This window comes from Uranotaenia lowii, chromosome 3, assembly GCF_029784155.1.
Source record: "Uranotaenia lowii strain MFRU-FL chromosome 3, ASM2978415v1, whole genome shotgun sequence".
NCBI lineage: Eukaryota > Metazoa > Arthropoda > Insecta > Diptera > Culicidae > Uranotaenia > Uranotaenia lowii.
In genome coordinates, this window is record NC_073693.1 from 278,278,661 (window position 1) to 278,350,749 (window position 72,089).

The 72,089-nt window shown below is 36.3% G+C and overlaps 1 protein-coding gene across 1 annotated transcript; it reads right to left on the minus strand.

Annotated features, from left to right (window-relative positions):
• Window positions 1–18,254: 18,254 nt before the first annotated feature.
• Window positions 18,255–56,055, minus strand: LOC129753474 (cysteine protease ATG4C-like). The gene is made up of 7 exons (XM_055749292.1): window positions 55,936–56,055; window positions 19,387–19,623; window positions 19,130–19,289; window positions 18,994–19,066; window positions 18,879–18,921; window positions 18,751–18,829; window positions 18,255–18,679 (listed from the first exon to the last, which is right to left on the minus strand). Exons 1-7 carry the CDS (start codon window positions 56,053–56,055, stop codon window positions 18,255–18,257), a joined length of 1,137 nt encoding a protein of 378 aa, XP_055605267.1.
• Window positions 56,056–72,089: the final 16,034 nt, after the last annotated feature.

The following is a 72,089-nucleotide window of genomic DNA, read 5'->3' on the forward strand; positions in this document are numbered from 1 at the left end:
AATAATAACACATTTTATTATTCTTTGGGACTCAGACATAAGTTCTGACTATGGAAGTACGATTAGTGATTAGTGATTAGTGTAGCTTTTTCAACATTACTTGGTATATTTTATAAATTATCTTGATGACAAGTTTATATATTTGACAAGTTTTTTATTGTATAACTTCAATAAGATAAATATTCGGCCTATTCGGCCGAATACTTAGCTCAACTGAGCTAACTGAACGGAATATTCGGTCTAACGGTTTTTGGGCGGTATTCGGCGCCGAATATTCGGTACATCTCTACAGGTTATGAGGCTAGCTATACAAAACCATGCAATCGTTCTCCACGAATATAATCCTCCATCATCAGTAGCAGTTATTATCGTCATCTTATTAGCAAAGACAAAAAAATCAACCTCGCAACAGCAGAATTCGGCGGTATTCGGCCGTTGGATTCGGATCTCCAGTGTATTGTGTTGATGTAGGTTTATATTGGAAGAACGCGTCAATCAGGTGGGCTAGTTTATTTACAGATATTCCGGCATCCGTGTATATACCTGGCCAGCTGGCAACTGATTGAACATTCCTATTATATAGTCAGTAATAGAATGAAACCACAGACAAAATGAAACCATCTTACCTGTCGGCCACTATGGGATTCAAACCCAAAAGTTTTCTTGCCGATACCGGGAATCGAACCCAGTACGCCTGGCATACTAAAACCAGACTCGCGCCAGCCTATCCGATAGACCACATCGGCGCTATTTTAATTTGTTAGCATGTTAGACTAAGTAAAAGATGTTAGATTAAGAATAAATTGTGCAACGTAGTTTTCCCTTAAAACGCTGGATTTTTTATTTGTGCCGCGAGTAAACCAACTTTACAATTCCATAAAAACTTGGATTCTCCACTTGCTTGATGAACGTTCCCCTGGATAACAAAAGGTCAACGATCTCATCTGTCCACCCGAGGAATTTTTGGTTGGTACTCCCCGAACAGAACTTTTGAATAGATTAATGAAAATTTATAAAAATTTAAGTCAACTACCTAGTAAGATAATAACTACAAATTCAAAATTTTGTAACAATCCGTCGAGTGATTTTTAAAATAGTGTCCAATCAATCAAAATAGGTGGGAGCTGTGCAAAAGCTATCTCGTTACTAGGAAATCACCCTAATCACGAGGACCAAACACTAGTCGATAACTCGACCTCGCTAATCGAAGACTGTCACACGAATGACGAGTCGGTGCTCTCGTGTGCAGTGTTACCACATCAAAATCTGTACCGCTCATCAAAAAAATCTTTTTCATCTGTACCAAAAACTCAAAAATCTGTACAAAAATCTGTACCAAAGAAAACAAAGTTCTGCATTCAATGTGTTGATGTGTGAAGATAAAGTTTCCTTATTTTTAATCTTAAAAAGATAAATACTTTATTGCAAATAGTACACTTTTTTAATTAAACACTTTTTGTGAAACTTATTTAATCATTTTTATTTTCTCTCTTTAAAAAACTGACATAAAAAATATTTTTCATAACAAACACTACCTAATGTTCATGATGTTTATACAAAGTTTTTTTAGATCGATTTTCGAGGGTCATATTTAAAACGACATTTTTCGATCCGCCGTTTAATCTTAAAAAACTTTTCGTTCTAAGGATAGCGTCCAATGTGTCAACACTCAGACGATTACGAACTTTGGTTTTATTGGCATTTACTCACGAGAAAATGCGCTCAACTACTGCTAACGAGTCAGGGATTATAATCAGATATTTAATTATTTGTAGCAAATTTGGAAATCTAATTGTTCCATCGTGTACTTCCCAGTAAGGAATTCCTATCGTCAGAATAATAAAGGCTAACTTTTGACTTATTTTCTATGAAGTTTTCAATTAACTGGATAAAAGCTAAATGTAGAATTTTTTTTTCAGTTTTTAAAAGTCAAAAATCTGTACAAATCTGTACCAAATTTTGAAAATCTGTCATCTGTACGTACAGATTCTGTACCAAAAATGAGCTCAAAAATCTGTACCTGTCTAGATAAATCTGTACATGTGGCAACCATGCTAAGGCCGATGACATAGTGAGTGCGATGCGATGCGAATTGGCGGAAAATTTACGGACGCAGCCTATGCGAACTCGAGCGGCGGAACAAATTGACATCTCCTTCGCCGCGTTGAGTATGTCAGGTTTAAGCGATTCACATACATTTTCATCAAATGTGGTTCACCGCATTGAATCGCATTCACCGCATCGCATCGCATCGTATTCACTATGTCATCGGCCTAACTTTTGACTAATTTTCTTTAAAGTTTTGAATAAACTGGATAAAAGCAAATGTAGAAACTTTTTTCAGTTTATAAAAGTCAAAAATCTGTACAAATCTGTACCAAATTTTGAAAATCTGTCATCTGTACGTACAGATTCTGTACCAAAAATGAGCTCAAAAATCTGTACCTGTCTAGATAAATCTGTACATGTGGCAACCATGCTCGTGTGATGCACGCAGCTCAAGTCTAGTAGTGTGTGTGTGACGCTTTACGTAACGGCTGTATACTATACATTATACATCCGACGAAGTGTCGATCTAGTACATCCAATTCGCGGCAGTTCCATCAGATTGATATATACATACATACATGCATCCTGCGGTTAGCTTCGCACCACACATCTTCCTTCTTCGGAAAAATTTTGAAATTAAGCATTGCACACAAATATAGTTTAATTTCATAATGTGGCGACGAAGCATTGCTTTGCTTACTAATTTAATCAGAACGCAAAGCAAAGCATTTGCTGGGGCGTTGAATTTCACTACGAAACATCACTTATCTACATTCACCTGGTTATGCTTGGGATCGTCCCCTTTCTTCTGGGAACCATTGAGAGCTATTCAGATCACCGGCATCGACAAAATTTCTTTGCTATTTTTGCAGGAAAAATAATTTATTTGAATTACCTCGCTGATTGAGTTATTTTTCTTGTCAGAAAATCGAACAGAAATGCTAACGTCCCTAATAACCGAAATTACTCGTTCAAAACGAGAAGATACAATATTCATTACGGAATCAGCTTTGACGCATTTTCAAAGTGCTCAGTATATTAGTTTTTACGTTTTATACGAAATCTAGCTTTTTTTTTTTTATCACAATGTCTAAAAACATTTCACATATTGTTTTATTTTTCTCAGCATCCCAATGTTTAAATAACGTTGAATAAAGTAAACAAAAGTTAAGATACATATAACTCTGTTTTTTTAAGCATCAACGTGTTGTGCCTCTTTTACAGACAATGCATCATCCTCCATCCTACGGGTAAATATTCCATCATATCACTTCTTCGAATTATTCACTTTCTCACGTATTTGCAGTCATAAATTTTAACGAGTAATATTCCTCTTTCGAATATCAATCATTCTTTAATATTTTTTTTCATTTCAACTGCGCCCTTTCTGTTTTCTCTCAGCTACCACCAAACATTCGCTTTCGTTAAATTTTGTTCAATTTTAATTAGACATAAATGATTTCACATCACTAAGCTGAGAGAAAACCTCAATACTCGAAATTTCATTAGAGTTGTTTCGAATTTCTGCAAATTTTGTTAACTGTATAACAAAATTCTTCAATCAGTAAGAGATTTACCGCTTTGCTTCTAACCTTTTCCTTAATTTCTCCATATACAGCCTTCAAAAGATTGAAAGTTATTAGTAGGTATACTCATATAGAATGTTTTATTTTTCCAATGTTTTCAGCAATCCCCCCTTTTTGCAAGGAAATTAAATAATGTTTTTTCGACATTGAGACGTTAATTCTTTCTAGAAATGCTGAAGCAGTGAACGGTTTTAACCACATTTTATGCTTTGAAGCTGCTAGTTCACGCTTTCAGGGTTTTCAGTCAACCTGAAATCAATCGCTATTATCTTTCCTTAACTTTTCATACAGGTATAGCTTTTCAGAAACTTATTTAATATTTATTGCTCAAAATATTTTCACAGTCTATTAGATGCCCTAACCAAACGTGACTGTACTAGCTAAGGATATCACGCGTTCTCCTTTTAGAGTACATGTAGAATTGTGTCCTGATAAACTTCCAAAACTTCTCTCATTGTATTTTTTTTTTCAATAAACATATGAATGTATAATGTCATTCTACACCTGTTATTCTTGTTCCACCGTTCGTACGAAATGAGTCGTACGGAAGTCATTTTACCGAAAATTTACTCCAATTTGAAATATATTACCTTTATTCAATGGACTGTCTAAACATTTATTAAGATTTTCACATTTGGCACAAACCATATGTTGAAAACATTTGGCACAAACCATATGTTAAAAGGCCGCAAAAAAGTTTTCCTTTTCACTCCTTTCTTCTTGTTTTGTAATCAGGGTTACCAACATTTTTTTTCCTAAAAATTAGGCTTATTTTAAATAATCAGCGAAATCCAAATGCCTTATCAGGTTGTAAGGCTGAGCCTCGAAAAATCAGGCAAATCCTGAAAAAATAATTATAAGCTTAGTGACCATTCGCTTCAAGAAGGTTGAACTTTGTGTAAGTGTCAAACAATACAATTTTCAATTGCTCCTGTGATCTGCTCTCCAGCAAGCTGAGTTGACATAGACATTCGCATGTTCGCAAGATTGGTTCTTCCACTTTTACTATGGCAGGATCAATATGGCACAACATTGCGGTGAATATGCGCATGCAAATATTGTGATAAAGTCTTAGGTTGATGTCATACTCTTTTGCACACTACAGTAATTACTTCAACCAAGTATATTGCCCAAATACAGCCAAAACGTTCGGGCGCTCATATCGTGTTCCGTTTATGCTTAGAGCATCAGCAACGGCTAGGTTCTTCTTGTATGATGTAAAGATGTATTATTAAAACTTAACAATTTCCCAAAACATCGTCCATTTTCAAACTAATTCTAGTTTCGACACATGATTTTCACTGTTTTATTTTTGCCCCAATTTATAACGATACACGGTATAAAATTTAAACTTTCCAAAGCTAGCACCTCTGAATGTGAGTTCTGATTGTTACTCAAATACGAGACCTGAATTGATACAAGAATTTAGAAATATTGGTGCAGTGCTAGGTTTTCAGAATTGGGTTTCACTTTGGTTAAAGCTGATAAATTGCATTAAGACTAACGCAAATTAACGCAGTTGATCGCTGAAGTACTTGTGTACAAATATTCGCATACGATTTAACAACAGTTTATGAATTGGCTTTTGCTTTTATTCTCTTTCAATACTTTTCCGTTTTGTTGTACCCAATGTCAGTCCGTTAGTATTCACATTTGTTCTTTGTTTGTCTTCAAACGATGCTCTTATTCATTTTCTTAACTTCTAGAAGCAACTAATTTCTTGTGTCATTTTATCCTAAGCAAACTCAGTGTTCGAGATTCCATGCTTATTTGACAATTAAAAAAAAATCCTCTTCGTAAACATATTTTTTCACTTAACTGGCTCAAACCCAAATGCAACATTTAATAAACAACGCTTGGTTTTTCCACTGCCAATACTACTCATGGAATATTTTCAGAACTATGGTTCAATTATAGGCATTTGTAATTCATCTTTCATATAGCCTTTGCAGTCTTCTCCATAACCATCTCTTATCATAAACTACGGTTAAATTTATATCATGCTTCGAGTTTTCCATATTTGCCATGTTAAAAGTGTCGTTGTTTTTTCTTTTTTTTTTTTTTTTAATTCAAATAGGCAGTACTCATTTAACATGCTTTAGTGTTTTTCTATGACTTTTCAATACTCTTCGTTTATATTCTCATTGCTAATTAACAGCTCACATTTTTTTTTTAATTATTTCATCGTTATGGTGCTCATTCTGTGTTCTTTTCAACCATAACGCAAAATGCTTTTTTTATTCCAGAATTATTTATTGATTGCCAAGCAGAGCACTAGGTTTCTTCTATGATAAACTATGCCAGCATTCTCATTATGCTTTTGAAGATATCCAAGCGGATTGTCTGAATGCTTGTATGTTTTTCAATATTAATTTTTTTTAGTTGAATTAGCTTTCCTTCGCAATGTTATTTTGTCAAATAAGCAAACGGGCTTTAAACACTACCTTTTGTTTGAGAAGTAGATTATTATGCTTTTGGCAATACTATCGCATCGTATTTAGTTCTAGCAATCTCCTAGGCACCTTTTATTGTTGCTTTTTCACGGTCTCTCAATTTGATTTTTTTTGTATACATATAGGACAAGATGATTCTTAACGTGCTAGCCTTTTCTTTCTCTACACTATTTCGTTTTTTTTTTACCCAACTAAACTCCCAGCTCGCTTATCATAAAACACTATTCTAACATTCCTTTCCTTCTTAATTTTTCTCTGTGTAGCCACAAGCGGACCGACAGCATGCTTTCACTAAAGCACTACATCATACTTTCACAATTCCACGTGCTTGGCCATCCCTTGCTTTTTCCCATCGGACTCTCAGCAAGCTTTTCATATAGGACGAGCGGACTCTCAACGCATTTCCTTCTTTTTTTTTATCTTTCACCGCAAGCTGACTCCTATCACGCGGACTCTCAACGCGTTTGGCTGTTCATTACTTTTTTCTCGTGTCAAAAGCGGACTCCCTGCACGCTTTTTCTATAGCACAATTAGACTACCAATGCCCCTGGTTAGCGGACTCCCAGCACGCTCTGATATTTGGCAAGCAAACTATCAGTCTGCCTCTTTTTTACGACAAGCGGACTCTCAACGCGCTTATAGTCGCTCGTATTTTGATTTTTCAAAAGCGGACTCCCAGCACGCTTAATTTGGCAAGCAAACTCTCCATTTGCTTTTTCTATACGACAAGCGGACTCTCAACGCGCTTTTAGTCGTTCGTTTTTTTTGTTTTGCCAAAAGCGAACTCCCATCATGCTTTTTGTTTGGCAAGCGGACTCTCAGCGCGCTCTTTAAATACGGCAAGCGGACTCTCAACGCGCTTAGTCGTTCGATTCTTTTTCTTTGCTGCAAGCGGACTCTCAGCACGCATCTACGCAGCAATTTATACACATACTTACGCACACCTTCGAGAACACGACTTGAGGGAAGAAAAGCACGCCAAAACCACAAAACGATCACAACTATCCCCGTGTCAGGGTGATTTCCAAACATATAGCTTGCTTTAATTTGAATTGTTGTCAACGGAACGAAAAAATAGTCCTGTCTTAGGTCGCCAATGTGCAAAAGCTATCTCGTTACTAGGAAATCACCCTAATCACGAGGACCAAACACTAGTCGATAACTCGACCTCGCTAATCGAAGACTGTCACACGAATGACGAGTCGGTGCTCTCGTGTGATGCACGCAGCTCAAGTCTAGTAGTGTGTGTGTGACGCTTTACGTAACGGCTGTATACTATACATTATACATCCGACGAAGTGTCGATCTAGTACATCCAATTCGCGGCAGTTCCATCAGATTGATATATACATACATACATGCATCCTGCGGTTAGCTTCGCACCACACAGGAGCGATCTAGGAAATTCCAATCCAGAAACCTCAAAACAGCTGAAAATCAATTACTTGGCCACAGTTCATGTTCAAAATAGTTAGAGGAGACATCCTCTACGTCTCCTCTAACTTTTTTGAACATGAACATGAAATGATGAGCTAAAATTTGAAAAAAAAAAGTGAAGACAATTGATTCCAAGAAGATTAGGGATTAATCCAGTAAAATTCAAGCCTTTTGGTTGGAAATGGGAAAGAAGGTCAATTTTTTATCTGATTCTTCCAAAAGACAAAAAACATACTGGACTTTATGGTTGTTTCTCGATAAAATATAGAAAATAATGTGGTCAATAATAACCTAAATCAAGAAAAAAGTCAAAAATTGCACGTCCCAGATATTGGCGAAAAATATCTGAGAAGCCTAGGTTAGAATCATTTCGGATTTTGTGGTTTCAAACTTGCTTATAAGCTAGGGTTACCATACGTACTCTTTTAAGAGTACATGTACTCTTTTTCGATCGAAAAATGGGCGTACTCTTCTTTTTGAGAAATTTTACCAAATGTACTCTTTTTTTGTTGAAAGACATTTAATAGACGTATTTCTTCCATTTTATGAAGTTGTTTTACATTTTATGCAAAAACTACGAAAAAAATACAGCTAACAGCAAATTACTTTAACATTTTGTTTTAATAAACATGCATTTTAGTCTTTAAAAACAGTGAATGCGATAAACGCCTTTGAGTATGCAAACAGTAATAAATTTGCACAAAATTTAGGTAAAGTACCTACAAGAATATTTTAAAAGAAAATTTATAATTATCATGTAAGTCGCATAACGTCCAAGCCATTAACAGTTTTTGATTGAATTGAAATACCCGGTGCCTCAGATAGCACGAAATATTTACAGAAGAATTCTGCTTATTCGAGCTGCTATTTTTATTCAAAATCCATGTAAAATGTGTTTTATTATCGTGATATATTTTTAAAGTATTGAATCTTGATGAAGAATGACCTAAATGGGTAAAATTCCTAAAAAAAAGGGTATTAAATTGACATTTTTGGCAAGTTCAAAATCTAAACTAGCCAGAAACGCCAGGTAAATAGAAAAATAAAATCCATGTATTTAAGAATCGAGCACGCATGATACGCAAAATCAGAGCAAAAGGATTGGGTTTGTCAATGGATTTCGTTTAATCCGAGGTTTTACTTATCCGAGGTGCTCCCTCCCCTCATTACCTCGGGTAAGCGGGGTTCTACTGTACATCCTTTTGCATACCATCCGGGCGCAAAGCGCGGTAAATATTAGGATCTTGGGTCAACCTGATGGCTGGGATAACGTGGGAACTCAGAAACTGGAGCTCGGCAGAACGGGGTCCTACTGTTCAACGTTTCTCCTGACTTTTAGATAAATGATGTTAATGTACTCTTTTTGGTGTCGTGGGATATGGTAACCCTATTATAAGCATTGGAGTTCGATGTCTATCATCAGTGAGACAAAACCTGATTCGAATCTTGGTTTTGCATTTCCAACCTCAACTAGATGTATTTAGGGATGTAAAACGAAAAAAAATTGTTATAACTATCACAAAATGAAAACTCTTGATTATTTTTCAAAATTGGAACCTAACAAAGTATCATAATGGTGATTTGTCCAGATTTGTCCAGAATTGACAAATCTGAATCAGCTTCATCATTCGCAATATTCATTTAGATTTTCAAATTGAATTTCAATTAAATTACCGAAGCCGAAAATTCAGAAATGAAATAAGAGAATTTTTGTTGAGGGTTCTGATACGAATTTCGCTTTTTGGTTCATAATTTAAAGAAATTATTATCTTGAACTTAGATCTAAAAATCGTTGTAAGATTCGGAATTCTGATTTTGAACTGAGGTTCAAAAGTCAGTATTTTAATCCGGTATTGAAATTAAAAATTTAGATTCACATTCAGCTCGAAGTTAAGATGATTAAAAGGTGTCCGCGATGAAGTTGCCACACTGTGAAATTGCTCCAACTTTTTTACCCTTGGGTAGAATTTAATGAAAATTTGGGTAGATTTAGTTCATAGTGCATTGTTTACATGCTGCAAGTTTTAAAGTCATGTGATCAAAACTCGCAGAAATGGAGTCGAAAGAACAGCTCGTGCGTGATAAAATCTTGCGCATTCATCACGAAAACAAGGATCTCTCGCATCGTTCCATCGTTGGGAATCGCGAATTCCACGGTGTCGAGACTCGCGAGTGATTAAGCGGTTCGAGGAACGATTGACCACCGATCGGAAGCCCAGAAGTGAAGGAACACCAAAAATCACAACCGCGTAGTTGGGGCCTTCAACCGAAACCCGAACGCCTCCGTTCGGGATATGGCTAAGAAGCTGCACTTAAGGCTCCTCATCGCGACGAGAAACAGAAGAAGTCCGCCAAAACCCGTGCCAGGAAGTTGTACCTCAACATGCTATCGAAAATTGTATGTTGTATCATGGACGACAAAACATATGTATGTGAAAGCCGACTTCAAACAGATCCCCGGCAACCTGTTTTTCACGGCCAAGCATAAGTTCAGCGTTCCGAAGCATGTCCGTACTCAGAAGATGACCAAATTTGCGAAGAAATGTCTGATTTACCAAGCCATCTGCACGTGCGGGAAGCGGAGTGCACCTTTCGTGACCCAGTACACTATGAACGGACAGGTGTACATGAAAGAGTGCTTATTCTTAGCTATTTTAAGTATTTACAAAAAGTTTTTTTAGTATTCTTTATTTATTGCTCAAACAAAGATGTTTGTCACCAAACCCCCACATGAGCCGGTTCTTCCTACGACCCTGCCCTGAAATATTAAAACATGAATTCTCAAAAGTGTGGTGTTGAAATACCAAACAAATATTGCATTTTAGTTCAACTTAGTTGAATGTTTCATAAACGACAAAAAAAGCATAGCTTTCCATTTTTCCATCCATATACGGCAAAATGGCTTAATTTATGATACGTTTGTGACAACGTATGAATTCGAAGAATTAAACCAAAAAAATCGTAGACTGCCATCATAAATGCTTAATTTACTTGATAAAACCTGCTCCCAACAGGTTTGACCACATATGATCTGTGCTATGGAACACGCAATCTGTTCCCAAATTATGAATAAAACATCGCGATTCCTCATTAGCTTCTGCACTTTAGAGCCGTCGCCTTTTGAATATATAATTTACTCGTGTTAGAATATCCGAATTTCAACAATTAGCTCCGTCTCAGTCTCGGGGTACTGACAGCAAACGATTGGCTGCCTGTGGCATTTTGAATCGAACGAAACGAGGAAGCAAAGAGTCTGGGCATTCGGCATTCAGTGTAATTATCCGAAATCATCACACTTCAACACCCGGTTCGTCGCGGCTTTTTTCCCTCTTCTCAACTTAAGATTGTTTGAAGCGGATTTTTTTTCCTTTAAGAAAACCATAGAGAAACCACTTGCCCACTTCGAGATCGCGCATCTACATATTTGGACATCTATCATCAGTACGGCCTAATTTCAAATATTTATTGCCCATCGACAGAAATATGCTTGGGAAGACTGTTGGATCTACATGAGCTAGAAGATGTTTAGAGGTCCCGGGAGAGTGGCGGGATATAAACATTAAAATTGGACTGTGGGCGATTAGTGGTTTATTCTGGCAGTCCGCTGCAAGTGTTGCGCTGAGGCAAGTGTGAATGATATGGGTCGATTTTGTTTGCGGTCGCAGCGATAAAGTCGAGGAAAAAATGGAGATGCTAATCTTGGCTGCAGTTACGATTGTTTCCAAAACAACTCAGTTGGATTTTACAGTGTCATGCCTTATAGTCGTCTCAAGTCTTATGCTTTAAGAAAAACTCTGAATGCTATAACAACTCAATTTAATCCATTTATTGTTCCTTGAATGTATGGCATTTCTGTTATTAACTTTGCTTAACGGTTGTTCATATGATAGCTCACTCTTCCCTGCCCTATTTGGGAACTGTAAGTTATCTTTTCATACACTTCCTAAATCACAACCTCAAAATTTAAGAATACGCCAAAACCGATCTAAAATTGAAAAATGAAAAAAAAAGTTTATAATTTGGATTTTAACATTGTACTTCTTTAGTTCGAAGGCCCAAATTCGAAAGATATTAATTTTGATCAAAGATTAGGAGTCAGATTTGTGCAGCAGTGTCACTAATGTGTTGGCCTAGAAAGTCGAAGTAAGAAGGTTCTAATCCTTTACAGTGTAGTATTTTTTTTCATGTTGATAACAATTTTTTGTTTGGAGCCTTTCCTTTCCTGTAAATTCCTCATTCTTCAACAAAACACATGAAGACTTAAATTTGGTCCAGCTACTGTTGAAAGTTTCTTTTATAGAGAAGATCTCTCTAGAATAGAATCTGCACTGTTACTGATAGTTTTATGAAGTTCACTTCTGGAAGCCGAGCGTTTACCTCATTTTTACTTTTACGGCATTAGAAGTATTTTTAAAAATTTAAATGTTTCTAATAATTCTAATATTTTTTTCTCTTTTTATCATTGCAGGTAAACCATTTACTTTTATAATCGTAAGTAGTACATAAAACGGTGTAAGTTTTTTTTTTATTAAACAATCTCCATTTTACCTTGGAAATCAAAGAGAAACACTATGGTTCTACCTAGATCGACCCAAATGTGAATGTTGATGAAGATATTTTGAATCCAATGTTGAGGCCTTCTAAAGAAAAATGAATAATTCATTTAAAAAAATCGGGGTTAAGCTCTTCTACTTAGTTCAAAAACTGTAAATTTTCGTGACACTTCCTGCATAGACAAACGTATAGGACACTCGTGTTTCATTCTTCATAAATTGTTCTAGCAGCTAGGCAATGTCGCCAATCGAGTGCACTGCATTCGGGTAAAAGATTTCCAATCATGGTAGCCTACAATTTTATGTACATATGGGTATCACCATAGTAGCCATGCTATTTAAATTTAACAATAAACAAACTTGGTGTTTGCGAAGAAAAAATCAGTCGTTCGAAAGTAAAAGCTATTTTCGATTTGCAGCTCAAAACGACTCTCAGAGGGCCCTGCGATCAAAATGATGATGTTATGTACTCCAGTGTAAATATGCGTAATAGTTTTCCAAAACAAATGACAATATTTGAAAATTTCACAGTTAAGTAAAATAAAAAGTCAGTTTGGGTTGGAGAATAAGGTTAGAAAAACTGAATTCTTGAATCACCTGTACTTTTAAAAACATGCTAAAAATTTAATCTTAATTATTTTTTAGTTTTCCGGAAAAATGTGAAGTGTCAACTAGCAGCAGCTTGAAAGACCAGCCCAGAGAAAAATATTTAAAGTTTTCAAAAACGACCGAAGAAACGGCTTAGATTTTTTTAAAGCATCTCTAATACGAAGATTTTTTTGTGCATTATATTTTTATTTTACGCATTTTCGTGAAATATTTCTTGAAAATTACTTTAACATACGTGACGTGTCGAGTTTTGTAAAAGAAACCTATTCAGGTCAACCAAAATACTTCAAACTCATTTGGATAACAAGAGTCAAACAATGTGACGAAACGAATGGAACCGATGAGGAACTGGCATTTCCGAACCGCCAAGAACAAATTCCTTCCTTTTGAGAGGATAAGGTGACGAATTGTGTTGAAAGAATTTTAGTGCATTAGTCGTTGATAGGAAGATTGATTAATCAGTTTTAACAAAAATTCAACAGCCCCAATCTGAATGGTTCTGTTGGATTCAATGCGAAAGGAAAAATCGCGTATTGAAGCATATCCAGTTTGTCATTTGCTGGATTTTGAAGATAATTGTTTAAATGAATCATATGTTTCAAGGAAATAGTTGCCTTTATTTCGTTCCTGTTCTCATATTTAAATCCTCCCATTTTTTTCTGAAAACAAATTGTGCCAAAAAAAAAAATTCAATATTCTCTGTGAATGTCGACCGAATTTGATTATAAATACGCGAAAAACTAAAATGATTCCAAACTAAAATTAAAGCGTGAATAGCTATCTTATTCTGCAGCTTTGATAGTGTGTTTAAAGGTGGAAAAAATCAGAAAGAAAAAAAAATTGTTTTCAGTGTCGTGGTGGAGCATTTAGAGAAGTTGAACTGATAATAACAAACCGCTGCTAAATCCAATTTTTCAAGAGAATTTCAGCAGTTAAAAGCTCATATTTCCTCATATCTTTGAGTTCATCATATGGAGTTCCCTAAAACTCGTTAACAGAACATCAACTTCAATAAATTCCCGAAACACAACGCTTGATTAAGTTTTAAAAACAGAAACATCAGTTACACTACATCTCTATACAAACACAAAAGAGAAAATTCAAATTGCCAAAGGTGACTATGATTTATTTTACAAGTAGAACGGACTGGTAGGCAATGTTGGCTACAGATGGCAGTATAATCATTCTTGCGAAAATAGGGAGGATTTTTTTAAGAGTGTCCTGTCTGTTCAACCTTTGATGGTTTCAACCATTCTATTTATTGAATCTTAGTGTTCCATAATGTAATATTTTTTTTTTCATAAATTTCCTTTAACTTTCCTTCACAGTTTAAAAAAGGATAATTAGCCGGTTAGACCCGGATTACTATTTTGACTGTCTGTATCTTCAAGAATACTGAACCGATTTTCATAAATTATACCATTTTGGAAATGCCCACACGTTCACTACCCAGCTAACATTTTTGTAGGTATATTTCTCAACAACTTTGGTATACGTTTCATATACGTAGGAAACTTAAAAAAACAGCATTTACCTACCAAAATGGAGGCAATATACAAACATATTTCCAACTTCTGGCTAAAGCGATAAGAGTATACGAATTGGACGATATTCGACACCATATTCAAACATCCTCAAAGAATGCAAGAGAGTAGGGTAGAGGCCCCTAAGACAACGGCTTAAGGAAGCTTTTCATCAGTTCAATATAATTGCCTTCCATGTTGTTTCAAAACTGTCATTCATTCATTGAACTATAATTTTAATATTGTGTTATGAAATTATGCAGGAAATAGATAAATCCATTACGTACTTTTGAGCCAATTAATGATTTATTTTCCACATTCAAGTTCCCTCATTGTCGTACCAGGTCCTTATTTCCGTCGTACAAGGAGACCAAAATTGTTTCAATTTATTCCACCCTCTTCAGGAATACATTAAAAAATTTGCGGTTGCGGTTCCTGCAATCCCAAGCAACCAAAAGTCTCGTTAAAAGGGTCGAACAAAGCTTAATCAGCATAATCAATGTGCTGAAGTTCGTTTTATTCAGCCCAAAATTTAAGTGCTTATTGAAACTTTGAAGTTCCATTACAGATTTGAACAGCCTTCTATTCAGCCCACAAGTTAATGTTTAATCAGCGAAAACAAAAAAATAATTCTCCTCTCCTCTCTTACTTTGGTCACCACCAGCCCATGTGGTGTTGACGGTTTCTCGGCATCCATCTTTATTCCTCTCATCACCTTGCTCAATTGTCAATTACTTAATTGCTTTGTTTTTAACTTTGTTCGATACATGTCAGCACGCACGCCAATTCTGCTACACAATTATTTGATTCGCTTACTCAAGCAATCAAACAACCTAATGGAAAAAATTAGTCCTGGTACCAGATTTGAACCCGATCCTACGAGATGATAGCCAAACACGCTGCCACGACGCCACGCCTAGATGTTGCCTTACCGGCAGCTAAAATTCGAAGTGGTTATAAGCTTCCTGAAATATCCGCAAGGGCAGCCAACGGCCAGCAGCAAAGACGCATGTTGATTATTACTAAGAAACATTACGAAACGGCGTATAAATCAATCATCCGTAAAAATAATATCGGTTTAAAAAAAAATTGAATTCCATGACTATAACTGTTAAGAATAAAATTATACAAATTCTTGAGTTTATCTTGATATTTAATTAATGAATTGCTTCAACTGACTTTCAATGTGTGATAAATTCGTGATAAGTAAATACAGTTGGACGGAATTTTATAAAGTCAAAATATTTACTATTTTCAAAAACAATCATTTGCGAGTTAGCTTTAAGTTTTTCTGAGTTGAAGTTTCAATATAAATTTTACACTTCAATAATTTAAAAGCTCCAAAAATTGAATTATTTATTATATGCACTTTTGTGATGTTCGTTCACTTTTCATATTCATGAAATGGCGGACATGTCTCAAAAAAGGCTATTCGAGGACCTTTTTGGAACTTCGAGTCCATAGAAGGCTATTTGAGACCCAATTTGTAACTTTTATTCTGAATGATGCCATTGACATGTCACAAAAAAGGCTATTTGAGAATCTTCTTGGAACTTGAAGTTTACAGAAGGCTATTTGAAGAACTTCTTGGAACTTGATGTTCACAGAAGGCTATTTGAGACCTAATTTGTAACTTTTATACTGTGTGGGTGCGATTGACATGTCACCAAAAAAGCTTTTTGAGGAACTTTTTGGAACTTCAAGTCCATAGAAGGTTATTTGAGGAACCTTTTGTAACTTTAATGCTCACATTCGAGGAAATTCGGTACCAATTCCTTTTAGAACCTTTGTTCAGCAAAATTCAAACTTTGGAGGCACGAGTTTAAGTAGATATGAGACTTTTGGTTGCTTGGGATTGGCATTAGCTTACTTCAAATGGATCAACCGCGCAGGATAATAGCAAATTTTCTCTCAAGTAACCAGTCGCAATAAGCCATGAAACTAGGATAGCTTTATTGTAAAAAGGTCTACCATTGCTTGGCTAATGCATCTGCAGACAGCAAAATATGATACCTTCTATTGAATTCTACCGAAATTTTCTCAAACTATTCCTCCCTCATGAGGGATGGATTTGAAATTTTGCGGTTGCGGTTCTTGCAAATGCTATAATTTACTTTGCACGGATCAACCGCGCAGGATAACTGCTAAGTTCGAATGAGATCTAAGTCGCAATAAAATGGTCTTGCCAAGAAATCTCAAGGTAGCGTTATTGTAGTTAGGTACCATTGCTTGGCTAAAGCAATTGCAGGCAGCACAATATTAGACCTCATAAATTGAATCGACCCTGCAAATGTATTTTGAACGAACACACTCTCCAACGGACTGAGCTGCCATGATCCAGGAGTTGTCTGTAAAGTAAGATTTTAAAACATTCATACAGACATTTTCCACAAATTGCAATGCACAAATTTACACAGAAACTGCGCATATTTAAAGAACATCAACATTTTTATAGTACTATATGTTTTTTCTACGTAATGAGATAGAATAGTAAGAATTTGAGGAGAGGGAGAATCACACTTGCGTTTTGTCAACATGTGTATTCTTATCAATGCGGGAACCCTGGCGAAGGATATCGAAACAAAGCAACGCCACGTTGATGCGTGTAATGCGCATTAGACTGGTTCAGCTCTTCAGTGTTTTTTTTACGAGCGATAAAAGTTTTTGCAAAAATGTTTTTTTTTTGGAAATTGATGCTTCGCTATTCTAAAATTTTGTTGTTGTCAAAGTTGCAAAAAAGAAATCATTTAAATGCAAGTTTTGGGTTCAAAATTTTGGGAAATGACGTAAAGTAATTCCACTAAAATTAAACTTTTCGACTTTTTCCATTCAAACTGTAATATGTCAAAAACGACAAAACCTCTTTTGTTGTAAATTCACTGAGAATTTATAAAAATAAAGCAAACATGTATCAATTTTAAAAACTTATATGGTAGGAATCAGAATACAAGCAGGTTCGATTTTGTTGGATTTTGAACGACTTAATGTACAAAAAAATATATTTACCGATTTTTAATATCAACTTGTATTGAGATCCAAACCTCACCTCAACCTCAACTCATGAATTCCAATTTCAAAATTTTAATGCTACATTCATCCAAATTTTCTGGTTATTTTGACTTTCATCGGAAATTAATTGCATTGTTTTTCCATGCATCGTTAAAATTCAATAGAAATCGAGGTTTTCTGTGCAGGAATTGAAATGTTTTCCTTGAGTAGTTATTGATTCGAATTCAAAGAATCTTTGAAAACTGGAGAAGTTTTAGTTTTAGTTTTCAAGGATCTCTCAGTGACCATTCTGTAGAGCAAAGCGTATAAAATTTTAAAGAAACAATGTCATTGGAGTTGAACGTTAAATATGTGTAAAGTATGAGATATTCTTGCGTGCACCCCAACGTCTATTAAATTATGCACGGTATTGGTAGTTAATAATTTGTAAAACACCAACCACTTAGCTAAAAAAGCCATCAATTCTTTGTTAATTTAAAACCATGCATTATAAGTCATGCTGAATACATTCAAGAAATTTTTTAATATAAATAGACTTTTTGCACTTATCTCCCAGCGCATAAGTTCCTAGTTTGAATGAGGACAAAATAAACAAAATAACTTGGAAATCAGTTATGTTCATTCTTTATGAGTCCGACTGTGGTTATTAAAAAATATTAAAAATGAACCGGTCTAACTCCAATAATTGCAAAACTGTTTTATATACTTGCACGCTCGAAAATAATTAACCAATTATCGTTAAAAAGTAACCATTTTCACACCTTTCCGCGTTAAGTGGTTTTTCGGTTTTTTCCATAGAAGTCATTTTTTGACTTCTCTTGAGAAGTGGAAATATGGTTACTTTTTAACCGCAAGAAATTATTGCGGAGAAGTTGAAAAACGGTTTGTTTTGAACCATATCGCAGAATGGAAGGGAATCAGGTAAATTTTTTCTATAAAATACTAGAATTGGGATGTTTTCAACTGGAAAAAGAAAAATGATGCGGGTTTAAGAGTAGCATATTTATTTTTTATCAAACTTAATCCAAACAAGCGCTATGCAGATCCACTTGTCCCTCTCAAAAAGACATCGACTGATGTACATTTGCACCGCAAAGCTTGTCGGAAAGTCGGGATCCACATCTTCTCCTGCAACTCGATTCGGTACCGTCTGGTGAAGCAACCGACATAGCTGATCATCATCATCATCACCATCATCATCATCAGTTTACATGCCTTCCAGCTTTGATTTTTGGGAATTTTTCGTATCGGTGAGAATAGAACCAACACAGCAGAGCAAACTTTCACCACCTGTTCTGGTCGTGATCCGAAGGATTTCAGCTCAGTCAGATTGTTTTTGTCCAAGATGTCCAAGGCCTGTTGTGCGACAAGCAAATCTCGAACGACTCGAACCTTTTTCTCTTCCTCTGCTGCAAAGTTGTCCTGGCAGTAGTGCGGATCCAAATGGATTAGTTTATCCTCTAAAAAGATAATTTTCAATGAATATTGAAATTTGATATCTTTTTACAGTATGTACAATATAGATGCCTACCTTGATATCCAATAAAATAAAGTGAATATTTTGGTCGACCTCCGATTATACCGATACAGTTATCCAAACTAAGCATTGCCTTAGACAATCATCTTTTCCGTTCCTAGTCAGGTACCAACAAGATTAACGCTTTCCAGTATCCGGCAATAGCTTCTGATGCGCAATCGACGGCTGAAGTTTTTTCGTGAGAATGTGAGGAGCCGCCACCTTTTCCTAAATCGTTTCGCTGATTATACCTGTAACTATTTTCTTTTGCCATGGTGCCACGGATGGTGCATAGTAATCGTACATTCTTCCATAATATCCTGGATGTATCCTGAAAGAAAAAGTTGTTTATTTCTCATGGTTGTTCACAACGATCGGAAACAGTATAACTTACCGGGGCAATCTTGTGCTACATATACGTGAAATCCATCCAAATCGGTTATTTCTTGTGTCGCTAACCAAACCGCTTGTCTCAGTTGGTGAGCAACTGGCCCTGGTTGGTACCAGTCACCCGGTTTCTTGCTAGATTCCTTCCCCGGAGAAACCAAAGAGAACTGCTCAGTCACCGAATCCCAGCGCCACCTGCGGCCTAAGAAATGCGTAATTTAACCTTGCACCAACAACATCTAGGTCCCGAATGGATCAAGCAACCTCTTCCTCCGCTATTGCTTCCGGGCTGCTGTCTTGGATGGCATCGGTCCCTGTTTCTTCCGCAGGGCTTTCCACATAAATTTCCGAGGGAGACTGCTTCATCTGAACCTGCTGCTGTTCAAAAATCATATGATTGGTTTCCAAACTGGCACTGGTCAGTTCTACGGAGTTTTCCATCGACGCTGGGCCGGGGGTGGATTTCTGATGGTAACATCGTGGCTTTGTCGAAGATTTTGGCTAAAATGGCGGACATGAATAAGTTCTTTCGTTTATTGGTCAAAATTCTAACCATTTATTGTTTATTGCATGGGAACTAGAAATATTGTTAAAATTTCACTTAAAAAAATCGTTAAAAAGTAACCATATTGGCTGTTCTTCATTGAAAACCATAAAATGGTTATTTTTTAACAATAGATGGTTAAAAAAAATGAGCGTGTGTCGCGAAATAACGACGAATTATGGGGTCCGAGCGATTCAATTTCAATCGAAAATTGACAAATTTATAGATATCAAATTAGTTTGAGATTATTTTCTAATGTTATTTCTACATTTTTCTGTTGGATTTAATGATTTTGATCGTTATAGGCATTGACAGGAAGCGTTGAAGCAAAGAAACACGTTGGAGGGATCACTAAGTTCGTCTTTCAATATGGCGGAGTGTGCCAATAATTCATTTCACTTCGCGATTTCAAAATCAAATATCTCAAAAAATAGTTTTAAAAGTGACAAATTTGTGATGAAAAATAGACTCACAGGCGTAAGTTTTTCATGTGGTAGCTAATTAAAGTGGAAAGTGATTTTTCGGCTCTAAAACATGCATTCATGAATTAAGACGAGTCAGAGGGATACGACGGAGGATGGTGCACCTACCCTACCTACAAGTTTTTTTTTTCTCTCAACGCATGTGAACCGTTGCCACTTGCCAACGACAATGTTTGCTGCTTCTGTCATTCTGTCTCTGCTGGTCGCAGAGAGAACAGCCAAGCTCTCTCAATTGTCCAACGCGGGAGAAAAAAAAAACGAAACCGTCTTCAAAATCTGCCAACATGGCGGAATTTTGATCATATCCGATTTAAACCATTTAATCCGACTTCTAGTAACGGTTTTCACGAACTTTTACTTGCGTTAGTTCGAATTACGATTCGAAGTAACGTTTTTAATGACTTGAGTTATCACTTTTATTGCGATTTTATGTTTGCTGGGTTGGTTCCATATGAGAAACTGATGTTGATTTTTCAGAACAGAATAATCAAATTTACTTTACTTCTTTTAAATGCCATGGATGAGTTTTCTACCAAAACTGAACTTTTAAGACCCTAGGGATTGAGAAGTTAAAAGATAACCACCCCAAATCGACTCAGTGGGGGTCCACTCATTATTTATTTGAATAAATTGCTATTCATCTGTAATTTGAATTTCACAAAATTGATACTGTTGCAAATTTACGAATCAATGACACAGAAGAAAATCATCTGATGTGTGAGTTAACTTTGGAGAAAACTACCTAGCTCAGTAAGATCTCCAGAAAGCCACCGGTTAAATTCTACCAACGCAGAAGAAACTCCAGCTTCGCTAGCAAGTGCCATAATTAGCTGGGGCGATAAAATTTCCCGAAAAACTTCTCTCCGTACTATTAAAGGATCATTAGTTAGAGAACCTCCGGGTCTGTATGACGCCACCAGCTAGCTAGTCATTCAGTTGGCGGAAGCGGAACTTTCCTGCGTCTTGAGGAAATCCGAGAGCGGATACGGAAAGAAGAAACGAAAAAAAGAACACGAACTAGAAAAAAAACCAGTAGCACGTCAGCTAGTTTGCTGTAGTCGTCTTCTTTCATTTTCCCAGGTGAGACGAAAATTAATGATTGACTTTTTCGAATTAGTGCGCGTCAGGGAACACTTTTAAGCAATGTTTCTTTTTTCTTCATGCTTTTATCTCACGCTGAAGATGGCATTTAGCAGCATTCGCTATAGCTGGTTGTATCAAGACTGGAGGAGGTGGAAATGGATAACCTTTTTGCTTGCTTTCTTCCTCTCTCTCTCGTGTTCAAACATTTCAGTTTTCCTGATATACTTACTTTATCTGCTCGATCCACGTGAACGCTTCTTTCAGCTGTCTCTCTAAGTAATGAAGAGAAATTAGTTCTAGCGATGGCTGGGATATTCTACGGAAAAAAGGTCACTTCTGGATATGCTACTATGCTTTGGATCTTGAGATCGAAAGTCGTTAGATAGTATTTGCACCGAAAGTAGCATAACTGATGGTGTTTCACAAAGCTTTAAGTCTAATTATTTCGTTTTATTTTTATTTTCATTTTATTCGAAATAAAATCTTTGGTGATTTACAATTTCCTACTACAACGGTATATAAAGTTCAAATAGAGCCAAACACTGTCACTACATTTTTTACTTTAAAATATTTATGTTTCAATATTTCATTTAGTGCAGAACAAAATTTACATCGTTATCAATTGAGGCTTTCAGGATTCAAAAAGGTTCTTTCGAGATAACAATCTTCATAGTTTTTGTGTTCAGTTATTTTTCGTTCACACAATTTTCTTCGAAGTCAGAATTCTGCCATTCGCAGCTTCGATCGAGTTAGTTAATAATTTAATAGAAACTTCATTTCGCCATTAGCTTCGAGCGAGAGACTGTCATGAGCCGAAAGACCGATTCAATTGTAACTCGGAAAACCAAAATGACAACTTAACAATGATTTATAACGGTCCATTTAACTGCGTGCCCGGTCCATTTCGGTTTTCGGTATTGCTCTTTCCTTAAAAACCGAAAAACCCAGACGCACACCCAATAAAAAATAAGAATTGATAACTTCCGTTTATTAAGAAGTCTTCTATCGTGAATTGAGTGCGTGGCTCGGCTCGCTTCAATGCGATTATTATCATCATTTCCAAAATGTCTGTGCAAAAGAACAACAACAAATAAACAACAAACAAACAACAACAACGCCCTCAACTAACTAGGACCAGACCAACAGTGAAAAAGCCTAGACGACCCCCGAGAGCAGAATTTTAAGGCTTAAACGGCCTAAGTAGCGAGACTGAGTCGGCCGTCTTTAATTAAATTGCCGCTCGTCTTCTTCATTTCCATCAGTGGAAATCTCCCGCTGGCTGGAACCATTTGTTGGTTGGCCCAGCCTCGTCCCTTCTTTCCATATCAATACCAGCTACCGGTCCTTGGGTCGGTTTTTTCTCGGTCTGTCCACACCGGGGAGTAAGCCTGGACATTTTTACTTGCTTCTGGTTCTTTGAGTGGGAGCTGAATTCTGGGTAAATATGGTTACGTTTCGTATTCTAATATCAGTTCGAGCTCTAAACCCTCCCGTTGAGGTTTTCGATTGATTGAGCCAATGAACTCGATGTATTTATTAATTCCTAAATTTACTATCAATCACATCAGACAGAACCTGCATAACTAAAAATTGAACCTAAAAATAACAGAAATACTCCTGTAACATAAAACAGCTGAGGCATGCGAAGTGAGGTTATCAAGCACACACAAATTTTAAAAGTCTTTTTTCATTCAAAATGATTAATTTTATTTTTCTAAGTAAATTTACATTCAAAAACGCAGAGATACATATTCGTTACGAGTCACCCAATTGGACGGCAAGAATAGCATTCGACCCATCTTAAACCCATTTTTTTCGCTGAAAGATTTACAGATTGCTAGTTTTATGACGGGCCGAAGGCCGTTAGTCCGAAAGATGTTAGGTCGAAGGTTGCTAGGCCGACTGTCGCTAGGCCGAATGGGTTAACAGGCCGAAGGATGTTAGGCCGAATGGGATAATAGGCCGTATGGAACATTTTCCGAAGGTTATTTGGCCGTATATTATTTGGTCGAATGGATGTTAGGACGGATGGTCATTAGGCCGAATAGTCGTAAGGCCGAATGGTCGTAAAGCCGAATGGATGCTAGGCAGAGGGGTTGTAAGGCCGAATGCTCACTAGGCCGAATGTTGGTAAGGCCGAATGTTCGTATGGCCGAAAGGATGCTACGCCGAAAGGTTGTTAGGCCGAATGGTCAGCAGGCCGAATTGATATGAGGCCAAATGGATATAAGGCCGAATGGTCGTTTTTGTAATTTTAGTAATGAATGCTAGGCCGGCTTGACTATCATTCGTCCTAGCATTCGATCGTCCATTCGGCCTAACGACCATTCGACTTGATGGTCATTCGGCCTAACATACAGACAAGAGTAAAAGAAGTCTTATCGGCCCAGCAACCATTCATTACGATCATTCGGCCTAGCATCCGTTCGGCCTAAAGTCAACCGACCGAATGACATTTGGCCGAATGGTTTTCGGCCTCATGACTTTAGGTTGAATGACTCCAGCCTCGTTTTATAATTAAAAGCAATCTTTATTCTGCGAAAAACATTTGTTTCAAGGAAATTGCACAATTGTACAGTTAGCGAAATAAGAATAGCACCACTATGTGTTTTGCTTGTTGAAAAATGAATGATTGAATATTACGAAAAATTTCTTTCACAGTTTGTTCTGAATTACTGAACGAATAAATCAAGCATAAGTTTACTTTTTTTGGACGTAGCAATTGGCGTTGAGAACCAAAAATGTGAAAAAAGGGTGCGAAATAAGAATAGCACCACTTGAGTTTTTCAACAAAAACAAGATTATTTTTAAATGTGTAAAAGTGAATAATAATGCTTCTACGAATTATTTGAATAGATAACTGCGTTTTAAGGAGTTTTCCAGAATTCCAAAGGTTGTCAAAGGTATTAAAAGAGGTTTTAAGAGATGCTCCTCTGGCGTTAAGGAATTTAATATTTGAGCTGTAATTCTTTACCAAACTACTTACTTTCTTCATTAAAATGACGTGAAATGATGAAACAAACATTCGGGATTATCTAATTTTGAATCAGAAAAAAATAGGTTGGAAATCAAAAACTCAACTTACGATTGAATTGCAAATCTTACCAATAATACAGCTAGCCGTCTGGTCCATCAAGCTACATCGCAAAGTTTATTCTGATAATCGGTCCAAAAAATCTTTTTAAGTGACCTTGATGTAATTCTATTTTTTTTTTGGATTTAGTGATTTTAGAATTTCCAAAGTGTTCACACGGTACATGTATTTATTTCTTGACCAATACCATCCAGCACTCCCAAATTAATCCCGGATATTCGAAAATGGGATGAATTTTATTAAATGGCAATATAGTGCTGCCATCTATTACTTAAAACTAGAGAAATAGTGTTTGACTATTAAAAAACATTAATATTTTTGAATTCCAACCTACTTTTTGAATTCAAACTCAGCCTCAAATCTATGTTTCATCATTTTGCATCATACTTATGAATGTTAATGAAGAAATCAAGCTAGAGGAGTATCTCTTAAAACCCCCTTTTAATACCTTTGACAACCTTTGGAATTCTGGAAAACTCCTAAAATGCAGTTATCTATTCAAATAATTCGTAGAAGCATTATTATTCACTTTTACACAGAAATTTTTTAAAAATAATCTTGTTTTTGTTGAAAAACTCAAGTGGTGCTTTTCTTATTTCGCACCCTTTTTTCACATTTTTGGTCCTCAACGCCAATTGCTACGTCCAAAAAAAGTAAACTTATGCTTGATTCATCCGTTAAGCAATTCAGAACAAACTGTGGAAGAAATTTTTCGTAATTTTCAATCATTCATTTTTTAACAAGCAAAACACATAGTGGTGCTATTCTTATTACGCTCACTGTATAACCAAAGGACTAATGAACTTACCTTTCAGTTATTTTTCGCTTGTAGTTTTTAAACACGTCAACCGTTTCTTTCTTAAATTTGAAGGCATATCAAGACTAATGCAATTATTGTCAAACTTTTTCCACAAATTAGCTTAGCTTAGCTTAGCTGAATTGACCACTCACATCCACCTTGAACTATGGAACCCGAAATACTTCATCATAAATGCCTACCTCAATAGTAAGGTTTATTTATTTATCATTAAGTGATTCCACCATTGCTTAGACAATACTTTTAAAGCATTTCGAACTCCATTGTCGCAGACGTGGCTCAGTAGTACGAGTTCCACATCGCCAATAGTTGCTACTCCGTGATTGACCAAGGCCATCAGTTTTGTTCAAAGGTCAAAAGAATGGTGCTTGGGATAAGCAGCTCACCTTCAATGCACAAAACAGATGCTCTCTCTTTGAACATCAATAACGGCGCTGGCCACGTCCTAGTAGTCAATGGATAGATTGGAAAAGGTAGACAGGAATGAAAGATCAATTTTGTGCATTAGGACCAAGGTCACCTCTGCATCCTAGCAAAATAATTTAAGGTTGGAGGTTTGGGAGGAAAGGATATGAGAGGATACACTTTTGACTAGTATAATTATGTGAAAACAAAATCTTATACAATGTGCTACGCTCCTGTTCTTTCCTAACGACACTCGAAAGTTTGAAAATACATCATGTTCTAATACATACTAATAATTTCCGATATTGAAAAATCAAATTGAAAAAAAGATATCAATGTAAAAAAAATCTGTTAGTAACACAATCTTGACAGTATTTTTTTTTGAGCCATTTACATATTAAATTTTAACATCATGTATAAAATATGTATCAGATAAGCCCTTTAAAATTTTGTCAAAACTTTTACTTCATGAAAATATTAGTTTTATGTTTCCAAAATAATTAATTATCAGAATCCAGGATTTATTATACCACCAAAAATGGAATTACAATGAAAACAGCAACTTTCTGCAGATATTTTACTTCCTAAAATACACTTTAACGTCGATTAATTGTGTAGTTTATTTAAAGCTTATTTTGTGAAAAAAAGGTATCTAGTTTTACAATAATGTATGTTACTGCTATTAAGAAATATAACGATACCTAAGGCCGTTAAATAGAAACTCAAACTACACTATACGATCAATCAATTCGATAAACCCGACGAAAATGAAAGTCAAAGTTTTCCATTTCCTCTAAAACGCTTAAATTGTTTCATTGTGAACTGTGACTTTTCATATTCTGACCTAACTTATAGCGTTTTCGTTTAATTTCCATTGGAACGGGGCACACTTTTTCCTAATGAACAAACCAAATTTTCACGCTGAACGATGCATATGATGTTTGCATCGTCCCGGGCGGCGATTTTGTTTTTTTTTATGAAGTTTGCTACTGTCTCAGTGCCAGTGGAAAATATACGAAAACGCTTTGAAAGGCTGAACATTTAAAAAAACAAGTAGGTACTAAGCTTTGTGCTATCCGCTTTTCTAATGAAGAGTATTCCGGGAGGGAAATCGTCCAATTCGGGGATCGGGATAGGCAGGAATAATCAAGTCTCGATAGCCCCAAATTTCTCCATCAGTTCCTTGCTGAAAATACCGTCCAGTTCCGTCAAGTTCCTTGTTGATGTAACAGTCATTTTCGGTATCAAGATTGTTCCTGATAAATCTTGAAATTTTCGGAGCCTCTGTCAACCACCAACCTGTATACACATCTCAGGTGGCGATGGAAAAATCGTGCTAAGTGTTAGTAAAAGTTTTGTTTTGTAAACATTGAAACCATGACAATTTGTGACGTCAGTTGCATTTCCAAACAAACAACCAACAGAGAAAACTATAGAGAAAAAATCATTGCCAACTGCTGTTTACGATTCTCGCCTAGGATACATAAACATCCTGGCAAGTGACGTAGGCTTTGTTTACTATTTTACTTCTTGAATAACGAGTTCTGTATTAGTGTGCGTGTTTCTTCATCACCTTCTTTCCACCACATTGGTCAACCACGTCCTTCTTGTAGCGTTGACTACCTAGATCCCCTATAGTCAAACTTTTTCCACAAGTCACTGAAATATTTCAAATTTAACGAAAAGTATTGAATGCCATATCTATCGATTTGTTGTCGTTTTTTCCTAGCCTCGATAGCATTTATATTTCATCTTGAAATCTAACTTAAGATAACTTTTCTAAGCGTATGAGTTGTCCTTTCTCAAAGAGAATGACATTCTACATTAAAAATGTACTACCGAAGATTTTTTTGTTTAAATAAATGAACTTCTGAATATGCTCTGGATTCGTTTCCGTAAGTCAAAGGATTTCTCTATTAAATTATGGTGAAAATTTATGTTGAGATAAGTTTTGTAGAAATTTTTCCCACACGTATCCAAGCAAAGCAAATCCGCCTTTTTCATTTATAAACTGGGAAAATCCGGGATATAGTCTTCAAAATTTTAAACTCAAAATCTGGGCAATATCCGAGCAGATTAGGACAAACCCAAGGAGCTATTCAATAAAAATAAAGAAGAAAACACTTGTAACATTTCTCCCCCGAAAAACATCAGTAGATTTTCAAAGGCTTCCAAATAAATTGTTCATGGTCAATTAGATAAAAATTAAGGTAAAATTTATGTCACTTATTTTAAGTTTTTAAACGAATATAAATCCTGGAAATTTCCAAGATTTTTTTAAGAAAATCCGGTCATCCGAGCTGGACCGGGTATTCCTCTAGCTTTAAGTTGCCAGAATTTTTGCAACACGTATTCGGGTCGGATGGTTTTATGAAACTAGCTCGGTAAATTACGTTTTGATTTTTAAGGTGTGATTTGAGCATGAAAATGAGAATAAACCCGGGCCAAATCCGGGCTATTCCAATGAAATCCATGCAACCGGGTCGGACCGGCAACCCGGATAAAACCGGGCAATCTGGCAACCTTACTCTAGCTCCAGCACCTGTTGGAAAATAGCAAAGTAGAACTCTTCCTTAGTTAATTGCACTTGGTGAATTTTTTGTTTTTTTTTACCGTATATTCATCAAAGTTTAGCGAGAAAATAAATTTGCTTTAAAGCGAAAAAACGATTAGTGATTGGAACAGTTTTTAAGTTAGTTTATAATAAATGTATTCGAAAAAATACAACATTCAAACAAGAATTATCGAATTTGATTTTAAAGTTTTGTTTAACAAGCAGTTGTTCTAATAAACTTATTTAAGTACTTTCGAAGATCAATTGTAAATTTGTATTTTTTGTTGTAGTTTATTTAAATAATCAAAATATTTATAATTATACGAGCTTACTTCTTTCCCTAAGAGCGTTACGTAATTTAAGCACGCTTCCTTAAGCTTTTAAAGAAAATTTTAATATAAATTCAATGCTCTCAATGTTGATGTTCATTCATTGTAATTGGGCTCAAGATTTAGTATTTAGATAAAAATTTCAATTCAGAGATTTGTATTTTATTTTATCAGCTAGTTCAATAATAATCATAACACAAAAAATGTTGATAAATATGTTGACCGATTCTTGAAAAAGTTAATTTAGCTAGTATTTGACTACTTGAATCTGACATTAACTTGTAATGGCCTTTTTAGTGATGATAAAAGTGAGATAATCCTAGGATTTTTGTTTATACAAAATTTAGATTTTTGATAGAGCCATGTAAGAAAGAGTCATCATGAACAAAAAATAGAGTAATAATTAAGAATGATATTTTAACAGGTTAGAATTTTCCATCAACGACAATTTCGAGTATGGGTTAAAAAAATAGATCGCACTGGTCAAAAGCGTTTCCTGGTCATATCCTTCCACCCCCACTCCAAAACAAAATTATTTGCTAGGATGCAGAGGTGACCTCGGTCTTAAAGCGCAAAGTAATTTCTTTCATCCCTTTCTCTCTTTTTCCTAACTATCAATTGACTACTAGGACGTGGCCGGCGCCGTTGATGATGGTCAAAGAGAGAGCATCAGTTTTGTACAATGAGAATGAACTACTAATCCCAAGTACCATTCTTTTGACCTTTGTGCAAAATTGATGGCCTCGGTCAATCACGTAGCAACCATTGGCGGTGTGGAATTATTTCTACTGAGCCACGCTTGCGATCATGGTTTTCGAAATGCACTTATTTTGAAAAAAAAATTAGAGACAAACAATTATATAACTAATTGATTACCAAAAAAAAGGGTTTTCTGAGAAAATAATTTTGCAGAAACTACTAGATAATTATGCATTTCGGGTTCAATGATTCAGGTGGATGTGAGTAGTCAATCAAGCTAAGCTAAGCTAATAAATGTATTCGAAAAAATACAACATTGTGTTTTGTAAATAACTTTTGGAGGCATAGATGGAAATTGATGAAAATTTCAGTGAAACTACCTAGTAATGTAATGTGTACGTGTACAAAATTTGGTGGTAATGACTTAATTTCTTTAAGGTAGAAAGCTGCCTACCGGTAAAATAAACAAAATACGGTGGTCAAATCGTGCCCAAAATATTTGGACCGCTATTGGGGAGAAATTTTTAAAAATTTCGTAATTGACAACAAAACGAAATCTTGACCTTCACCTTAATTGCAAATATTTAAAAAAATAATGTCTAGTACTTGAGGAGACTGACGATCTGTGGAAACTAAAAATCACTCAGTGTTTCATAACGATTGACACGATGAATGGATAAATATACAATGAAAACTGCTTTCTAATGCGACTGTTTTCCCTACACAGCATTTGAATTGATCCCAAAAAGTTTAAATCGTAAAACGGGGTAACATTGATCACCGGAGTAATTTTGATCAACATATATTTTTCTACATAATCATCAATAACTAAAGTTGAAATATCTCAAAACTTCTTTCTACGTTTAATTTCAAATGCAAGTAAAATGTGATTTCAAAATCTTGAAATAGTTATTTTTTCGAAGGCTCCCAAACAAACACCCTTCCTTTTCATAAATCAAAGCGTTTAGAAGCAGCAGGTTGATTTATGTGTGAACTCAACTTTTTTTCATAGTGGTGAAGTTGTTGTTGTACTTTGAGGTAAATTTTTGATATTTCAAAAAAAGGGACATTCTCCAAGAGTAAGCCGGTCTAGGACAGAAGGCTAGTAACCCTATCAAATGGTAAAGTTTGCAGAAAAAAAGTGCAAGGGCCTATGGTATTGAATGATGGCAAAATTTCATTTTTTGTAGTTAAAATTTTATAGTAATGGTTAACAAATTAGCCCCTTGACGCGTTTCTTTCGCTTCGCTGATAATTCCAATAATTTTCGTTATTTCATTGAGTGAATCTTTATAAACTGAATCTAAGTGGTATCCACGTGTGGCTGGATTTTTACAACAGAGATGGCTACCAAAGAAGTGATCCAAACTTAAGGAAAGTGTCTTACAGAAAGTTTTAAAATTTGTCTCATGGAGTTGAAAGAGCCTTGCTTGATTTCCGTTTTGTTTTTCGTGCCAGTACTTGGATTTCGTTTTTCAATCAATGGACCTGAAAGTAATATTTTTCAAACATGTGTACATGGTTGTTTGATCTTGTTGAATCCCACGTTTTCACTGATAAGCTGAACTGTTTAAAAACGTGAAAACAACGGTGATAACCGTCAATTCGACTTCTGCTTACATTGACTTGTCACGGTGTTCATTATGGTACCACACTAATCTTCAAAATAAACATTTGAAATAAGAATTGAATCCAGATTCTCATTTTGGCATCTTATGCTGGTTTTGATTATGAGTTGTACCATGTGTATCAGCCAATGCAAGATGTCCCAGACAACCAGAAGTCGTATATTATTTTACAGATTATATCGTATTAATGTTATTTAAACTCATTTTCGTATATCTGCACCTACAATGTGCGGCCCATGCATATTCTTTATTGTATTTAAATGCATTGCATGTTTTTATTGCGACAATTCGTATATCTGCACCTACAATGTGCGTCCCATGCATATTCATTATCGTATTTAAATACGTTGCATGATTTTATTACGACAATACAATCCAAATCAAGAATATGTGTGCTTATGTACCTACATATATGTCCTATATGATACGTATATACTGGTTTTGCTGCATTGTATACGATATGTTTACACGTTTATTTGCACGTATATTTGTGTTGCAAATTTGATATACCCACCAAATGGTTGTCTGGGGTGTGTAGTCACCCCATGCTATGCTATGCTAATGGTAAAAAATTAGCCCCTTAATTTGTGCAACATCATTTTCCATCTTTTGATTTCAATTGTTGTTCGGCCTCAACACGTCAAGGATCACGATTTTGTTGTTTTTTTTTGGACCGCAAAGAAATCAAACCAAAAAACACCGAAGTACAGCATTCTTCATCTCAGAATTCACTAGACCAAAATTTACAAATTTAGTATCTTTGAGCCACCGATAGTGTTGTGTTCAATTTTCTAGAGTTTAATGATTGATTTTATACCATTTGAGTTTGTTTCGAACTGCCTTAGCAATTGGTAAACTAGCATTTGGTGTTTTGTATCCTTTATGATAAAAAATTATCAAATTCTGAACAAAGACAAAATCGATTTTTTAATCACATTTAAAGTAGTAAAGTAGTAAATTTCTGCAACCATGTTTTACGTTCAAAGGAGTCCAGTACTGGTTCAAAAATATGAAACATGCCACATTTTCCTGAACAGAAAAAAATATCGAAAAATATGGAAAAAGTGATCAATCTTACCCCGGATTACAGTACCCAAGAAACCACGAAACACAACATTCTCAAACATTTTTCTCAGAAGTAAGCAAAGGCAGCTGACTGATGCATGTATTCATTTTCTTATAAGAATTTGAGAAAAAAAAAAATACTTGAAACCGTTTTAAAGTCATCCACATAGACTTTACGTGTAATTCATGAGGCAATTATGTGGAAGCACAGTACTAACTACCAAAGCGTGCTTAAAACGCTGTGGTTATTTCAAGACTTCCGATACGATGCTAACAAAATCTTAATTTACGTGAAAAATTCCTCAGAAATAATTTTTTTAATTATTTTGCGTGTAAGAAGACTCAAAAAACTGTTAGGGACCATTCAAGTATTACGTAACGCATTTAGAGGAAGAGGAGGTGTAACAGTTTGTTACGGTTTGTGAATTTTTGATAGAATATCTGATAAAAATGTGTTAAGTAGGCTGGGGATGGGTCAAAAATGATCGAAAATTGTGTTGCGTAATATTTCATAGGCCCCTTAGCAGTGAAAAGCAATTCAAAGCAAACTGGCGTTCTGCGGCGAAGCAAGTGGATAAGGCAGGGGTGCCAGGTGGTTTCGTCAAAAATTAGGACAACGCGAAGTTAAAAATCAGGATTTATCAGGACATCTTTTGATTCATGACATTAATATGAATTGCTGCTTAGATATCATAAATAAAGGCGCAATACATGTGCCTTGATTTATGCAACAACAATACGTAGTTTGTGGGCTGGCCGGTAGATCATATCGAAAAACATAATGCAAATATCATCTGAACCGAAAATTACCATCTGTTAAATGGGATTAGCTATTTTTCAACCTATTTATTCGATTTTCTCATCTTAACTACAAATTCGATCATATTTACGAGGTTTTTATGAAAATCAGGAAAAATCAGGACATTTTAGGGACAAATTTTCAAAAATCAGGACAACTCGAGGGTTTTTGAAGAATCAGGACAGTCTCTTGAAAATCAGGACAAATCCTAATAAATCAGGACACCTGGCACCTCTGGGCTTAGGTGCCTGTAGTAAAGAGGCGGGCTAAATGCGCATACTAAGGAGAATACTCATTTTCTACCATATTACAATAGATTGGAGTCTGAAAACTATACGCACATGCGGCACATGAGCGAACATCTGTTTTATATACGTCCTAAGAGTATGTTTTCTGTTAAAATCTCTTGGTGGTTGAGATAATGACTTTATAATTTATAATAAAAGATAAAAGTCGATTTACGAAACCGAAACTAAATGCGCATATTTAAGATTCAATATTTCAGTTCCTCTTGCAACATTTTCGTAAAATTTAATTGAAAATGGTAGAAACTGATGTTAAGCATATATCAAAGCTGAAGTTTTGGCCAAATTTTAGATATCACTAGCTTTTTTGCATAAAACATAATCAGGGATGCAATATGGTCATATTTCATGGTAATATTTTGTTTATATCATATTTTTATAAGATCAGCATTAAGCTTTTCTATTTTCACTGTAAGTTTGTAAATGAAGCATAGATTTAATGTTTCAATGAAATGAAGTAAAAAAAAAAATTGGCCAATCTTAAGGGGCTCAAATGCATCTATCAAATAAGTAAAATTTTCAAGTCAGAAAAAAACCAAAATATTGTCTGTAGGATTCCGATCTCATATTCTCAAGGTACATGTTGACTTAATTAGACCTTTTCTCGGACCTTCTACACGTTTTCAATGGAAATTATTCAACTATTCATAATTAAACAACATAATACAAGAATATTTTCTTTCAGTTATAAACAATTTTATTTTTTTCAAATATTAATACGTGTTGGAAACGTATCAGTATTCAAAAAATTTAAAAAAGTTTTAAAATGTCTGAACTGAGGAGGTGATTATATTCTATAGAACAATTTTGAGTTGATAATCCTCTTCGATATATTGAGTAAACACAGTTTCACTAAGTAAAATTTTCTTCTTTAATGTTTTGAATGCAAAATTAAAACTTGCGCTTCCGATCCCTGTGGTATATCAGAATTCGTCGATAGGAGGATCTTTAAAATATCCTAAAGTCTTCCATTATGGTATTAAAAAAAGCTCGTCTCATTTATGTTTTATCCAGTTTCTCCTCGTTAAACTTGTAGGTAGGAAATTAATTGTAAAAATTAAACCTTACTATACGAAATGCTATATAAATATTTAACTGTGTGCTTATTATGTGTGCTGAGTATTACGATCAATATGAAGTTTATACAAATATTACTCAAAATGACAAACTATTATTTATGATAGTACACGCATTCACCCTTCGATGAAAAAAAAAGCATGAGCATAAACATTCTACAGCTTACAGTGAACTCCAAATAACTACCGTGGCGCAGCGGCATAACAACTAACAACGACAACTAACGCCCCAAACCAGCAGCAGCCGGTACCGAAAATTTTTGGCTGGAACGTATTTTTTCCTTCTTAATCAAAGAAATTTAGCCTCGGCGCTGGGATCTTCCAAAAATAAGATGATGCTGGAATTTTTTTTTTCTCCAAGACTGTTTCTCTCCATCTAGTTTTGTTATTTTCGGTTGGTCAAACGTTCGGTCGTCGGGTGTTGGTGGTGTTGCACTCTGCGTGAACCCAATCGTAAATATTAATCTTAATTGGAAATCTCGATAAAAGGGAAATAGCATCACCAAACAGTAGTAGCTAGCTGGCTGGTTTCGGACTTTTGTTTCGATTCCGAGGGAGCGTGGGAGGAAAAAGCTGGAGGATGAGACGGACGTCGTCTTTTCTGCCGGTCCGGATTCTTGCCTTTAATTTTCGGCTATGCTGTGGATAAATAAAATTTTCCGAAATAAAAAAGCCAAACAATACCAAGAGAAAATGATATTACACTTCCACTGCTGTGTCTGGCAAATGATTATGACCGCAGCACGATGCTGATGAGCGGAGGCGCTTGGCTTGATTTAGCTGGAATTAGAACCGAGTTAGTGTACGACTGCGGTTTTAATGATGCTGGAATTGAATTGAATTGACTTGCAGACGCTGGTTAGATGTTTGAGAGAAAAAACAATTGTTAGAATTTGATTGGTCTGAAAACGATGTCTAACTCAAAAGACAAATGTCAAATCTGTAATCTGATATCGTAGATGTTGGTATCACAAGCTGAGAAATCTCTCACCGACAGCTTAGAAAAATGTAAAATCTACATAAACGGATACGGCAACACATAAGACAAACGGGAGAAGACCGAAGGTAAACATGTCAACAGATGTCGAAAGGTCGGCAAAGATCAAACCCAGCTTCCCACGGCCTGAGGTCGAAGTTTCCTATTCCAATCTCCGCGAGTTATGGAGATCCGTGAAGAGACGCCTTAGCGCCTGCCGTTCAGGTTACTGGAAAGCGCGGGCGAAGAAATAGGAGAAAAATGCGTTTTGGGCCATATTTCACGACACGTGAAAGTTTATCCGGGTGCCTCAAAAACATATGATTTTTTGGTATGGGGAGCCAAACAACGGCCGCCGGAACCGGACGGAGTGGAAAATGGAGAAACACAAACATTAATAAACGCCACTCTGCCACGCTACTGGAAAGAAAAACAACAAGACTAAATAAGCACAAAGAGTTTTCATTACCAGGCCGTTTAATTTTAGGGTTGGAAGACTTTCGAATGCTTCCGGAACGAGTAGGTTGAAATCACTGCAACACTTGAGTCGAAAGAGCCAAAAATTACTATAGTATTCTGCATGACTTAATTGAACTTGATTTTAAAGTTTGTACACAGTATCGAAAAAAATCAATTGAATCAGTTGCTAAACATTACGTCGTCTCATGAAGAAGTTTATTCCTAGTGAAATAAATATATAAAGAACTCAATTTTCATTGGTTCTTATTGAAAAAGCTCAAAAGAGTAAATAAGCAAGCAAAATTGTTGCTAAAGAGACGAACCAACAAAAGTTGAAAATCTCTATAATAAAGACAAAAATAAAAAATTGTTGCTAATCCAAATTAATAACTGGTTTCGAAACCAGAGAGCAAACCCAACACTAGAACAAATCTGTTTTATTAATTTAAGAAGTGAAAAAATACCTTTAGCCTTCAAGTGTTAAAGTGCCTTTATATTGAGAAATGAAAATTGCATTCAAATTCTCCATAGTAGTGATCAGTTTCCCAGTAGGCGCTTAAGGGGGGGGGGGGGGGGGGTAGGGTCTAACGGGTAAAAAAACACCATTTTCACGATTTTTTTCTAGAGCTATCGTTCAAACAAATGTATTCAATTTTTTTGCATTATACAAAGCATTGTTAAAGAACATTTAGTAATTTTTTCGTAGCAAAATATTGAAAAATGAGCCGGTGACGGAGCACTTTCGAGGATGCCTTTTAGAAAACAGGATTTGCGGTGGACACTGTATCTCAGCACAGAATCATCTGAAGTCAAAAAATCAGAGCCAAATATTTTGAATAGATGTTTTTCTGGTCCCCAACGTTTTTATCTAACTTTAAAAAAAAATTATGAAATTTTTGTGGCTGTTTGAAGTAAAAACTACGATTTTTCACGAAAAAATCCGCCATTTTCTATCTGTAAAATCTCCCAAAAGTAAAAAAAATAAAGAAAAACGTTGGGGTCTGGTATTTTATTTTTTATTTTCTCCTAAGAATCATTTTAAACAGTTAGAAATGATGTGAACATCAAGAAAAAAAATTAAAATAAAATACGTTTTTCCACTTTTTTCATACATTAATTGTTGCAAATTTGTTACTTTATGGAACGAAGGGTTAATAAGAATTTTTAAAGGGCTCGGTAGGCGATGCTCGTAGAAGTTAGACGAAGTTCTTTTGACAGCAAAAATTTTCAAGCCGAAATTTATTGAAAATTTATAATTCTTCAAGTTGAGTTTAGACCCAGTTATGGATTATAAATGAAGGTAATGCAGACCGAACAAAGCTTTGCAGAGCGAAGCTTTTCCTCAAGTGGCGGCCACATCAAAATAAGTGTTCCGGATCGTCCCAACAGATTCGGAATCTTCGAAGTGGACTGTATAAATTATGTTGGGATGACCGGGGAACACTTCAACAAAGTTCACAACTTCTTTCTTCACTTCCACTGTGGGTGCAATTAAGGCTTACCCTGGCACAATAGTCCGATTATTAGCACACTTAGTGCTGTGATATGGTCACTGGGGTTTGTTTCTTCCGCTAACAATGAAATAGCAACCGATTTGGGGAAACTCTAACTTTTATTCCCAACTAATAAAATGACCGAGCCAACGGGGGTAATTAGTAAGCCGAGATGATGTTGATCGTACGGAGTTTTTTTTTTTTTTTTTTTTTTTTTTTTTTTTTTTTTTTTTTTTTTCAGGGATTTTCATCCTGTTGGATGATTCATCCCATTGATCGTACGGAGGTTGCTGCGAACTGATTTTTATTGGTTTATGCTGGCTGGCTGGCAAAACAATTCGGTTTTGGACCAACACGATCACACGATCGGTGGTTTGAGAGAGTGAGTTCTCGGGAGAGAACTCACCTCGCGTTTAGTCGCTGGGGTGGCTCTTATTTTATGGCAACAAATAATACCGTTCCACAACAATAAGGGATCACAGCTTCTCAGGTGAAATCGTTATGGATCAGGAAATCGGATAGTATCGACTGAAGTCAGAAGTAATCACAGACAGATAAGTATCATATTTCTTACTCAAAAAGTTGAAACTTGGTAAAACTTTGTCAAATTGGTTTGAAACCTTTAGTTGGAAGTTTTTTATTCGAAATCTGCAGGAATCAGTTAATATCGAAGTGCATAAAAATTTGTAATATCATGCAGCAACATGATCAAAACTTCCGTTATAGCGATATTTTAATTTGTAATCAAAATATTCATTGATTTTTTTTTATTTATTGGTGATTTTTTTGAAGATGATGAAGAATCAACAATGTTTCACCCTACCAAATTTTTAAAGTTAGTGGAGATATGTTTTTAGATGTTTTTTTAAATATCCTTTTGAATCGGATTGCAACCAAATCTATCTTTTCTATTTCTATTTTTTTTTTTCACTGACAGAAATAAGTAACTTTCTGCAAAAGAAAGTATTTTTAAGTTCATCTTTGTAGAAAGGCTACAATGAAAGCTGAAAAATTAAACACTGCATTACAAAATATGGGACATATATTGGTAACGAATCGCAAAGATATTCAAAGCAATTTTCTGCAAACCTTTCTCAAAATTCAACGTGTTTTCAAATTGCTTCAATTGCAACTTTTTGATTTCTCATACCATGTTTTCTATTGATTGGTGTAGTATTTGTTATTTCTTTTCAAGAATCTTTTTGATAATTTGTCTTGTGTGAGAGATTATAGTGAGGAAAATAGCTAGGTTGTTGGAAATTCGATTGGTCACTTTTCTAATGATTTGAGTGTTCATATTTTTTTTTCAATTTTTAAAATAAAAATGCTATGCACATGTTAAAAGGAGTTTCCTAAAGAAATGTATTTATAATAAATTATAAACTAATAAAAGATAGAATAGGAGTTTCCTAAGGAAAATCTAGGAGCATAGGAGATGTAGGTAAAACTAAGATCGCACCATTTTCCAAAAATGGTTCCTGATCGATAACCTCTCCCTTACTAATACAACTCTTTCCTGAGATACTTAAATATAGATTCGCAGACGTATAGACGGTTTCTATAGCTGGTGATACTAACTGATCATTGTTTCAGATTTTTTTAAAACATGGTTTTGAAGAAAACTGGAATACAGGTCTATGGTTGATCCTAAAAAGTATCTTACTAACAATCCTTCTTCATCCCTCATTGACTACTAGGACGTGGCCGGCGCTGTTATTGATCATTTTCTAAAGGGAGAGCATAAGTTTTGTGCATTGAGAATGAATTGCTAATCCCAAGCTGCATTCTTTTGGCCTTGCACAAAATTTATGGCCTCGATCAATCACGGAGTAGCAACCATTGGCGATGTGGAACTCGTTCTACTTAGCCACGCCAGCGATCATAGAGCTTCAAATGTATTTAATATGTTTTTTTTTCAATTTATCAAAGAATTACAATGTTTGCAAAGTAATACAAGCGAAGCATTTCGGGTTAAATGATTTAAGGTGGATATGAGTAGTCAAACAAGCTAAGCTAAGCGAAGGGTTAATAAGAATTTTTAAACTATACAATGTCATATCAGAAGTCTAAAGCTAAACTTATTCTAAAATCTAATGCAGTACTATTTTCACTTGGGTTTACAAGGAATTAATGATTAGATTGCAAAATAAGAAATAAGGTTCTGAATCACAGTTAAAATTCTCTTGCATGAATTTATTTCACCCTCAATTTTCCATCATTTCAATATGAATTATGAAACTTATATTATAGGCTTGTAAAATAAAAATTTAAATTTCAGATCCAATTTAATTGAATTTGTCTGAAATCTATCATAACAAATATTCAAATCATGGATGACCGTGAAAAATGGCAAGTACTGCCAAACATAAATCAAAACTAAATATTAAGAGTAAAAATTTCAATAGAAAGAGTTTAAATTTTAAAAACCTTTTCAAGATTTCTAAATTCAAGTAATGCGTGTAGAGTTTTGTAAAACATGGGAATTTTGACAACATTTTTATCCAAAATCAGGCAAGAATATTTTTTAATGCACAAAAAAGCTCTTCAGCCTTCAATAAAGTTATAAAATAGAACAAAATTTCCAGAATCAAATCCTTACCCAAAAAATCTTTCTTTTTGTGAAGTTTTGCTAACTTCACAAAAGTTAGCTTCATCTATAATGTTATATATTCAGTTTTCGGAAAAAATAATAAATTTATTTTTTCAAATCGAATAAAATTATCTTGACAAAATCCAAAGCGTTTTTTTGGGAATTGGTCACTTTGCGGTGTTCCTCCTTTAAAATCTGTATCATTGAATGAATAAATAATAATGAATAGATTCAAAATATTTTTATGTTGTTCATGTGACTCATCAGTTATTATTGATCGATTCAACTCTAAATTGATTAGTTTTCAAATTACTAAACGCCACAAAACTAGAAATGATACACAAAATCTGACAAAAATATCGAGTTAAGGAAGCAAAAATCTTACAAAATCAGTTTATTTTCAGTTAAATAAGTTATTTTTCTCTTGTGTATTAAAATTATCCCGTTATCAGACGACTATTTTTCCGGCAACAAGGAAAACTATCAAGCTAAACATTCGGGAGATCTTATGGTGATTTTTGACTAACACTGCAGGATTTCAAGATCTACACCAATTATATCGCCGAAACTGCTTTCAGCTCATCCACACAGTTTAAGGTTTGATACTCTGCATTTGGCTATTTCCATTCCAATTGATTAGGACTCTTCACTAAAGAATATTTATAACTTTCAGAATGAACCCATCATTTCAAGGTTTTTTTTAACTATAACTCAAAATCATTTAAAAAATTGTAATTATGTGTAGGTGGTACCTACGTAAAAATGAAAAATACAAATGTTCACTTTCTTTAGAATTTATTAGTTGCAAATTTGTTACTATTTCATTCGTTCCTGTTCAATTAAAATTGAAAATTTTGTATGAAAACTTGAATTCCAACAGCAAATCAATTAAAATTAAGTTTCAGATGTTTCATACTTCAGAAACTGATTTTGATAATGTCATTTTCAACTAAATTTAAATTTAGAGTGTTTATTTTTTATATTGAGAATTTGAAAAGTCAAAACCAGAATTTTGAACGAGAGTTGCGTTTCAAAATTAATAATAATATTACGAAATTTCCAAATCACTATTCAGTAAAATAGTCCAATGAAGAATTTAATAGCCGTTAATCAGTTTGAAATTTAATGCAATAATCAACGAACACTTATCTCAAAAATATGCTTTTTCAAACGTAAAGTTGCAAATAGGAATCATTTAAATTTTATTTTTTGTCTAGCGCTACATACAGAAGCTCAGAAAAAAATTTAAAATAACTTGAAGATTTTTTTTAGAATTTTCATCTCCCAACAACGTGTGGAAAATCATTTATAACGAGAAATTATTTAAGAACTTTTGAAGTGACCATTCGAAAGTATCAGATATACAAATTACGACAATTTTCTTTAAATCAACTATTTTTTCCGATGAATATCATAGTTTAATCCATAAATATTAAGAAAAAAATGTTGTGAGTTTTCATTATTCTTCTGTTAATTCATATTTTTCGAAACACATTTGATTTTTTCAGTGAAATTCAAGGGAATAACGAGGAGCAGTGTGCAGCATATGTTGAAAGCTCATTTTCAACTGAACCTCTACTCCACTCGTCAAACTCCCCTCTCCCCCCCCCCCCCTCTCTCTCTCTCTCTCTCTCTCTCTCTCTCTCTTTTGGGTTTGTGGCGCGCTGCATTGGAGATTTGTTGAACTTAATAATCTAAAGAATGCATGTGAGAACATACTTAGGCAGAAAATGCGGTGAATCCGTGCACCCATGGTGGATTACCAACATACATACATACAACATTCATTTGGAAAATTTTGAAATTAAGAAACGTTTGATGCAAAACAATCATATTCCAGCATATGGAGACGCGATTTTAAGAGTTAATCTTGGATTTGCATTTTTATGCATCGTTAACACATTTTGATGCATCTTCGCATTTTAAAAATATTTATTTCAGAAATGTGATGACTGCCCGAAAAATATTTTTACATCAACAGTGTTGGTATAGGATAATAGAAGCAATATAAAGTTTGTTGGTGACATTATTAAGCAAGTCCGTCATACTGGGTTCAATTTTTTACAACATCTAAAAATATAAAAATTATATACCTTTGGCTTGACTTTAAAATTTTCTATGAGAATAAAAAACTTTTAAAAACTTTCTCACGATGTGCGAAACTATGTCATCATCATTTTGTTATCAGTAGCCTATTAATTATTTTTGGTAACCCTGTTCGGTTTCAAGTGTCTCGTGCACAGTCAGAGAGACTAAATAAGACGTTAGGTTTTGATAACGTTACCTGATATGCTTATTTTACACCATATTCGGCTACCAAGAGCACGCTCTTGTTTCTTGTGATGTGATTTGAAACTGACGAGATTCCCGACAGTTCATTCACGGCTATTTTTCCATTTTACTTTGTTTTGTTTGTCTTCCTTTATAGTTTCAAAAATGTTTGTCCCATCGTCCGCAGCGGTGCCACTCAATTAATATCGGTGCTTGTAGGTTTCCACTCCTTCAACTGTTTCTGGCCTGAAACAACGGCAAAACAAAACAAAACAAAAGGGCTCGAAAAACGGAGCCAAACTATGTAAATTTAACGGAGGGCTGAAAGTTTTAGTGAGCTCCCGCCGATGCACATTTGCATAAATGGGGAGTGTTAAACAATAGCCGGGGGGCAGTGATAAATGTCACTTTGGGCGCTAAAAGTCATCTGATGTTATCTGGTTGGATATTATACGGTGGCTCGTTTTTTACTAACTCTTCCCCTTCTTTTTTTTTTTTTGAATTTATCTCGAGAAAACCTGAATAATCCAACTGCATAAAATGTTGCAATGAATAGTAATTTATTCACTTTTGATTTAGGCAGTAGGCGGACCGCGAAGTGATTCCATTCGATAAATTATCCGATAAAAAGTTACACACGGAGAGACAAATTAAGATATTAATTAAACGGCAGATTTCAGTTGGGTCGTGAATACTAATGATTTTTTCTTCTTCCTCTATTTCTCATTCCAGGTTAGTTGCATATTATTACCCAACTGATTTGTCCTATGATGTCGAACGACTGGTAAGCTTCATTTACCTGAGTAAAAACTTTATTTACATGAACACATTTTTTTTCAATTTTCAATCATTGCAATGATACAATGCATTGTATCCAACGGAATCATTTTATTATCATTTTTTTAGTTTATATATGACACTTTACCATCTTGTGGCATTCGTGTCTGTAGAGAATAAGATATTAGAACGAAATATATAAATTTTATAGAGGAGCGATCAATAAAATTCATTCGATCAATTAAACCTTATTAGATTGCTATGATTAGTAATGAACAGCTTTCAGTAGCGCATTCTGAAGCGTGTATGAACGAGGAATTAAATACCAATTAAAATAGCTCCCTTTCAGAGAACGACCTTGGATTCTATTAAGGAATAACCACTACATAGGCCAGCAAACGACGGTAACGAAACAGATAGGTTTCTAAGTGTGCGTAAATCAAAAAAAGAGTTAGTGAAGCTTTCTGGAGAGAACAAGAAAGTTTTGAGAGATGAGCAGATAGAATACGAAATGAAAGACAGTCAGTTAATAGAGAATTGTCGTGAGATGCAGTTGTAGTAATAGTTCTGTGAAACAGTGATTTTGTGAACTAAAAAAAAATAAAAAGATGTCTAGTGACGAATCCTCCGGACTCGACAGTGTCTAGGGATCATTTTATACTTGCCTAAGTTTTAATTGGAACTCAAGTTTTAAATAATTGGAGTGTTCATTTTTAAACCCATTTTTTTCATATCCAGTGTAGTGTTTTGAACTAAAAAAATGCTAGAAAATATCCCTGGAAAGGGAATTTCCAACAAAACTAGAACACAATTGAGATTCAGTTGATGGGAAATATCCGATAAATGGAGTATGTAAAATGGTCAACTTATTTCAAAATTAGAATTAATATTTTGTTTTACACCACATATTTCTTTTCGTCTCTTTACCTACTCTTAGTTCTTAGAATTTGATTGTAAAAACAAAAACTCGATTTTGGCTCCGTTAAACTAAAGATTCGAGCCGTTCCAAATAAACGAGATTTAAAAAAAAACCACGTATTTAGGTCTATAAAAATAACACGAGTCATCTCGTAGTGCAAATAAAAACAGTACGGAACTAGAGTTGTACCGAATAGTGATATTCGGCGAACGGTCGAATACTGAATATTGACCTTTTCAACTATTCGGCCAAACGAATATTCGGCCGAATTTTCGGTCGAATATTCTGTTGAGTTTTCAATAGAAATACTTCTATTTCTACTTCAATTTCTAATAGAAATCATCTATTTTTGTCATCATAGTGCTCCTCATGTTTTTTACTCGATTATTCTCAACCAGATGTATCAGAACTTTTTAAATAGAGATCTCTTTGATTTTTAAAATGTCACTATTATCTGAAAGGACATCAGATGACTTGTCGTGTTCTAGTGAAATCTGGGACAAAACATGTCCAAACAGGTGTCAAGCTTTTTGAAATTGCTTTTTTTTATATCGAATTAGAATGTCTAATTTTTGCTAGATGTCATCAAAATAGTTTCCAAAAAGAACGACGATCTTTAACCAATACAATACTTTCTACGACACGTTTCCAAAAGAGCGGGTCTTACCGATTTTTTGGAAAAATTGTAAAAAAGGGAACAATCGTAGCTGAAACTAGGCATTATTCTCAAACATACAAAAGGAAAAAGAAATGAAATTTCTTGAAATTTGAAGTTTTCGTTTTACTGAAGTTTTTGATGATATTGAAGCATTTTTAACATTACTTTTGGATTTTTTGTAAATAATCCAACATCCGTTGGAAAATTTGAAAAGTCTTGTATAAATTTAAAAAAATAAATATTTGGCCTATTCGGCCGAATACTTTGCTCAACTATTCGGTGAGCCGAATATTCGGCTTAACGGTTTTTTTTGCGGAATTCGGCGCCGAATATTCGGTACATCTCTATACGAAACAAATTTCAAATTCTTCTATTGTCACTTGATGTTGAAACACCATAAATATGATGATAAAAAATGGGTTACAACAGACGAATTTGACATGACACTGCTTAAGCTTATTCTTATGATACGTACACAGCCAGATCTTGTCAGCATCCTGGTGATTAGTAAAAATACATTCCCTTTTCATCTTATCTAGGCCGGGCCCACTGTGCAGTATTTGACGCAAAGACAACAGGAACACAGCGGAAGAAGAAATGTGGACAACAGTACCATACGTTTCCATGATTTTATAATTATCAAATTGTTTATGGTGGAAGCACATAAGCTTCCAGCTTCGGATGGAAATGAGGTTTTTTGCATATAAATCCAAAACTGTTTCTTAAATACTATTTCAATTATAAAGCAGAATTGACGTTTTATTGAAGGATTGATTTATATGTACCATCATCTCAGGTCTTTGGCCTTAGATATAGTACCACTTCTCGCTCTTGAAAAGAAATATTGAAAACATATAGTGAAAACCATTAGTAAGCCACGAAATATCATGAAATTGCTTTCAAAAGTCATCTTGGTAGAGTTAAAATTTCAAAAATACCTTTGCTTGGATTCCAAACAACTTATTTCCACCAATTGCAGCAACTAGAAAAAGATTCACCATGGCTATCATTTTACAAACACGATAATAACCAACTTTTAGAATATATATTCTTTTCTAGTTTTAGCCAATTGAGGATTTATTTTTTTTAACGCTAAAATTTAAAAAAAAAATAAATAGATCAATATACATGAAAGGTTTGACTTATCTCATTCAACTTGTAATGTAAGTTACGTCAACAAAGCCAGAATTCTACTGCTTCCGACTGTTACCGGAGAAATGTGAGTCGAACAATTTTCCATGCAAGCACTCTTTAAATATTATTCAACTAACTTATGTAAAAAAACCAAAAAATAAACCATCAGCAATACCTATCTTAGAAGAAAGGTTTGAATTATCTCTTAACAAATAGACACACGTCGTTGCTGATGCATTTTATTAAATCGCAATAATCGTGAGCGCTCATAAAGGGTGATACGGTCAAAATTTGGCCAATATCAACTTGACGTATTTCTTTCAATTTTGCATTAAAAAAACTTGAACATCCCTCATTTTGAAGGTGTGTGTGTGTGTAGAATGTTGCTCCTATTTTGATTTTGGAATTTACTCTTCAGTTGTCAAAATGCCGTCCAAGGAAGAAGAGCAGCGTATCAAAATTTTGCTAGCGCATCGCGAAAATCCGAGCTACTCGCTCGCAAAGCTGGCAAAATCGCTAAAAGTTGCCAAATCAACCGTTACAAACGATATTAAAGTGTTTGAGGAACGTTTGTCGGCGGCCAGGAAGTCTGGGCGGCGGGAAATCGAAAACCGGAAGCCGCTGAGACGACAAAGAGAGTTGCCGGTAGTTTCAAGCAAAACCCTAACCTCTCTCTCCGAGATGCCGCAAATAAACTGGGTGTATCGTCTACAACCGTGCATCGAGCCAAAAAACGAGCCGGATTATCGACTTACAAGAAGGTAATGACTCCAAATCGCGATGATAAACAAAATACGACGGCCAAAGCGCGATCCCGGAGGCTGTACACGATGATGCTGACGAAGTTTGACTGCGTGGTAATGGACGACGAAACCTACGTCAAAGCCGACTACAAGCAGCTTCCGGGACAGGAGTTTTATACGGCAAAAGGAAGGGGAAAGGTAGCAGATATTTTCAAGCACATGAAACTGTCAAAGTTCGCGAAGAAATATCTGGTTTGGCAAGCAATCGAAGTACGACGGATGCATCCTCATGGCTGACGAAACGTACGTGAAGATGGATTTTTGGCGGCTTTCTGGCCAAAAATTTCACAAAGCCACTGGTCGGGGTGATGACCCCGCCAAGTTCAAATTCGTTTTTGCCGATAAGTTGGCAAGAGAATGTTTGATCTGGCAAGGTATTTGCAGCTGCGGACGAAAAACCGCAGTTTTTGTGAAAAATTTGGGCATTTTTGGGCAACTGTCAAGCAGAAGATGGAGAATGGTAGGACGACTCGGGATGCAACAGAGCTGAAGAGATTGTGGAACAAAATGGCCGCTGAGGTCAGTGAATAGGATGTCCAAACTATGATGAGTGGTACTCGACGAAAAGTTCGAAATTTCATCAAAACAACATCGGAATATTTTTTTTATTATTTGTCCTTTAAAGTGCAACAAAAACCCTACATTTTGATTAGGTACAAAACATTTTTATTTCGTTCACATGGCTCCGAAATAGACCCTTTGTAATGCGTCCAGATTTTGCGTGATCCATGCTTTTATCATCAGAACAAGAGAATTTTTTTCCCGAAACTTTCACCGGGGAAATTATGGTTCATTTAAAACACAATAATATTTATAAAGTCTAAAGTCAACACTAGAGCTTTCTTTGGTGGGATTCTTCTTCGCCCTCAAGCGTTTACAATTCAAAAGGAAACTTTACACATTCTTATTTTAGCCTTCTATTTCAAGGTATACATAAAAAATCCCATCGAATCGTTTTCAAAACGCGTAGCTTTCTCAAAAAAAAAAAACATTTTTTTTACAATATTTTAAGCTCCAAAAATTGATTGCCAGGAAAATACAAACACGTCTGATCAATTCGATCGCAGCCAACTATTTACAGAAGAATTTGACAAGACACTATAATGAAATTCGAAGTTCATTCACAAAATCTTATTCGAAGACAAAATTTCGATTTGATCTAAAACTCTTGTTAGTCCAGCAATCCATGTTTTGCGCTTGAATGGTGACCAGAAGTAAAACTCAGGCACACGTTTATAGTTTTCAAGTTCTTCTAAATTTTAAGATTTTAATTTCCACTCCAAAGTCAGATACCTAAATGAAATAGCATAACTACGATTATGTGTCATGATTTAGAACACAAGAGCATTCAGAAATTTACATAGTTTAAGAAACTGAAACCAGAGTAAGAAAACAGTTTTCAATTACTTTTTTGGATTTTTCTTGAGATTTTAATAGAGTATTTTTTTACAAATATTGGTAATGGGTGTTGTGCTAATTTATAAATTCTTTCAAGGAAATTTTCCGTTGGACAACTTTGTTGAAGATCTTAAATTCGTATCTTTTTAAACAAAAAGTTATTAGCGTTTTTGGCATTGAAAATCGATCAAATCGGCATAATCCAGGCTTTCTTCAATGAAATCCGGACAACCGGGCCAGAACGGTCTTTTTACAAATTTTGTATTAAACATCCAGGCAAACCCGGATAAAACTAATGCCTAATGCTCTTAGTTAAATTTTAACTGGTTTTAAAGATGAAATCATACATTATAAAAAGCTTCCGTAATTTGAAGCTCATGATTGAGCAGTAAACCACACCTCCGGATAATGCCAATAAATATTGATATTATCAAACGTTCTGTCAAACCACCTAAGCGTGCCTACGACAATAATCTTCTCCAAATCCTTTCCAAACATTTCAACCTACTACTGTTAGGAGAGAATCAAAAAAGCCATCCACGATAGAGAAAAACTAACCGAGTAAATCTTAGCTACAAAACAACATGCATCATCATAAAACCGTCCCCCGTTTCCATTCTTCGCCTCTCCGCCGGACGGTTGTTGTGAATTGTGAATCGACTTTAATGACATCCGCACGTCCAACTCATCAACGACCATAAAATCTGAAAAAATGGGAAAAATCTGAACCATGCCTTCTACACTGTAGTTGGTTGGAGTCTGAATCGGAGACTGACTGACTGACGGACTGGTCGCGGTCACCCGGAAAGATTATTATTGACGTGCGGGTGGTCTATCTGAAGGTACTATCTTCGTCTACTATGCTAGCTAACTGAATGGTATTTTCTGGTTCCGACTTCTGGTTGAACCAGATGATCTGTTCTTAGCTTATGATGGTCAGCTCGCAGTATATGAGCTTATGTTGCGTGCGACGTTTATTTTAACTAGCCTCAGTGGCAGCCAGAATACTAATGGATGATAAGTTTTTGGACCGGCAATTGGCATTGAGTAATAGTGAGTTGGTATACAACAAACTATGCAGAAAAATGTTGAGAAATTAAATTTTATAGTAAAATATTTGTAGATATTTAAAAAAAATGTAATATCACTATTCAAATTGAGCTTTTACACGTTTGCGTTCAATTAGGTGGAAGCTTATTAGTGTTGACAAAAAATCTAATAACCTTTGAAATAACCAACAAAAACAAAAAAATATCCAAAAAAAAAACTGAGACGACCAGTCAAGTATGGCCTGGCCACCCATTTCCAATGACCACCAAATGATCCGAATAAACAAACACACTGAGCTGCACTAAAATCCACCATCCGAATGGTTATGGCATATGGGAAAAAGAAATGTGTCAGTGGTTCTCAATCATTCAGAATTACTGATTCACTTATTTCAATCTTCAAAAAGTGAAGATATGGAATCATTTGGAATTGTATTACTAAAATGTATCTTTGAAAATTGATAAGCTTAATTCTTAAGAGAGATGTGGCGATCCGGAGCCAGCGTCTTCACTTGCTGCCAACCAAGGTTCTCGTCAACTGTGCGGAATTCAGCGGCTAGACTATGCAGCTTCTGGGCCTGCCTCTTCTCCGATGCCCATCTGGATTCCAGTCAAGCGCCTCTCTGCAAATCTCGTTTTCATCTCTTCGCAGCGTGTGCCCAATCCATCTCCACTTACGTTCCCGAATCTCGATTTCTAGCGCCTTTTGATGACACTGGCGATGAAGTTCCACGTTTGAGATCCAATTGCCAGGCCACCAAGCGCGGATGATGTTTCGCAGGCAGCGATTCACAAAAATTTGCAGTCTCCGCGTCGTCACCGCATATGTGCATCAAGTTTCACACCCGTACAACAATACGGATTTAACGTTTGAGTTGAAGATTCGGATCTTAGTTCGTATAGAGATCTGGCGTGAACGACAGATGTTTCGAAGACTCGCAGAAGCAAATCGGGCCTTTCTGATCCGGGTTTCGATGTCCTTCTTGGTACCACCATCAGGCGTTATCTGGCTACCAAGATACTGGAAGCACTCCACTTTCTCAACCTGTTGTCCAGCTACCACGAAATTGGAACGATTTTCTGTGTTGATTTCCATCGACTTGGTCTTTCCGACATTGATTTTGAGACCTGCTGCCTTGGAGCTTTCGGTGAGGTCATCGAGTTTGCTCTGCATGTCTTGTTGTGTTTGGGCGAGCAGAACAATATCGTCTGCCAGGTCTAGGTCGTTCAGTTGCTCCATTGATGGATTACACGGCAATTCTCGATTTGGTCTACAGGCAATCGATCCAGTCAAGATCTCATCCATTACGATGAGAAAATGCAGCGGTGACAAAATACATCCTTGTATCACTCCAGCAGTTACCGGGATAGGTTCGGACAAGACACCTTCGTGCAAGACTTTGCACGAAAATGCCTCGTACTGTGCTTCGATGAGATGGACTAGTTTCTCTGGGACCCTTCGTCGTCTAAGAGCAGCCCAGATGTTTTCGTGGTTCAGTCGGTCAAATGCTTTTTCGAAATCAACGAACACCAGCAGAAGAGAGTCCTGGAATTCGTTGATTTGTTCCAGTATTATTCGTAGCGTTGTGATGTGGTCCACACATGATCGTCCGGATCGGAATCCAGCTTGTTGCCGTCGGAGTTAGCGTAGATTTCCTCCTGGATCCTGTTCAGGATCACTTTGCAGAGTACTTTTAAAGTTGTACAGATCAAAGTTATGCCACGCCAGTTACCGCACTCGGTCAGGTCTCCTTTCTACGGGACCTTTACAAGGATACCCTGCATCCAGTCGGCCGGGAATGTTGCAGTATCCCAAATGTCAGCGAAAAGACGGTGCAACATTTCTGCTGACAAGGCAGGGTCGGCTTTGAGCATTTCAGCAGGAATGCAATCGATTCCAGGCGCTTTGTTGGATTTCATGTCCTTGATTGCCGCTTCTATTTCAGCCAGCGAGGGCGCTTCCGAGTTGACGCCATTAATGCGACTTACTGTGGGCGCCTCGAGCTGCGGGTTCTGTTGGCCATCGCTATTTGTACCGAATATTCGGTCGGCCTCTGGAAGAAATTGAAAGCATTGAAATAATCGTTTAATTTTTTTGTTCATTAAAAATTCAATAGAATTTTAATGAAGAGATTAACCACCGTAATGTTTGTATGTTACTTTAATTTGTCGGCCTTAGCGGTGAAAAGTGATGTCCTTTTTAGTAGGGACATCTAAAGCTTATGAAATTTTATAGATGGATAGAAGGTTAGATGAAAATGAAAGATGTTGAAAATGAGCGGGTAGAATTTATTTAGAAGCATATCATCACATATCAAATTTTTGTTCCTCACTTTTCACCGCTAAGGCCGACAAATTAAAGTAACATACAAACATTACGGTGGTTAATCTCTTCATTAAAATTAAATAACTTTGACCAAAAAAGAAATAAAAACACGACATCATAGCATCGGTGATAGGTCACTATCAGACTATCGACCGTACCGTTTCGCATCCAAACCCCGGATGTAACAAATGCGAAGATAACAAACTGAGAAGACTTATGCATCGATAGATGCGTTTCTGAGATAAAGGGAGTATATTTGAGCGATCACATATCATCTTTTTGTTCGTCCGCACTGCAAGTTTTCCCTTGTGGGGCGGACCACGCTTGGCCTACTAATGTGTGGTGGTAGATGCAACTCTATCTGTATCTACTGCTTCATAGTAGTAGGCCCGTGAGGAACAAAAATTTGATATGTGATGATATGCTTCTAAATAAATTCTACGCTCATTTTCAACATCTTTCATTTTCATCTAACCTTCTATCCATCTATAAAATTTCATAAGCTTTAGATGTCCCTACTAAAAAGGACATCACTTTTCACCGCTAAGGCCGACAAATTAAAGTAACATTCAATAGAATATTCGACCGAATATTCGGCCGAATTGTTGAAAAGGTCAATATTCGGTATTCGACCGTTCGCCGAATACCACTATTCGGTACATCTCTATTCAAAATACTCAGTCCAACGCTTGAGCTGATCTGTTCGATCTGTCAGCAGCTGACCTGTTCGGTCTTTCAGCGGCATTCATGCATTAGTGCTTGCACCACTAAGGCGGCGAGCAATAACATATAACTAGCTGACCCGGTAAACTTCGTTTTACTTTTAAATCAATAAATCGTTATAAATGTTTTATTTCATCTGCACGTCTCTAAGTTCATTCTTACCCGAAAAACCCTCGGATACCAAATTTCACTTCATTCTGATCGATTGTTTATACGTGATGGTGTAACAAAGAAAACGCCTCCATTTTAATATATAAGATAATTGGATATCTCGAATGGCGGCGGCTCTTTCTCCCTCTTCGGCTAGGGAGTTTGTCCAGGCTCTCTTGTCTCGTCTACAAGCTCGTTTAACTGCCTTTTCCAGCTCCGCATATCGTAAGCGGGCGGCTGCTTTGGCTGACCCGGTACATGCCTGCTCAATCCCGACTTTCGCCTTTTTCCGATCATCGATCATCCTCCAGGTTTCATCCGACATCCATTCACTTCGTCTTCCACAAACTTTACCGAGAGTACCATGGCTCGTTGTAATGAAGGCATTCTTGATTCTACACCACTGTTCTTCGACTGTTCCGTCTGTCGGCAGTTCAACGTATGCCCTTTTCACCTCTGGATTCTCCAACCGGCGGACGTCGTATCGACATCCGACTTTCTCATCGACATCCGACTTTCAACAGTCTGATACTGAGGACATCGATCTGAATGGGTTTTACAGTTTCTTCGTGGAAGGACGTTTGCATAACTGTGATCACCAATATCCAACCCATCTACAGCCTGTAAGAACGTTTCAATTTGTTAGTACAGATGTCGAAACAATCGTGAGGCACATCTTTGAAATCCAATCGAATGCTGTAGGTATAGACCAGATTCCGATCTCTTTCATCAAAATGTTGTGCTCCTATATTCTACCATTTCTTGATCATCTTTTCAACCACATAATCGAGTGCAAAACGTTTCCCTCCGTGTGGAAAACTGCCATAATAACACCGCTGCCAAAAGTGTCTAGCCCCGTAGAACACAAAGATTTTAGACCCATTAGTGTTCTTCCAGTAATGTCTAAAATCTTAGAAAAAGTTCTTCTGACACAAATCACCAATCACGTGGATACATCCAACCCCTCACCTATCGCCAGGTGCCAATCCGGTTGTGCATGATATTTACAGCGATTTCAGAGATGATGACTGTACATTGATGGTCCTTGTTGATCTGTCTCTGGCGTTTAATTGTGTGAAGCATTCCATTTCAGACACAAAGCTGGACGAAGAATTTGGATTTACTAGAAACACTCACGACCTAATCTCCTCCTACCTTTCACAACGAAATCAGATTGTGCGGTATGGCGAGTTCAACTCAAGCAGCTGTGAATTGCGAGATGGTACGCCCCAAGGCTCATGCTTCAGTGCGATGCTGTTCAGCTTATACATTAACAGTGTTTAGGCATAGAAATCGGTCCTTTACGGCAACGAGCGAGGCAACGCGATTTCGACACGGCGCAATCATATCGAGACGGCGCACACACCGACGGCGCAACCATCGGCGGCGCAACCATCGAACGGAGAGACTACCGACGGCGCGTGAGGCGCCTGAGGCGCATGAAATATTTCCAGCCTATTGTGATAGGACTCCGCGAACTTCTTGGCGGGAGATTTCGTGCACCGCAAAGATCGGCTTGGGCATATCAAACCGCCAGCCCATCGATGACTTACGATTGTTCCAGCGCAACGACAAGACGGCCAGGCCAAAAAGTGTCCAACAATATTTGTTCAAAGTTAAATATATGTTAAGTGTTCAGAAATAAATTATAATTAAGTCGTTTAAATCTTCAAGTTTAAATAAAGGAGTGGAGTTTTCTGTTAAATAAATTGTTTGAACTGCAAGTGCCAAGTGTGTTATAATTGGACTACAAGAAAAGCCGCAAAAAAAGTGAATCGACATAACTTACCCGAAAATTTGGGAGTTGTCCGCATCAGTTAATGTCTGGGAATCACCCAATGCTACCCTGAGCCCTTGACAAACAGCTTACCGAATGTGCTTGAATGCAATTACCAGCTACACGCGGATGATCTGCAGCTGTATGTTACCGGACCACAATCTGAAATTGATCATCTCATTTTGAAAATGAATCGGGATTTGGAGGCAATCGACTGCTGGACCAGGAGAACCAGCTTTTCCCAAACCCGAAGAAAACACAATCAATTATCTTTACCAGGAGAAACACTGTAACACCATCTGTACCTGTGATCTTTTGTGGCGAGGTTATAGCTGTATCAAAAACTTCTTGGGCTGCGGATGGACAATAATCTTCGATGGCGAGATCAGGTGAATGACATCATGATGAAGGTGTATGGAACCCTACGAACCTTCAATCGTTTTATAAGTTTTCTTTCCCTGCCTACACGGAAAAATCTTGCACAGTCAATAATCATGCCTTTTTTCATGTATTGTGATATTGTGTACTATCCTGGGCTCAGCCGGGCTTTAAAAGAAAAACTGCATCGTGCCTTTAAATCCGTCATCAGATTCGTTCACAACCTGAGGCACAGAAAAAGTACTGGAGCTTTAAGAAGGACAATTACTGGTTGTGACCTTCCAGCTAACTACTCTTTACGCATCGGATGCTTCATGTTCAAGGCCTACAACAACAACGTTCCGGATTATCTACTTCAGCACATACAGCGCGGACAGATAAAAAGAACTAGGACATTAGTTGTCCCCCAGCATACTAACAGCAGCGGAAAAAGCGTCCTTGTTTACGGAGCGTCTCAATGGAATTCTTTAGCACTACCTATCAGACAGAAAAACACTATCTCTTCATTTCAGCTTTCTCTGATTTCTTAGAGCGTGACAGAATAGTACAGACTAGAATTAATAAGTTCACTTGTAAATATCAAATTGTATTTCCTTGACCCTCACTATGATTTTATATCGATGGGCTGACGTTATATCAATAAAGCACAATTACAATTACAATTACAACTCTCCTCTCGCCGCTGGACACGCGTGACTCTCAGTCATATCTCACCAAGGACGAGGTGATGGTCAGATGCAATGTCTGCGCTTCGTTTGTTGTGGACATCAGGAAGGCTCCTTCTCCATTTTTGGCTGATGCAGATGTGGTCAATTTGATTTTCTGTTCGGCCATCTCGGGATACCCAAGTGACCTTATGTGCTGGTCGATGGGGGAAGAGCGATCCACCGATCACCATGTTGTTGTTGCCACAAAATTCTACAAACAGCTCTCCGTTTTCGTTCATCTGTCCTAGGCCATGGCACCCCATGATGCGCTCAAAGTCCTGATTATCGGAGCCAATCTTCACGTTGAAGTCGCCTAAGTGGATTTGAATGTCATCCTTCGGAATTTTCTCAACCACGCTGTTCCATTGACTGTAAAACTTCTCTTTCTCCTGCAAATCGGCAACGTCACTTGGCGCATAACACTGGACCATTGTAAGGTTTCTAACCCGTATTCTGAATCTGGCTACGATTATTCTTTCGTTGATCGGTTCCCATCTTATGAGGGCCGCATGGGCCTGCGGGCTTAATAGGAAACCAACTCCTCGTTCCCGAGTAGCGTGATAGGAGTATCTAGAACCACTACTTTTTAGAAGACTTGCGATCCAAATTTTTCAAATTTTCACAAAAAAATATTTCTTAAAACGTAAACAATAACTTTTTTGTATTAAGAGATTAACCACCGTAATTTATATTTGTTACTTTAATTTATCGGCCTTAGCGGTGAAAAGTGATGTCCTTTTTAGAAGGGACGTCTTAAGATTATGAAATTTTTATATAGATGGATAGAAGGTTAGATGAAATGAAATATGGTGAAAATACGATCAAATATCATCTTTTTGTTCGTCCGCACTTCAAGTTTTCCCAATAACAATAACATTTTGAATCTTGGATGTATTGAGAATCTTTCAAAAACACTTTACTATTAGAGAAAAAAAAATTATTATAATAAATCAGAGATGTGGAATGTTTCTTTAAAAGGTCGCAATAAAAAAGACAAGGTTAGAGAGATTATATTAAACAAAGAGGCGCAATCTTATAAGTTCATGTGTTCGCTTTCGCAATAACATTTTTTCAGTTTGACAGACTTGTTCGATTGGAATGACACTGACAGAAATTTGAAATTGCCTCTTGCTGAATCAGGCGCTGTTATTATTATTATTTTTTTTTTGCTTGCGCGTTCATACTTTTGGGATCCACTCAACTGGTGCAATTGAAATTTTATCTAACGACCGGGTTCCACTAAGCAGCATCAGCTCAGCTGAGCCGAACATCCAGGGCGGGAGCATAAGTCATAAAAAAGCATGCACGGTCAAGTAAACAAAATTCCAAAATGAGATTGGATTACCTGACGCTCGCCGCTCGATGGTCGTATCTGTAAGATCCGAATTGGCTGCGGACGCCAAGCAGATGAAAGAGATTTACTGATGATGATGACGACGATGGTGATGATATGATGAATAAGCATTTTCCGAGGATCCTTTTTCCGAAAATTCTAAGGGCCGGTGACGGTTTCCTGAAGTGTCAGCTTTCAGCATTCAGCGGTCCGTTCCCGTTTTCCATTCGGTCATTCATTTATTCATTCATGAGCGTTGTTCGTTTACGTTCCAAGTGCATTAATCCGGGGAGCTGTTTTATTTAGAAGAAGATGGAGAAGAGAGGTACGTAATTTCATTACACTCGTTCCATCTGGTTTTCGAAAGGTATATTTTCCCTTTTTTTGTCGAGTGTGGATTACTTAAAAATTGGTCGAGGACTTGAGCTGGCGCGGTTGATGATAGCATTAAAATTATGATCCTCTAGCATAATTTTAACAACCCTCGGAGATTAATAAAATGATTGACATCTGCGATGGTATCCATTTCTCAGATTACTTTTAATTTGATCACTCTGCGGACATTTATTTGAACATTGCTCGGGAAACGGTTCTGAACAATCAAATAAAACCATGAAAATTTATTATCAAAGTTATTTTCGAAGCCTGAAATCACTCAACAGAATTAAATATACATAACATTATACATTTTGAACTGAGACAAAAAGAAAGTTTTTGAAAACATGATTCACTTTATCAATCTAAGTAAAAGAATTCAAATCAAGGGGCACAGAGTTGTGAATAGAGAAAAAGAAATGAGAATCCAAGAAATAAAAACAATTGAAGAGAAAAATGTAAAAATGAGAAATGAGAAATGAGAAATGAGAAATGAGAAATGAGAAATGAGAAATGAGAAATGAGAAATGAGAAATGAGAAATGAGAAATGAGAAATGAGAAATGAGAAATGAGAAATGAGAAATGAGAAATGAGAAATGAGAAATGAGAAATGAGAAATGAGAAATGAGAAATGAGAAATGAGAAATGAGAAATGAGAAATGAGAAATGAGAAATGAGAAATGAGAAATGAGAAATGAGAAATGAGAAATGAGAAATGAGAAATGAGAAATGAGAAATGAGAAATGAGAAATGAGAAATGAGAAATTGGAAATGAGAAATGAGAAATGAGAAATGAGAAATGAGAAATGAGAAATGAGAAATGAGAAATGAGAAATGAGAAATGAGAAATGAGAAATGAGAAATGAGAAATGAGAAATGAGAAATGAGAAATGAGAAATGAGAAATGAGAAATGAGAAATGAGAAATGAGAAATGAGAAATGAGAAATGAGAAATGAGAAATGAGAAATGAGAAATGAGAAATGAGAAATGAGAAATTGGAAATGAGAAATGAGAAATGAGAAATGAGAAATGAGAAATGAGAAATGAGAAATGAGAAATGAGAAATGAGAAATGAGAAATGAGAAATGAGAAATGAGAAATGAGAAATGAGAAATGAGAAATGAGAAATGAGAAATGAGAAATGAGAAATGAGAAATGAGAAATGAGAAATGAGAAATGAGAAATGAGAAATGAGAAATGAGAAATGAGAAATGAGAAATGAGAAATGAGAAATGAGAAATGAGAAATGAGAAATGAGAAATGAGAAATGAGAAATGAGAAATGAGAAATGAGAAATGAGAAATGAGAAATGAGAAATGAGAAATGAGAAATGAGAAATGAGAAATGAGAAATGAGAAATGAGAAATGAGAAATGAGAAATGAGAAATGAGAAATGAGAAATGAGAAATGAGAAATGAGAATTGAGAAATGAGAAATGGGAAATGAGAAATGAGAAATGAGAAATGAGAAATGAGAAATGAGAAATGAGAAATGAGAAATGAGAAATGAGAAATGAGAAATGAGAAATGAGAAATGAGAAATGAGAAATGAGAAATGAGAAATGAGAAATGAGAAATGAGAAATGAGAAATGAGAAATGAGAAATGAGAAATGAGAAATGAGAAATGAGAAATGAGAAATGAGAATTGAGAAATGAGAAATGGGAAATGAGAAATGAGAAATGAGAAATGAGATATGAGAAATGAGAAATGAGAAATGAGAAATGAGAAATGAGAAATGTGAAATGAGAAATGAGAAATGAGAAATGAGAAATGAGAAATGAGAAATGAGAAATGAGAAATGAGAAATGAGAAATGAGAAATGAGAAATGAGAAATGAGAAATGAGAAATGAGAAATGAGAAATGAGAAATGAGAAATGAGAAATGAGAAATGAGAAATGAGAAATGAGAAATTGGAAATGAGAAATGAGGAATGAGAAATGAGAAATGAGAAATGAGAAATGAGAAATGAGAAATCAGAAATGAGAAATGAGAAATGAGAAATGACAAATGAGAAATGACGAATGCGAAATAATTGAAAAAATATTGTCAAGGTATTGAAGCTTTTAATTTTTCATATTTAAACTTTTCAATCTGTATCTACGATTATCGGTTTAAGCAGTTTAAGGTATTTGTTTGATATGAGGGGAAGAGATTATCAAGTGGGAAAAAAGCCTGAAAGTTCGTAGATTGACTGATGTTTATTTATTAACTTTCGTCTTTTATACATGTAGGTACATATACGTAACAAAGTTCATCCAAAGCAAAAGTTTGCCGAAACTAGTACGATAGTGATCGGAAACTTTTCGAACTACATATGCCAACAGCATCAGTCAGTCACTAAGGCAGTGTTGATGCTCGCACACTCCACTTTACGATTAAGTTTGCTACCCATCTTCATGTTTGCTGATGTGAGTAAAGATTAGTTCGCTTTACTTTGATGGGATCCTACAAAAGACTGATGCTAACAAAGGTGAAAAGTTGCACTTCCTCGTGATGGAATACATATTTTTCATGATGGAACCTTCTGACATATGCAACATATTTATCATTAATTTATCGTTTGTTTATCCTTGAGACTTAAATATTATTTAGATTTCTTTTCGAATTTATCTTATCACGATTTTTAACGTTTCGGCCATTTATTGCATATTTTTCAGGGTTTTTCTGAGTTTCAGTTTAAAAACAATTCAATATCACTCCAATTTTACTTAAAAGTTCCTCTACTTAAAGTTTTATTTGTTTTAATTTGATTCTTTAAAGCTTTTTGCCAATTTGTGATTCCTTGCAAATAGTTTTCAATTAATTCATTGTTATAATGCACTCAGATTCAAAACATTTATCGTATACCAAAAAAAAAAACAAATTGTTTTACTACAAATGCTTTGTGGCCATCTGGTTCCGTCTGTTTCCTTCTGAGCCTGGAGGGAGAAGCAAATTCATTCATAAATTTCACTCGCACACTTTTAATTGAGATACATGGGTCAATTATTGCCCCGCCGTGGGGACCAATCCTTAAAGCGACCATACGACGTCGCCGTCTGCTCGCAAAAACGAGTAACCCTTTATTTCCGAGATTGTTCATATTATGTAAACTATTCAATTTTATATTGCACTGAAACCTTCAATTACCATCCAATGCTTGTAATTAAAATATTATATTATTAATTTTTGAAGATAAAATTCCACTTTGAAAATTCTGTTCAGAACATATGTATTGTGCAACTTTCTTCAACTTTCTAAGAAAGGGTTTATTTACCCAACACTTGAAGTGTAACCTAGAACTAAACTCTGGTCGAGGACAGTTTTCTGCGCTCGGCAGTTGGCCTGGAGAAAGTCAAAACTGGCGCTAGCCCCATTGGGATTTTTTTTGGGGATGTCTACGTTCTTACTATCATTCGGAACAAATAGTATAGTGGCGATGGCACAAACATTTTCACACAAACAAACAATTGGGGACTCGAACTTTACACCGAAATCCAACTGGGGAGCAACTTTTTAACGAAATATTTAACAAGGTGAGAGAACTCCGGACGTCCAGATAACAAACGAGGCCAAGTGGTTGGTTTTGTGTTTTTGCCTTTTCGAAATGGACACTTGCATCAGTTGTGGCGAATATCCAGAAGATGCTGGGGGTTTACATGGGATAACCTGAGGAAAATTTGGTCAATGGTGGGGTGAATTTTTCATTTGAAAGTCGATTGATGTAGAACTGTTAAAAGTTTATTCGGTCAAGTTCACTATTAAAGTAAAGTTCCTGAATTTTACTGGAGTACTTTTGAAGCCTTTTTAAGCTCTTCAAAATTAAAAGTTGTTACGAGCACTCTTTTAAAACCTCTCATCGCCCTCAGAAAGGTGTAGATAATTTTCAAAATCACTGGTAAGAAGTTATCAAACAACAAAAAGTTATCGCAGAATGGCATATTTAAAAGTAGAGATAATGTGTTATATGTTATTCGAAAACAAGAATATACAAGTTTGTCTTAGAATCTTGTTGCAGAATACCATTCCACGAACAAAGAAATTGCCTAGTGAAAATTCTAAGGAAAAAGGACACTCACGTATACCTAAACCGATTATACCCGATGATACAGTTGTCATTTTAATTCAGAAATGCATGTCATAAAAAGGAACCCAAAATCAAATGCTTAGTTAAAATTATTTACAAACTATTCCCATTATTTGTTGTTCTCCATAAAGTATCGATACGTGAATTTTCACCACCCATATTGCAGAGCATGCACGCCCTATGATGCTGGGTATGGGAAAAAAAAGAAACATAACCAAACCTCGTCTGCCCTCCTGTCTCCCTTTCATTTCAGTATGTTATAAAGTTATGCTCCACCAGCCCCCTACTTTGTATTCATATGCACTAGTAGAGACTGCAGCAAAACACTCAATTGATGTGGAGAAACTTTTTCCGATTTTCAGTTTCCAGGGAACCCGGGTAGATTGGAAATCGATAGACTAGTCCTGCAGGGTTCATGCATAAAGTGTATATTTTAATGAAGTGAACATTAGACTGGCCCAAATTTGTATGGGATGATTTTTAAAACATTTTTTTCAACGCGGCACCCCCTAGAATGGTGCTTCAGGTGAAAAAAGACTTTCTGAAAGTTTCAGGTCATTTGGCAGAAGCACGAGCTGGCGCAAAGGACTTGAAATTTGTATGGAGATTTTCGGGAAAATGTATGAAAAATCGACGTACTTTCACTCTTTGTGTTCTAAAATATGTTTCCAGTATGCTAGAAAACTCATAATTTCAAGAATTGTAGATCAAACAATGACCAACAAGTTTGTAGAACATTCTGAAGCGGTACGAGCTGACTGTGATGAGTTATGCAATTGAATGTGTGATTTTTTTTCGCATTTCATCGATATATCTTCTTGATGTATAGGTGGATTATTAGTACTAACTTGATCGTATTGTCACACAATGAGAATAACAAATAGAAAGTTTTTATCCTCGGCAAAGTTGTATCTTATCTTATAATAAATATCTTTGCAAAAAGTTGAAATAAAGGTTTGAAAAACTATGCGATCAAGTTAGTGCGATTATTAGCCGATACACTGTACACGATATATCAAAGAAAAGCGAAAAAAGCACACATTCAATTATAAATAACTCATCACAGTCAACTCGTATCACATAACAATCTTCTACAAACTTGTTTGTCATTGTTTGAACTACAATTCCTGAAATTCTGAGCTTTCTAGCATACTGGAAACATATTTTAGAACACAAAGAGTGAAAGTATGTCGATTTTTCATACATTTTTCCGAAAATATCCATACAAATTTCAAGTCCTTTGCGCCAGCTCGTGCTTCTGCCAAAAGACCTGAAACTTTCGGAAAGTCCTTTGTTCACCTAAATGTACCATTCTAGGGGGTTCCGCGTGGAATATAAGGACTTTTTTTTGTTATGAGCCAGTCTAGTGAACATGTTGCGAAAATATTGTACATATCGACAGATCACACTGTATGTTTAACGAGTTTCGGTTAAATGGATTTTATATTCAATGTAAGTAAAAGAAAACTGTAGTCTAATAATTAAGTTGGAAACTTAATGCTAGTTTCCAGCGTTGTTCACAGTTAATTAAAAACCTATCAATCCCCGTATCTTAACAGCAGATTGAGCAGCATCCAAACATTGATTGACAGTCAATTCAGCCACAAAAGACAACAACTGCTTCCAGAAATTGAATCCACGCCTGACACCGCTTATAATGGCATCGTACACGTTCCACATTTTGCAAACGAATACACTTTTCTTCTAGTAGGTTCTCAGATATCTGTATATATGGGACTCACTTCCTGTGTCAAGGTGTCACATTCAACATATTGTTCAGTCTGAGGTTCCAAGGAAGAAGATGTGAAAAAAATCTGACGCGAAAAAGTAGAATGTATGTTTGGTCGCGAGATACGGCAAGCGAGCATCTGTCTTGCTTCCGAGACGAAATTCTTCCAGGCATTTTATTTCATAACAAAGCCAGTAGTCGGTATCGGGTTGAACGGAGCGAGATGTGAAATGCATTTACTGTTGTTCGAGTTACTTTATTTCGCAAGAACTTCACGTTGCCTCTGTTTGACGGAGCTAGCTAGTTCGGGGATCTTTACATGTCAGTATTGCAGTCTGTAAAATATCCTTCTCTTTCGGTTCCCTGTAGTTAGTACCTACTTCTCGTTGAATTGAGATTTATAGCGTGGAGGCTGCATGGTGACGGGACTGGTACGTGTCAAATGTTGAATCGTTCAGTTTTAATGCTTTAATCATTTTCATCATTTTCTTATTACAAGGCAAAAAAGGCGTTCCATGAGGAAATCTCCACTTGGTCTAACCACCTCGCTCGTAGCACCCGTGCTCGTCTTGTTTCTACCGGATTCGTAGCGAACACCTGTTTTACAGGACAGTCGTCCGTAGTTCTCACAACATATCCCCCCTTAGCCACCTTATGGATACTGGGTTTGCCGTACGGTCGCGTGAGCTCGTGGTTATTCCTTCGCCTCAACATTCCGTTCTCCTGCACGCCGTCAAAGATTGTTCTTAACACCCGTCGCTCCCGAGTGTACACAGGTCCTCCTCGAGCAATATCCACGTCTCGTGCCCATAGAGGACAACCGGTCTAATGAGCGTCATGTACAGGTTACACTTCGTGCGAGAGTCTTCTCGACCGCAGTTGCTTGTGGAGTCGATAGTAGTCACAGCCAGGGATGCCAGGTATTGAGGATAAAAAATCTGGGCAATTTTGAAAAAAAGTCTGTGTGTGTCTGTGCACAAGGAAGATCACAAATTTAGTACTGAACAAGAATTTTGTCGATACGTGTGAGCGAGGAGAGGGGGGGGGGGGGGGGGTATTGTATTCGGGTTATTTTCGAGTTGAGAATTACATAACTAACACTACTAGCTTATGAATTATTGGTAAAATCCCCATGAATACAAGCGAGCTTTAGAGTCTAATCACACACTTATGGATAAAATCCATATTGATTCCATTACTCAATTTCAAAAGTCTGTAAAATCTGGGCACTCTGAGCAAAAATCTGGGCAAAATCTGTGTCTGACCAATATCTGGGCGAAGGGTCAAAAGTCTTGGTTTTACAGACAAATCTGGGCACCTGGCAACCCAGGTCACAGCTTCCGTTAATCATTTGCCGCCGGATCTCACGGCTGGTGTCATTGTCTGCAGTCACCAGTGAGCCGAGATTGACAAAGTCTTCAAATATCTCCAGCTCGTCGCCGTCGATCGTGACCTTGTTATTACTGGACAAGCGGGCTCAATCGGTCTCTGATCCGCAGGCCAGCATATACTTCGTCTTGGACGTATTAATCATTAACACAATCCTTCCTGCTTCGCGTTTCAGTTTGCGGTATATCTCCTCCACCGCCGCAAATGATCTGCCTACTGTATGAATGTCGTCGGCAAAGCAGATAAGTTGATTGGATCTGTTGAAAATCGTGCCCCGCATCTCGCCCACCACTCGTCGAATAACACCTTCTAGCGTCTCGTTGAACATCATACAGGATTTAGACAATCGCCTTGTTAAAGCCTCTTGCGTGATTCGAATGAACTCGACAATTCAGCAGGAATCCGCACACAGCACTGCGTTCCATCGAAGTTTCCCGGAATAGCCGTTCTTGTCCATGATTTTAGGAAACAAAACTAATACGAGGGTAGTAACAACGTGCTAAATTAATAAGATAATTGATTTAAAAAAAAACCCTTTTCTACTTATAAAATATTTCAGTTTTTGCAGACAGTGTTGTTGATGCTTGTTTCTGTTCTAAAGTGCTCTGTGCTTATTTCTTTAAAAGCAGGATTCTGTAGTATCAGCAGACAGTGGCGTTCGTTCTTTTGTTTATCGATCCCACATTTCTGAACGAGCAGGGCATATCAAGTCCATTTTTCGGTCACGCACACAATTCGGCGTAGCAATTCCAGCTCACAATTTCGGGCAGCATTTTTAGCTCGCAATTCGGCGCAGCAAATCGTGCCACCGAGGACAACAAAGGCAAGGTAACGTCATTTCGTGCAACCGTTAGCAGAGACTACGTCGAAAAGTCACTTAGCAAATGGCGAATTTATGTGAAAAGTGTGCCATGACTTTCGATGGTGAATTCGTGCAATGTAAAGTATTTTGTTCCACAGTTGTTTGTTTGAAATGTTCTGGTATACACGATAATTCTCGAACGGACCTTCGCAAGAATGGATATCTGGTGTGGATGTGTCAAAGTTGTAAAATGATGGTTTCTGAAGCCCGCTCTTCCAACGCTTTAGTATCAACATACATTGCCAACATCAACATGATTGAATCATTGAAAACATTACTTAGAACTGAAATCCGCGAAGTTTTCTTCAAGAAATTCGAAACGAACTGCGAGTAAATCCTCTTCCAGTGAACGTTTGCGCTACTCCAGTTCTTAATCCGAGAAATAGGTCGTCCGTGGGTTCAGTCGCTGTTTTATCCACCAATCTTAAACGTCGCCGTGAAAAAATCTTAGTTACGGAAAGCGTTTTTGTACGACAACTTCGCAGAGAAGTCAGCACGCTTGAGTCTGTATTCTTCAAATTTGGTGTTTCACTCGATTTTAAAGATAAGGCGTTGTCGTCCGAAACTTGGCCAGCAGAAATCCGTTCCCGGCAGTTTGTCGATAAGCCGCCTGAAAGTTTTTTACCCGCTCCGAAACAGCCACGACTCGGTTTCAAATTAAACCAACAGATGCCTTTTACGACGCCAATATGAATGGTCAACTGAACGTTGATAACCATCACTTAGCCGAATTAGAATCCGCCGTCACTACCTTGCCTTCACCAATACCACCTCCTCATACAACATCCGCTTGCTCATCTATGCAAATTCGCTCTATCGTTAACAGCCCACTAACCGTATACTATCAGAATGCAGGTGGTATGCGTACAAAAACCAATCAATTTCTGATCGCGCTTTCTTCATGTGAATACAACATTTTCATGATCACAGAAACTTGTTTGAAAGAGGACATAGTAAACTCTGAATTAGCCTTAAACTACAGCATCTACCGCAATGACAGAAATTCTAACACAAGTCAACTAAGACGAGGTGGTGGCGTATTGATTGCAGTTAGGCATGGCATCGATGTGGTTTCTATAGCAGTAACTACATTTGATCATCCAGAGCAAATCGCTGTTCGAATCAAAGATCAATGCCTATTCGTCTACTTGTGCTGAGTACCGCAACTTGTCAAGATGTTATCGTCGTAGCCGGAGATTATAACCTACCGAACTTAAACAGGAGTTTTGACGAGGATACTGATAGTTTTCTGCCAGTGAACGCCTCAAGTAAACAGCAACTGGTTGTAATTGAGTGCCCTATTGGTTTATCTCGGATGTGCTCGCTCGTAAATGTCAATGGCAGAATCCTAGACCTCATATTTTTTAATAGACCAATTTTATTGATTTACAATACTTATTAAGAGATTATCGTCACAGTTCGCCCCAATACTTGTAGCTAAGATTTTACTCACTGTGATACCGATCGTGCGATAGATTCGCTAGCCGAAAAAATTGGCACTCAGCGTTTGCCAATCTGGATATCAAAGTGCACTTTCTACCTTTTATGACCAACTTTGGGGTATACTGCGTGAGGAAACCCCTCCTAGACGAACAAACCGACAAGTTCAAGCTCCATTGGTGGAACTCTGAATTACGCAGAGGCCGTAATCCAGTTCGCAAAACCCGGAAACGTTACTTCAAGGAGAAATCTGATCAAAACAAATCTATCTTATCTCGTTTAGAAGTTGAGTACTCAGCCCTGCGAAATACTGCCTTTAAACGATACTTATCAAACATTGAACGCAACGTTGACATTGAACGCAACGCAACGTTGAGCGAGATCGATATACCTTTTGGAAGTTCAACTCCTGACTGTGCTGATACCTATTTTGAAAATCTGCCGAACTATGACGTCAGGCTGCCGCAACCTCTATTTACCGATCAGGAGGTGCTAAACGTTCTCAGTACGCTCGATCCATCGAAAGGTCCAGGTCCAGATGGAATTCCATCGTCGTTGGTTTCGAGAATAGCTGTTTTGCTTGCAACACCGCTTTGTTTAATTTCCAACCGATCCATCTCAGAAGGAGTTTTTCCTAGCCGTTGGAAAATCGCTTCAATTTCTCCAATTCATAAGCCTGGAAATGCTCATCGTGTGGAGAACTACCGGCCAATTTCAATCCTCTGCTGTTTTTCAAAAGTGCTTGAAGTTTTGATGTACGAAAGGCTCCATTCAGCAGCTACGCCGTTACTTGCCGAAGTCCAACACGGGTTTATCTGGAAAAGATCGACGTTGAACAACTTGATGTGCTATGCCAGTGAATTGCCTTCGATAAAGTACCGCATATAGTCGTGCGTGATGGAGAAACTTAAGCGCTACGGATTCCCAGAATGGGCAACCAAATGGTTGCATTCATACCTGTTACATCGTCATGGCTTTATAAATATTCGTGGAATTCATTCTACTAGTTTCGATATGCCGTCTGGTGTTCCATAGGGAAGTCACTTAGGACCGCTTATCTTTGTGATTTTCATTGACGACCTAACAACTTTCCTTCAATTGCCAAAACTACTGTTCGCAGATGATTTGAAAATTTACAGGATCATTGACTTGAGAGTGGACTGTGCTGTGCTTCAAGAAGACATCAATAGACTACTCGCATTGTGTGGAAAACATGGGATGGAAGTAAACGCCGATAAATGCAAGTGTATCACCTTTTTTAGAATCAGAATCTCCTTGGTCTTCAAATACGCATTTGGTGGCACTTCGCTTGAATGAGTTGTCACCATTGAGGATCTTAGAGTAGCCTTTGATCAGAAGCTCTCGTTTAATCAGCATATCGCGACAACAACAGCTAAAGCCTTCGCTATGTTTGGGTTCCTGAGACGAAATACTTTGAGCTTTGAGGACCCATACGCTCTCAAGACAGTGTTCTGCTCTTTAGTGCGAAGTGTCTTGGAATATGCGGCACTAGTTTGGGCACCCTACCAGTCTGTTCATATCGAACGAATCGAACGAATTCAGAAAAAAATCTTCGTTATGCCCTGCGTCGACTACCCTGGCGAGACCCCGTGAGGCTATCGCCTTACTCACAAAGGTGCGCTCTTCTGTCTATATCGTCTCTGAGTCAAAGAAGAACATATTTGCAGAGAATGTTTGTATTGATATCCTGACAAACACTGTTGACTGTCCACAATTGCTCGAAAGCTTGAGTTTGCACGCCCCAGCACGCCGTTTGCGCAACCAAACCACCTTCTGGCTACCTAGAAGCAGAACAGTTTTAGGACAAAACCACCCGCCTAATCGATGTTGTCAGGTCTTCAACGATGTGTCATACTTGTTTGACTTCAATGTATCAAAATCAATGTTTAATGTGCAATCCGAGACGTTCCCTAGCTTTAACATAACTTGAATTTAAACTTAAGTTAATTTTAGTACTCGGTGTGTATGCCGGCAGTCAAATTTAAAAAAATACATTTGTCCTAGCTACAAAACGTCAAAGATTTACCTGGCATCGCGGATACAAGCGCGCAATTTGACGCAGCAATACAAGCTCATTATTCGGCGCAGCATTTCTATCTCACAATTCGACGCAGCAATTCAAGCTTGCAATTTCAGCGCAGCATTTCGGGCTCACAATTTTGGCGCAGCAATTCAAGATCTCAATTTTGGCGCAGCAATTCAAGCTCTCAATTTTGACGCAGCATTCCTTACTAGCCAATTACTATCAGCCCTGCATTTCAGATTGCGAAATTTTTTTTTGCGATATTTCCTAATATTACTATTATAATCATTTATATTTGCTCTTTTCAAATTTTCTTTTTTTTTAACTCAGCTTGGCCAAAAATTGGATCCAGAAACCAAATATTAGAAACCATTGACATAAATGCCAAAATGACTGCTGCACAAATTCCTCGATAATTGCGTTCAGGAACAATTCGTTGCGGTAGCGATATGACCCACATGATAAAAATGAGGATGTTCATTCATAAGGATCAGAATTTCCTTGTTGTAAGTTAAGTTTAATTAAAACTACTCAAAAAAAATGCAGCAACGAAAGTTATAGCAAACTAGCTGACCAGGTAAACTTCGTTTTACCTTCTTATGTAATCGTCATAAATGTTTGATTTCATCTACACGTCCTTAACTTCATCGTGCTCACGAATCGATTCTTTTGGAAATCGTTACAAATAAAGTTTAATTTGTATTGGGACCACCTTCCATAAAAAGTGAGATTCTTGAAACTATTATACAAACAATCTCTGACCCAAAAAACCCTCGGATACCAAATTTCTCTTCATTCCGACCGACCATTCATACGTGATGTTGTTACAAAGAAAACGCCTCCATTTTTATATATAAGATTTAACTTTCTAACAGTAATAGAAAGTTTTAACAACATTGTGGTATTATACTACGTTTTTTTTTAGGTTCTTAACTATTTGATACATTGGGTCGTTTAAAAAAAACACTAAATTAAGTTAAAAAATCTCAAAAAAAATCAAGAAACAAAATTGATTTTTTTTTTCATCAACTTATCAAGAGATTTTAAATTGTATTTTAGGCTTCCAAAAAACCTTTCACGAAAATTTTTGTGAAACTTGCTTTCGTTTTGGATGCGTTCGTTGTTTTTTTTTGTTTGATTTGACAAATACAAGGAATAAATCCAGGCGAAATCCAGACATTTTTCAACTAAATCCGGGCTAACGGACCGGGCCGGACTGTTCCCAAGTTTTTTATGAAATATCCGGGCAAACCCGGATTAAATCGGGCAACCTTACCCATTGAAATTTTGCGTAATACCGTCAACTGGGGCGTCATGTGACACTTTTCAACTTCAATGGCTTCTAAAATTTATTGTCCATAGATATACCGCTTGTACATCAACAGTTTTAAGGTCAATGGGACATCAATTTGAAGTACTCAGAAAATTTATTGGTTTCATCAGTTATTTTTAAACTAACAAAAACATGCGATTTTACCGTACTAAGAAAAAGGCCTAAAATGCAACAAACTTGGTTTTTAAGGAAAAATTAAATGGAAACAATTCAAAATTTATAGTTTTTGATATATTTGTGATGTTATTACGCATAAAGCAGAAATTACAGTAATTTTTGGTTTTGTTCGAATTAAATCTTACATTTTTCCTGTCAGAACATGATTTCTAAAGGAAAATCATAGGGTTGCTGCATACATTTAGGGGTAAAAAATACAACAAAAATACTTCAAGCTAAAATTATAAAAATTAATGTTAGAATGGATGAAACAATAAAATTACAAAACAAGGAAAAAAAATTCAAAGTTAAATCTTTGATTTGCATTTTGATGAATTTTAGCCCAGACTGGTAACTGAATTATAAAAAATATTTATTTAAAAAAAATGGTTGCCCGAAAAATATTTTTAAAACAACAGTGTTGGTATATGATAATAAAAGCAATATAATGTTTGTAGGTGATATCAAAGAGAATCCGTCATACTGGGAAATATTTTTACGGCATTGAAAAAGGACAAAAATTGTCCATCTATTGCTCAATCAAAGACTTTTAAAAACTATCTCACGATGTGAGAAACTATGTCATCATTATTTTGTTATCATTGAACGAAAACTTTATTACGTTATATTAAAATAAAAATTGAATAAGTCTTGTGGAATAAAAATGTTGCATCTTAACCTGCTGTTGCATAATGCCCCGTTAGACGGTACTTATAAATTGAGAACATTTGTGTTAGAGATTCATAGAAAAAAAAATCATGTGTAAAAAAATTGTTTAAAATATGCGAAAGAAAAGAAAATTACTGTTTTAATGATTTCAAATACTTTGAATCTTGATCAATCATAAATATTCTTCTGGACTACATAAATAGTATTTGACAGAAATTTGAAAAATCGTACAGAAATTTCCTAACAATTTCATAAACTCCTTTTTATTTCATAACATATACTCAGAAAAACGTTTTCAAACCTGTAAAGTGGTGAATTACAAGACAATAATCATACTTCAAGAACCATGCATAAAATAGTTTATCTATTGGTATTGGGTTCTACAAACTTCTCATATAAAGCGTTTGTATACTTAAAAAAAATACATTTTTATCTAACAAATTTTTACAGCTTTTTTGAAGTGGTTCAGAACTTGAATATCAATTTGACACCTAATTTATTTTTTTAAAAACCTCTTTGTCTCGAAGCTGATTTTCATTCCTTTCCATATTCTTGAACCCATCGTTAAGAGCTGTATTAAGATCCTCAACTCAGCTTTAAATAGTTAGCAAGCAAATAGTTTGCAAAATTGTCGACACGCTTCAAGAAAACGCAAATCTTATAAAGAACAACAGCATCCGGTTCAAAGCGCCAAAACAACGAAGTATCAGAAGATGGCTAGGGTTACTATGAAAATAGTACAAAGAAAAAGGAAGGCGATATTTGTTGATGAAAAAATACCCACACATTTCAGTGACTTTTGAAAAGTCTGATCGTTATTTTTTCTCTTTTCAAAAGAATGTAAAATGTTCTGAATTCCTAATTTTTTAGTTTGTAACTAAATTTAAATAAACTGTTGCTAACAAATCCATGCATTCGGATTCAAATTCGATATGGAATGTTGAATTTGCTACGCTTTCTAAAGTTTTTTTTACATTTTTGATAGTTTCTTTCCTAAACGCCCTACCCGCAGTAAGCAAACTGCAAATTGCATCCTGCAGTCTGCTGTCGGGTAACGAGAAACCCGATCAACTGTAAACGAATGTATTTATTTTTCTGGTGCCGCCGCTGGTTGCCGCGTCTAGCCGAGGTCCTTCCTTCACTTTCATTCCGCTGAACCGGATGCAGGGTTCGATCCTTGCCGGTATTGGAATTGGATCTTTGTGCCTTGAATCTTCTTCATTCGGAGAAATCTTCGCCGCTTCCTAATGATTCTCGAGTAAGTGATACGAGCTGGGGTCTCTGATTTGTTGATTTTTTGCTTAGTTAAAAATAATTGGTCGGAATTATCGAAGAAAAATCAATGTCGATAGGATTGAAATTAATGGAGTTGAAAGATTTATTTTGGTCATTTACCGGATGATTATGAACAAATGTATTGAAGATATTGAAGAACAGTACAATCTGTTTTTGAAAACATATCAAATCTATTTCTGGAAATATTTGTGTATCGCATGCTGTTGTTCCCTATTTTTTCGAAATTTTGCATATATTTATTGCAATTTGCAATTGACTTACCCGGCGCATACGATATGAATTTATAACCGAAACATTATCAAAATCAAGATTTGAGCTCACACCCCGAGGGGAAAACTTGCCGAGTCTAGCCATGCGTTTGCGTTCGTCGCCGAAAATCGGTGGAACGAATGAATTTCCTATTTTCAAAACACGCTGCTGTTTTTCATTAGCGCACTGCTTTGCAACCACAGCATTGCTTCTTTCGCAATATCGTGACTTCATTAATGGAAATTTGCACCCACTTCACCACTCTTGCGAGACTCGATGGAAGGAGAAAAATGTAAAACAAACCAAGAGGCGGTGATTCATAATTTTTTCCACCTGCTGCTACACACATTCACTTTCCGGGAGTCGTCCAGATTTTTCCAATGCGACCCAGAATGGGGGATTGGCAATTCCCTTCCTGTAAAAAAAATATAAGTTCATGATTTTTCCTCCGGATGTGAAGGTTAGTTTGGCTTGGAGTAAAACTGAAACGATTTGTTCGAAATGCGTGTTGAAGCAAAAATCAAATGTAGTTGAATTCAAAATTTCCGAATTCT

Excerpts from the sequence above, each read along its gene's own strand:
- LOC129753474 (XM_055749292.1), bottom strand. The coding sequence starts at position 56,055 with ATGCTTATTCATCATATCATCACCATCGTCGTCATCATCATCAGTAAA. Across the intron at positions 19,067-19,129 it reads TGTAGCACAAGATTGCCCCG|GATACATCCAGGATATTATG; the intron begins GTAAGTTATACT and ends TTTTTCTTTCAG. Across the intron at positions 18,680-18,750 it reads TTATTTTATTGGATATCAAG|AGGATAAACTAATCCATTTG; the intron begins GTAGGCATCTAT and ends TTATCTTTTTAG.